General features: G+C 43.4%; 2 protein-coding genes across 3 annotated transcripts in view; both read right to left on the bottom strand.

The window, feature by feature from the left end:
* Positions 1-3,813: 3,813 nt before the first annotated feature.
* AGK (acylglycerol kinase) lies at positions 3,814-34,850 on the bottom strand. Of its 2 annotated transcripts, none has more exons than XM_035342969.1 (15): positions 34,665-34,850; positions 28,413-28,452; positions 24,836-24,915; positions 23,561-23,636; positions 22,061-22,153; positions 21,060-21,092; positions 19,019-19,113; positions 16,891-16,960; positions 16,009-16,088; positions 14,196-14,253; positions 12,115-12,262; positions 11,224-11,321; positions 10,339-10,409; positions 6,014-6,098; positions 3,814-4,281 (listed from the first exon to the last, which is right to left on the bottom strand). In XM_035342969.1, exons 1-15 carry the CDS (start codon positions 34,772-34,774, stop codon positions 4,144-4,146), a joined length of 1,275 nt encoding a protein of 424 aa, XP_035198860.1. In that variant the 5' UTR covers positions 34,775-34,850; the 3' UTR covers positions 3,814-4,143. The 2 variants fall into 2 exon arrangements, with proteins under 2 accessions (XP_035198860.1, XP_035198869.1); XM_035342978.1 differs by lacking the exon at positions 34,665-34,850 and adding an exon at positions 31,676-31,710.
* A 19,530-nt stretch (positions 34,851-54,380) lies between these two features.
* The window catches only part of TMEM178B (transmembrane protein 178B), a 223,469-nt gene continuing 216,901 nt past the window's right edge, over positions 54,381-60,948 (bottom strand). Inside the window, exon 5 of the mRNA XM_035342926.1 lies at positions 54,381-60,948. This exon is cut by the window's right edge and continues 6,467 nt beyond it. The gene's annotated coding sequence lies outside the window, so the exon portion shown is untranslated.

Raw genomic sequence — 60,948 nt, 5'->3', positions numbered from 1 at the left:
AGAGTGGGCGCAGAAAGCATCAAAGCAAGCAGATTACTGTAAAAGTAACATCCCCATTACATCCCAGCTGGATGGCTACAGCCTATTTTGCTCTTCCTTGTAAATCTGTTTCTTTACAGTCTTTCTTGGAAGGTGACTGCTACAAAAGCCAGGAAGTACCAAGACAGAAAACAGAACAAAAAGACTTCTCTATCCTAACCCTTCTTCTTCTTTTTATTTTTATTTTTTAATCAATTCTCTGCAAATGAACTCTATCAGCACTATCTGTCTATCTATCACTCTCTCTGTCCTTTTTAAATATAATCAACATTGCTTTTATTGGTGTTGCATGTGGAAAATCCTTGATAAATGGGTACTGAATATAAATGAATGGTTACAGCTTGTCCCATGAAGGCTTGTTTAGCAGGCTGTTCTTGTTTTCTAGCCTTTGAGCTAATTTCACTGAATGGTATCTGTCCAGGAGCTACCTATTATACCTTGAATGAAGTACAGCTTTTTAAAATCCCCTCCTTGGAGCTTAACAGCTCTTTTTTTTTGGATACTAGCAGCTTGGAGGGAGTCAGCTATTTGGTATATTTTGAATTAAAAGAGGAAGGAAAGGGTGGCATAAGGTAGGACATTGCTGATTACTGCAAGATCCTCTTCTCCATTTGAAGTACTTTGCCTTTACAGTGGTGCCTTTGATTTCTTTGGTGTGATGTCTCTGGTCTGTAGCTGGTGATGCCAGACCAGGTTAAATGGTTTTAGTACCCGTGTCTATCCTGTGCCGTAGTAAACAGTCTGGTATGTTTCTCTCTAACATTTAGGCCATAGTACAACCATTACAGATTCTCAATTTGTACTTGCATGGGTATAAATAGGAGAGCAAGAGCTTCACAGTTGCATCTTAAGTTGGACTAGGCGTGTAATCAAGTAATGAATTCTTACTGCTTTACTCTGGAGTGGAAGGTAAAGCTCAAGAGAGAAATAAATGCTAGATTTTTAATCTCAATAAGGGATATACTCTTCTAGACATTTAAATCATGAGAAAAGTCTTCCCACTGCGAGTTTAGGCCAAGCAGCATAGAGCTCAGCGCAACTAACAATGATAATGGATACTAAGAGGGAGGTATTTTCTTGAATTACAGTTCAAATTTGTCTTAGAGACACGCTAATACCCTCTTTTCTGGTATAAATGAAGTAGTTACTCCAATGTGTATTAGAGCTAATGATTCCACCTGTCACAGGAGATGAGCTCTCCTACCCGGCGTCCTTAAGGGCAAAAGAAAGTACTATTACCTTTTCAAGATAAAGTAGCTTACTGTACAGGCTTATTCTGTAAAGCAGTGTTACTGTGATACTTCTTGCATTTTAAGAACAGCCAAAAGTTAATACGCAAAAAGCTAGGAGTAGCTGTGGACCTCTTGGTACCAGACTACACAAAAGGACAAGCATGCTTTAATTTGAGAGGGGGAAAGGGAGTGATTTCTGAAATAGTGGGGCAAAAGTATTCTGTCCTCCTGCAGAAGTCTACATACAAAGCATGCACGGTAACCCAAATTCTCTCATCATCGCTATTTTTTTAAAATCTCTTTCCCTTAAGATAACAACACGCATCTTTTGCAAGGAACTGGAATGTACTGACTTCACGGAATGATGTCTGTCTAAACCAGAGGGTAATAAATGCCAGTGAACCAGGATTCCAGATCCTGGTTAATGCAACATGCCATTCAAATGGAAATGTTTAATTGTGGTTAAAATAAACAGGTGCCTTGGGCTAGTCTAATATTAGGTTGTTATCCTTCATTTTTATTTATGTTATAGTATTTTAAGCCCTTCTAGAATGTACTGCAAGTTGAAGCCAGAATAAGTGTTTTCGTGGAGTGGGACTCCTCCTTCCTGCCTTAGATTTAATATAAAAAAGTTGTTTGTCTTGCTGTCAGACAGAAAAATAAGAAGAGAGTCCTTTCTTCTACCATGTAGACAGTGGGTTCAGCCTCTGCTTCTTTCATGTTACGATTTCCTCACACCTTCCCCCTACAACCACTCCATACTGGAAAACCTCTGAATTGTAAAGAAAGGAGGAAAAAATCACTTGAATAAGCTAATTAACTTATATGGATATCAATATCTAAATATCTGCCCATATCTCAGACTTTCCTTGGTACTTTTAACATCAGAACAGCATCAGGAATACCAGTTCTGAAAGGAGGTCTTAGTTACCCTTCAGCAAGGATCCACACTGTGCAGGAGCCATGTCTCTGATACTAGGGAAGGGAGAGAGTCATTTTCCCCTTAAAGATGGTCCAGATGGACCAGAAGCTGGTTCTTATCATCTTGCCCCTTCTGACAGGCTGGCTGTCATTATAAGAGCTCTGATGTTATTTGCATCTCGCAGATGTGTCGTTGCTCCCATAGGCCTGTGGCTGTGTAGTGAAACTGCTTACTAAAACATGGGTATTTTTAAAAAATAATTAAAGCTTACCTTTTTGAAATGGCTGCTGCCTTGTCTTTCATGATACTTGAGCAAAAACAGTGCTAATTTTACTATAGAAGAATCAGCTTGAGGGAAAACTCTCTTGGTGAGAACTGCCCCGACAGCGGCTGCAGAGCAACGTTCCAGGTAACTCTGTGGCAAGCAAAAAGAGCAGAATACAGCCAGTGTTTCTGAGTGACCCAGGGGTCTGCCAGGCACTCGTGATTGCTCTAGATTAAATGACAGCTCAACACAGGCCCTTATCACCAGCACAATTATTAAGAACAATTAACAGACCTCTACTGTCCTATATCTCAGTCAAGAAAGGATTAAGTAGTTAGGTAATTAGTTTTTCCCCCTTATAGCCAAGGGAAGGACAGCACTCAGTCAGTTCTAGCATCACCCAGAAACCAAACCTTTTCTTTCCCTTTCAAAGCATTTTTTTCCTTAGCAAGCCTCCAAAAGAGGGTGCTGTTGCAGCAGCACAGAGCCAAGCTGCATAAATGCTACTAGAAGTCGAATCATTAATGTCCTTCGACTACAGTAACAAATCAACCAACAGATGAACTTAGATTAGACATGGGGGCTATGTACAAACAGCAATCACATCAGAAAAATAGCAATCTATTTTTGTTCTCAAGTAAGCAAGGCAGAATCAAATAAATGTGTAAGTTATAATAAGAAGGCCATCAGATAACCTTGCTGAAGTCAATAACATTTCCTTTCAGCAATTAAAAGTGAAGCTGGTAAAAAAAAACAACTCAGAAAATCAACAAAACCGATTATGGAACTGGAGCTCAAAGGGATATAGGATGTGTAAGGAATGATGAGCAGTGATTACATTAAAGAGAAGAGCAACCAGGTATAATGAATAAAAAAAGTTATTTGGATGCCCTCATTTGTACTATGTTACCACAGGAATAAAAGGAATACTTACAAGCTCAGTTGGCTTGTTAAAGAGTCTTTCCACATGGACTCCATACAGCCTCAGGTCAATGATGATGTTCTCCAATTTGCTTCTGTGTAACATACCTAAACTTAATCAAAAGAACATGTTTCTACTATATTATTAACTGGAGCTCTATGGTGTTGAATCTTACAAGATGGTAAGATACTTACATCATCTTTTCAAGATACATACTGGAAGTTTTCAGTCTTCCTCTGAAGCTTTGTGTCCCTGATCTCCAATTTATTTTGCAAAAGAGTAAACAACCAATCACCTGTTTTAATATGGCAATTCCAACATTTCACATACGTTCTTAGCATTAGTCCCACAAAACATTTTTTTTCCGAGATCCCAGCCTTCTTGAGATTTATGCATAGGTAAAGCAGACAAACTCTTAAAACACAAGGACAAGTGTGCTTTCATTTTACTTTAATATACAATTGCATTAAAACAGTAGCATCTGGCTGGTAGCACTTAGCCTGCAGTGCTGTAAATGGAACACTGATGACTTCTTCAGGGGAGGAAAAAAAAATGCCATCAAGTTAACATGCAATTCTTAGAATTTTAATTTGCATTATTAGCCCCTTTGAGACTAGCCAACTAGCCACCTTCAGTGGAAGTTCCTTGTGCATAAAATTGCTGGTTGGCTCATTAATCTGGTAGGGTTAATCCATTTAGTGAGGATACGCTTTGAAGAGAACCTGGTAGGTCTGGTGAACACTGGCCCCTTTGACATGAAGTCTCACTGTACTGCTGCACGGAGCATCTGCTCTCTCATTCTGGGGTCACAGAAGAACCGGAGTTTCCGGGGTAATAGCTTCACCTCCACAGGCATAGCTTCATATTCCTCGTTATCAATACCAAAGGATCCCTCAGTGCCCTGTGTACAGATAACAGCGGTGATCAGGGCTAAACAGCAAACAGATTATTTCAGCAATGCTGCAGTACTGACACCTGATTTTACTAATTGGCTACAGTTGAATGCTTTGCTGTGTGCTATCCAAGATGACCACCTTCCCATGCCTTCCAGCCCATTTGGTCTCAACAACACAGTGAGAGCTATCCTTCACTGCACGTGCCGTATTAAGAGTCTGCTGCATAAGATGTTACCTCAGTTAGTTGCTAATTGGTGATAATTAAATGCTAGGGAGCCTTAATGACCCACATTGTTTATACTGAAAGATTCTTTGCTATTGGAACTATAATTATATGCACTTAGCTCTTGGCCTGCCAGCAGTGACACAAGCTAATCTGCAGAAGTGCCTTTTAAATAATTCCTATTAAATCCACGTTACAAACACCTTTTGGTATTTATTGATCCAAAACGTGAGAAGCAAAGTAATTCACAGGTCAGGAATTACTCATCAGAATTTTCCTGAGCTTTTTCTTTAATGCTGATAAAGTCACCAATGATTAAAACCATTCATCAAAATGTCATGTTGACTTAAAAAAAAAATCTGGTGTCTGCTTTGCATGCACTACACTCACTCAAGGCAAGGCTATGTCACATTGATGCTTAAACCAGCTCCAACTTCTTAGATGGTACATCAGAACAGCTCAGATTGAAGAAAGTAGCATAGGTCCTGTAAATCACAGAGCCACAGCAGTCCACCTGGATCAATGTATCCAGCTTCTCTGCAGAACTGGTGAGACTCAGCTGTCTCCAGTTCCTTCATCAGATCTAGGTAAAGGATTTGAAGAACAACACTGCTTTGAGCCATGCACAAATACTCTGAAGGTCTCAGCTGCAGTATGAAGAGCTCATTTAATACCACAACTCTTTCTGAGCCCAACACTCCAGAGTATTCTTTAAGAAATGCAAGACTGCCGTGAGACTAACTGGACGCAAGTATTAGGATGCTGGCTCATCATTACATCATAATTCACGATTTTTGCTTGGTAGATACAGATTTTTTCACTTTTTGGCATGTTATATTATCCTTTAATATGGAATTCTTTTTTCCAAATGGTATGAGAGCTCTGTTATCATTTGAAGATAGATATGATCTATGAAGTTGACCTTATGACCTTGCAAACACAAGAAAGTCCTCCCCAAGGCCACAACAGTCTCTTCATAAGACACAACAACAGAGTAGTAATCTAAACAACTGAGGCTGATGCAGTTTTGGCTTCTTTTTTAGCTTAATCTATTCAAAGTTTCAGACACTTCCCTATGTTGATCTGAGCCCCACTGTCTTGCGTCTGCCTTCCCTGTCTACATAACACTTCTAGTATTTATCTTCTTCTCTACAGCGTAATCCCTTCTAGGGTAAAATGTAACTGAGAAATTCAATCTTCAATTCTATGGTGAAGGCACACATATTCAATGCACCTCAGTAAGAGACCCGTTACAACCATCACTGCTGTATATATGATGTTCTGACACTATTTACTGGCTGAACGAAACTTCCCCTCTGTTTTGCAAACCTCTTGGACTGTAATTCCAGTACATGTGTCCTGGACAGGCACTGAATTGCTGAACTGAGGAACTGAGTGTCTCATCAAGAGTGTAATTAACTTCCCAGATCTGGAGTAGGGAGTTCTTAATGTGTGGCATTAACTGGCACCAAGAAATAAAGTGACAAAGTTTCCTATCTCCCTCAACTTCTTACCTCTGGAAGCTGCAAGATGCATCTGCTGGCTTGGATGCACTGACTCCCTTCAGGGCACATATGTGGATCACGCATCTTTTGGCTTCTGTTCAAACCAAAAGAGGCAAGGTAAGGAGAAAGTTCTGTCAGAAACAGCTATCTTTAGAGCTGACACATCATTACATGTTGGTAAATCACTAAGCATTTGGTAAACTTGGAGGTTATATGCATACACAAATACTTGTGGGCTTAACTGTGAGAAAATAAAACAGACATTGCCTCTTTTGCTGCTATCAGTACATATCAGTATGCACTGACAGACTCCAACCAACTTCTACTCTGAGGTTCACTGAATATATTTGCTTGTACCTTCATAACACTTTTGTGCTCCTCCCTTGCATGCTGAACCATACAACTCCTGCAATGAACGACCACCATCTCTTCAAATTCCACACACCCATGTAACAACAGCAACCTAAAAAAAACTAGCCAAAAGAACCTGATACTTATATTGAGCCACTAAGCTGTCATCAAACCAAACCAACCAACCAACCCTCTTCTCACATCACCACCACTCAGCATGGTTTCTAACTAGTTGCTTTTAATCATTCTTGTGTAGAAACCTGCAGATTATCATTTTACCCATTCCAAATAGAATGCACCGTTTTCTCAGTTATTCTCTCTCTTCTGATGCCCGTGAGATTCTTGGTTACCTACAGCACTTTGAGAAGTGCTACTTTCCTCCTGTCGCTGATGTTGAATGGGAGCACATAGAAGGCAGTTGCTTGTCTTAGAAAGTTGGTGATACAAATGCAGTTTGGTCTGTTTCAAATCTGAGGTTGCTGTCCTACCACTGGATCAACCACTGAAGAAGAGCACGGTGCATTTCCTTTTCTCAGTGTGTGCTGCTGCAGAGTGCACACAGTTTCTTGGGTATGCCGACCTTTCCCTGGCCTCCTGACTGAAAGCACATAACCCTTGGGGTCACCTTTCACACAAGGTACACCCCACCCCACCCTCAGTTTGGCCTCCTTTCCAGACAGACAGCAACACACAGACAGTAAAATGGACAGCAGTTACGTGGTTGATATATCACAGCTCTCAAGCAGAGTTACCCCAGATATTTCTTGGACAGGCAATGCCAGCTGTCCCCAGCTACTCTGTCTGTTCTGTAGGCTGATATGGAAGTAGACTATATTTAAATAACCTCATGTTGTCCCGGTAAAAAAAAAAAAAAAGTCACAAAAACATGTCAGACACACTCTATACACCAAATAATCCATGCCCAGAGGAATGTAAGCTCATTTTAAAATTCCAGAAAATCCCAGAGAGAAAGCATGAGAGGAAAGGCTGAAACAGGTGAGGATAAACAAAGACAAAGGAAGAAAAGCAAAGACATCAAAGGAAAGGGCAGGGAAGGACAAAAGCAATATTAACTACAGAAAGTTTGGTTTTAATCCAATATGCATATACTAAAAGATTAATGAGTGATTGTGAGGGAATTAAACATCCTCCTGGCAATATAAATTATAAATCATTGATGGCATGCAATACTGTCCGTTTATACAATGCTGTACAAACAAGCAGCAGGATTCTCTGCTTAAGGTTTAATCTGTTTGAAGTTTAACATATAAGGTCCCAGATACCGCACTCTGGTGAGCAAGTAGATTTTTTGGTGCACAAAGGTAAATGAGGCTCTACATAAACGCAAATATGGGATCACGATAAGCTCAACAGGGATGAGATACGTAACTAAAGATTAGTCAAAGGAGAATGCTAGGAGAAGCAAATAGACACAATTCCACCTGTAGTGATTGCCTATCTAGTGGCCCTGTGTAAAAGGATCAGGAATCCCTTCCATGTGATTCAGCTTCTTACTCAAAACAAGACAGAAGAGCAAAACAGGAGCAAGAAAAAAGCATAACAGCAACATTTTCAACTGATCATCTTATCCTACTCCACACACTGAATTACAAAAATACAAGCAAAGAGAACCTACTGTAGATAAAACACAGTTTTAACCTAGTTCTAATCTTCAAAAGCAGCTGATGTGGAATTCTATAATAACACAAAAGCCAAGTTTTGTGCACTGTAGCTGGTAACTGCATTCATGCCCCAGAGTGACTGCTCTCCATGTTTCCATATGCAGAATCCGAGCTAGGTATCAGGACACAGATTACTGGTGCTACACTTTGTCTTCCCTTCTCCTTCCCTTCAGCACTTCCTGGGCAGACACTACCGCGTAACCACTTGCTCTTCCCCTGCCTCATTTGAAATATCACCTCTACACCGGCTGCAGATGCTCTTGTTCACACAAATCTGATCCACAGCTGCTGGGTGCTTCTATAAACTTGGGATTTCTTTGAGATTCAACAGCAGTTGCCCTCCAGCATTCTGATGCATTCCCCCAACCACACAAACACAATGCCTGAACCTGCACTGTAGTTTCCCCTGCAGGATGCATGGTTTCTGTGATCTACCAGTTCTGACCAGATCATGTCAATGTCCTCTTCAACAGAAAAATAACTTGTTAATTGCACTGATATAGTATTTTCCCTAAAAACATTCTCAGCTCCCCGAAATTCTGCGGGTTTAAAACTATGCTTTAAAAACAAAACAAACAAACAAAATTTTCTTCATACGTTTCCAAAGGCAAACCCTGCTGGTGCTAGGCAAGGGGGAACCTGTAACAAGGGCTTGATTCAAACACAGCTCCAAAAGGGCACTGCACAGTGGAGAGCCACTCTGAACACCCTGATTTCGCCTTCCAAAAAGAGGGCACTTTATTTCTGTTCTGACTCCTCTTTGTAGAAGTAACTGGTCCCTCCTGTTGCTCCACCACGTACACCTCCTCTTTCTCTTTTGTTGTTACCTACAGGCTGTGGGCAGTGTTTAATCAAAAGACCTTGTTTCTTTGAACTTTGCTTGAAAAGCAGCTCAAAGCTTTTGGCACTGCCTCTGATTACCTAGCCAGCAAGGCATGTTACCACTCATCAGAGGCTTTTTCCATATAGCAGTATAAGTGTTCTGAAGCATGTCCAGTTCATGTGGGAGATATTGTACACCAGGTGTAGATTTGAACACCTCTCCCTTAAATCACCCAAAATCATCTGTGTTTTTTTCTGGTAGCAAAGTGTTCAAGAACCCTGTATACCGTCTCTTTCATTTTCCCCTTAAGAGGTCAAACTCCTCTTGCTGCTAATGGAAAAATCTCCTCCTCCTTTCCTTTCTGCAATCCTTAAAACAAAGATTGCACTCTCAAGCATATATGGTCCACGTGGCTCATGCAACTTAAAAGCAGTTGCAGCTAGTATCTGGATCCACTGTGCATGCGTATGTCAGATAATCCTATTCCCACTGAGGCTCAGGGGATGCTCAAATAAGGGGCCTGCTGCTGCTATTAATATCATAAACAAGACACATATGGAGGAACTCTTACGGTGATGACAACCAGGTAAAAACGCACTCCTATCTTCCCATCTGATTACACTAGAGGGGGCCCTGCGACCAGCAAACAGTATTAGCAAATACAACAGTAACATACGGAAGAGTTTAGTAGGACTGGATTTAGTAGGAAAATCAACTGCTAATAAAAACTGAATGAAGATGCAATGTATTTGCTAGTGGGACAGTATGCAGGAGCTGGAAAAGGCAGCTCTGATTTGTATTTGGTGATAGCAGATAAACAAGCATATTACAAGGCAGCATTCCAAACATAAGTAATGTGTTCACTCTTTTTCTGCATGCTGCTTCTTCACACCTGCAGCCTCCTTGCTCCACATACAGGGAGCACCAACACATTTAGTTAAAGTCACTGTTTCAATTCACATCTTCCGAAGTTCCTCCAGCTCAGACCTCATATCTCAGAGGAGTTACTGAGCCAAGGGAGCCTTTCATTTAAAAGCTGGGCCTATCTTATCAGAGTTCAAAAAATTTGGGTACCACTAGCACAAATGTATCAGCTCTGTGACCCTTCTCTTCAACCGTTGAGCAGCTAGGGCTAAAAGATTCTGAAGTCTTTTGGGCTGCCTATAAAGCTCTGGGTTATGACGGTGTTTGCTAGGCATCATCATTCAATAGCAGTGGAGAAAAAGGTGAAAGGTATAAGAAACGGAGAAGCTAGGAAGAACTCAAAGTAGACTGATCTGCCTTGTTTCCAGAAAGAGAAAATGAGTAAGAATTTTGAAGAACAAAACCGGTAACCTCCATGAAGCATTACTGACTGATGACCTTTGCTTTGGAATTTTGCAGCACAAAATAAGAGAGAAACGTAACATAGTCATCAAAATTAGCATTCTGACTTGTACGGAGATTTGGACATCTGTTTGCAGCCTTCCCATACTCACCCTCTGTTCACAAACTGTCCCTTGCTGATAGTATCTGCTTCAATGCAAATATCCATGAAGTCTTCAGTGCGCTAAACAACAACAAAGAAAAGATTCAGAAATGAAGCAGTTACCATTTCAAAATGTCACATCCAAGATACTGCAAAAATACCCAGTGCTGTCTCACAAAAGGAGGCAGATGCATTTCTGCATTTCATGCTTTTTTCCTTTCTCAGCTTGAGATTCAGAAATTCTTCCCTATGAGGGTGGTGAGGCAATGGCACAGGCTGCCCAGAGAAGCTGGTGAAGCTGTGGATGCCCCATCCCTGGAAGTGTTCAGGGCCAGGCTTGAATGGGGCCTTGGGCAACCTGGTCTGGTGGAAGGTGTTCTGCTCTTCCACAACCACACGCGTTTTCTGTCCTCTAACTCATCGTAGCCCCTGTTCTTTCTTTAGTGCCAGTTCTTTTTAATTCTTTGCTCTGTGAGTCAGAAGAGAGAGAAAAAAACCCCACACTTCCAGGCAGTCATTCATGCCCACAGCTTCATTCCAGCACTCGCTGATAAAAGAGAATTATTTATGTATCTGATTTCCACTCTTCCACGGGTCAAGAAGGAAAAGAGTGTCCACTTTGACGCCATTTCCTCCTGGGTAACCCTAAAGCTTTTGTTTGTTTATTGAAACTTTCCTGGTATACAGATTCCTCCCGATCTCACCACATTCATTTTTATGTAAGTCTCCAGTGCTTTTACACCAGCTCTGAAGTTTGCCCGCTCCAAGATTCAATCATGGGCCTCTACGTGCACAGGGCAATGAATTACTTAAACAGACAAAAGAATGAGTTTAGCAAGAAACAAAACCTGTGTGGGCAGGGAGCATTTGGAATCCAGTTATACTACAGTCTTACTGTCAGATCAAGCTGTCTGTTCTGAGTTGCAATGGAAAGCTCAATGGTGGATAATTTCAGTTCTTCCCAGTCCTCTGGGGCTGCCTCCTGGGGGATTTCTGTGAATCAGAAACAGAATATAACATTAAAGGGAATTTACTTACACAGATCATCATTTCACTGCTGTGAAGCACAAAACATCAATGGCCAGCCACAAAAATCACTTTGACCCATTGTGACCACTAGCTTTCTTTCTTTCAAACTTCTCATTTTTTTGGGGGGAGTACTGAAGGAAAAAACCCACTGGTGTTCACACAGTAACATGAAAGATTATCAAGCGTATTACCTCACAGCCCTGTGAATCCTTATGCCAGGGATTAAAAAATCTCCTGGACTAGTATTACAGGAACACTATAAAACACATGAAGTGCTACTACCAGAATAAACAAATAAATAAATGCAAATGCGATGTTCAGGATGCTGGGTAAGCTGTTCCTTCTACAGGAGAAAACCCCAGGGTTCAGTTCTCACATACGGGTTCGCTTAGTCCATGCTTCTACCTAAAACACCTCTACTAGGTGACAAGAAGGCGACAAGCCTCTACTTGGAAAAAGCAACTGTGAGCCCACTGCACATACTGGCTTCTTCACAAATCCACTTTTGCTTTTGAGACCACAAGCACTGACAGAACTACCCGTTCCATTTCTGGGAAACACCACTGTAACCATCTTGACAAAGTCACAACTTAAATTTAAATGTTATTTTTTAAAAAAAAAAAAAAAAAGGAAAGGGAAAGTAGTAAGAGAGTGGAGAAGTAATGCAGAAAATAAATAAATAAATAAATAAAAGCACCCACAACTCCGATCAGGCAAAGGCTGTCTGTAACTTTACACCAAAATACACCCACCTCACCTTTTGGGGGAGGTGACCAGTATAAGCGAAGTCGTCTGTAAAGCCTCACATACAAAGGAGGTCTGGACGGTTTCTCCTCTGGCTCTTCTGGAGGTCTCTCAGTTGGACCCAGGTACATGAGCTCAGCTTGACGTTTCTGAGGCCATTCCTTGGATTTACATGGAAAGGAAGCACAGAAGACAGAGGGCCTCTTGTTGAGCACCTGCCTGTTTATTGTGCTTAGTCCCTTCAGCCGATTTATTCTGTGCTCACAAGCACTTGTTCAGAGCTACCCAGATCCTGCCACTGCCTCAGCCTACTTTTTGGCTCTTCAGGCTCTAGATTCCTATGCGAGATGACATCTCTGCAGCTTGAGAAAGACCATCCCCAGTTCCCAAGTCTACTAATCTTCTCCTTCCCTACACAGAAGCGAGGTACTTTCCCCACCATAAGCAAAGGGTAAAGGGAGGTGTTTTTTTTGCTGCCAGTGCTGGATAGGGTGACACAGCTGCTTCTGAGGGAACAATCAAAACTGGCAAGGTCAACATTAATGTCTGAAAGCACAATTGTTTTCTGCATGGCACCAAGGCAACCTCAAAGAGAACTGCACAACAGGGTCTAGTGCAAACAGGCAAAGACTTCAGTGCTGTGTGCAGCCAAGGGGCACAAAAATCTGGCAGGCCTTTTTCTTTCAGCACCTTAAACAATCGAGATCTGACCTTATTAGAGCACCTGACTAGACAGGTGCACACAACAGGTCTTAAGGCAAGTCAGGTGAGCTTTATAAAGATCTGAGGAAAAGAAGTAACACGTTATTCTCAGTGATACTTCAGATCCATTGCCAGAAATTGATGACCTACAGCAGAACCTTAGTTCCTGAAAGCCTCCAGCTGCTGACACTGGAGACAAAGTTTATTTCCTCTCTTTTTATTTTAAAACTAATTTCTGAAAATGCTTAAAATAGAGGACTTATGGATAGGATAATAGGATTATTTTTTAAATGTATTGCCATTTCAAAGGAGAGCTACAGAAAAACCAGCAAAGATAATGCACACGGCAGCAAGGAAAAGCGAGGATAAGATTAAACTCAACAAGCTGGAGCCGTTTCTTACACTAATTAACAAAATGATAACATAGGAGGCACATAAAGCAATGGAGAGCACAACTGGGGGATATCAGGAAGAAACTTTTCTATCTTAATAGCAGTACAAGTGGGCACTTCTCTTTAACCTTCAGCAGGTTAAACGTATCTTTTAAATGTACAATGAATAACTCACCAGTGAGACTCGCTATCACTGCTGCTCAACGAGGCTAAGGCCTCAATAAAAGTGAGAAAGGGGCTGGAGAGAGGTGAAGAATAGGTTTCTACCTCGATTACCAGCACACAAAATCATCATCTCAAATCTCTTGGGGACAGGGAGCACGGTGGAAATCCTTCATGAATGCATTACAGCCTTAACTCCATGGCTGCACAATCTCATCTACCATTGCAGCTCCTGGGTATTTCCAGAGCCTTTTCATGAGGCTCCTTATATGAGAAGAGAAAGGCATGCGAATGAAAATGCCTTATCTTTCATGCAGGTCAAATTTTTAATTTCCCAGGATCGTTTTAAAGCAACAGTTAAAGGTAAAATAAAAGCTATCAATCTTCATGTTCATTTTACTACACATGGAAGCCTGATTATCAACATTCATGAGAAGTCTAATTATAGACAATTCTGCCAGATGAATAAATCAGAATGAAATGTTTTCATAAGAAAGACTGTTTAGAAAAGGTGACAGAGCACTTTAATGGTTATGGTCAGCACCACTACCGCTCTCCAGCTTCAAAAATGGTTACTGGCTCCCCCTGGTGATCTTCCAGCAACAGATCTTCAGAAAAGATGTACTTTTAAAAGGTATTCTGCCTCCCCTTCACCTCTTCATAAATTGTCTCTACCAATCGCTAGGTATTTCAACGAACTGAGTATCATTCCCATTTTATATATTGCTACCAGAACTTCAGAAAAAAAATACAGATAGCATATACAAAGCACAATCAGCCTTTTCATTTCTCAGCTACACACAACCCTTATAAACATTTCCCCCCAGTTATTCTTTACCTTAAAAGTACTGAAAAAGTGAGCTGCTTTAGTTTTCAGAGGCCCAAGGTACCAGTACCTGAAAAAAGAACACAGACAGAACTCCTGAGATATCCAGGAGATGATACTGGGAAAGGGAGAAATCTTGCTTCAAGTTAGAGCAGAGTTGTTTGCCACTGAAGTTAGTGCTCCCTTACAGCTTTAGCTTCATGATACTACAAGTATCTACACATCACCAGCAGCTTAGCAGCAACATCCCTTTCTGGAGTTACTGATTACCAAAATGCAGTATACAATCTTCTCTACAGGCAGCCTGACACCTCAGTAGCAGAATTTTACCTAGTTATGAAACACAGATAGGAATAATTTGGAAGTCTGTGGTCTAACCATTGGTGGGATGCACAATACCTCCACAATATCCAGTAAAGAATAAGGTCAGAGGAAACAAGGAAACGAACAAAAATTAGCAGCTTAAGTGGCAAGAGAACAGAACCAGAAAACATTCATCTGCCCCACAGTACTCTCAGATCAAAATCAATATTTAAAAAAAATCCTGTCAACCATGAAGTATTGTATAGAAACTGAAGATGTGACTATATTTAGGTAGGCTTGGTACACATTTTCATCACTGTCTTGCATCAAAGAAGGTCAACAAAACACATTAAACACCATCAGCTCAACAATGCTGAAGATGTAAGGATATCATGAACTACTAGGGTGTGCAACAGTCACACCATTCCCATCAAGCCATGAAATTGTCTGTAAAATAATAAAATGTCAAAAACAAAGCACATCACCATGTCTCCACCAGAACAGTACTTAGCTAAGGGATAGCCAGGCACACTTCTGGAACTGTGGCTTACAGATCAACTCTCTTTGTAGTAGATGCCTTCTTTTCAGCTGTACTGGAACACACTAAATGTTTATGTAGCCCAATATCCGCTTTGAGGGACCAACAGGGACCAAAAGTATGCTTAGGGAGAAGTATAAGAAGAGCACAAGGACACTGGGCTCTTATCTCAAGCACACTGAGCCCCCATTCATTTGTGGCTGAAGTGCTTTCCAAGCTGGGCACGTTTTGTGTGCATTCAAAGCCATTCACAGAAAAAAAAAAAAAAAACAAGGTTTGAAGTTGTTCACACTGCCCCAAGTACAAAAGGTGCTGTCATACCTCCAGCACATGGTCCAAAACTCCTATGAAAGGCAACTGCTGCAGGAAAAGATGCAATTCCTCACTAGCAGTCTGAGAAGTGAACTGCTTTGGCCCTGCTGCTCCTTCACCAGATAACGCCAGTCATTTGATACACAGACAGAGGCATATTAAAGGTCCATTTGGAGAAAACCCAACAATTATTAGTTTAGCATTCAGAAAACAGTCCTCAGACAGTACGATCCACGCTGTTCCTGGCAAGAACTGAAGGGCATTTCTACTGCATCTGACGTTCCTCATTGGAATTGAGTTACAGAATCTACATGCATCTTTTCATTGGCAATTGATGAAAAACAATGGTCAACTACTTTACTTAGACTTTCCTCAAGGGACAGCTTTTCCCACTGATTCAATCTGAATGAAGTTCCAGAAATGGGCACCAAAAGGCAAGCAGAAAGCAAATACCTTAAGAAATAGTCAGCACTAAATAAATGATTATTTCAAATGACAAAAATCCTGAAATGTCTTACACTTATGTGTAACGATAGACCTAAAAGGAGTGGGTGCTTCTGCCTGTCAAAAGCACCACTCAACTCAAAGAAGATTTCTTTGCATCAGGGGGGTATTTCTGTTTCGACAAGATGCTAAAAAAGGTGCAGCTTCAAAAGAACGGTGTTTTCTTACTTGCTAGCTTTAACTCCTGCATCTCTGTAAGATCCCCATCTTAAACCGGTCACTGCAAACACAGGCTGTTCCTTTTCTCCCTGTAAGGAAAAGTAAACAGTGCAAAACTGCGTTCTTGCCTTTTTTCCAACTTTGTTTTTTGAAACTAGAAAAATATCATTTCTATATAAAAACTGATTTCTGATTAATCCCAAAAGAGAAATTTTGCAGGAAAGGCATGATAAATAGCTAACAGCAATAAAGGTTAAGCGGGATTTAAGTATTACACATTCCATTTACTCCCAGAGAGAAATACAAGAGGTGAAGATTTTAAGAGGTTGATTGATCTTGACTGCACACCCAGCAACAGCCATTTAACTTTGTGGATAGTGTCAGCCAAAAGCAAGGTGCTCTTGCACAGCAACATTAAGCTCTTGCTGCAGAAACGTTTATTCTACAACACAACAGAAAAATAATAGACAGTAAAAAAAAGAAACATACTGGGCACAGTCAAAAAGTTTTCCCATTTCACATCTTTCAGTTTAAAAAAGAAAGCTATTAATTCAACAATACATATGAATGAATTAAATCAGCTTAGACAGCTATTGTTATCTTTCACCATTTCTACAGAAATATCAGTGTTAGTAAGTTCTGCATTCATCAGAACTCTCTAAGCCTCCCAAAAATACATTCAGGCATTCAGGAGTTTTCTCCAGTTTAAACCAGCCGATGTCACAGCATGCAGTGGAGAAATGACTGCCAACCAAACTGCTGATATCATAAGCTAATACCATAAAATTCACAACAGCATAACACGAAGGAAAATTAGTCTATATAAACAGAACTGCATGAGAGTAGGGAAGCTTTAGAAATATTGGGTGCCAAACAAATGGGTGCTTCTACCTTGATCTGCAAGACATCAAGTGGAACTGTCTCTCCCTTCAAAATGGCCAATGTAGCATTAGTAATATGTCTGCAAAACAAAAGAGAAGGAAGAAAAGGAAAACAAACAGGAAGGAAGAAAATAATACACTTTAACATAATAATAATAAAAAAAGCTTAAAATTGATAATATTATTCTTTTTTTTTTTTTTTTTTAATCCCGCAGGCCCCACTACTGATTCTGTTGGGGATTTTTCTTGTAGTAACCACAATACAGCCCCAAGCAAAGTGCTGCACCTCCCTGAAATCAAAAAGCAAACTAGGTGGCTGCAACATGTGACAAAGCCTGCAATTTAACAAGCAGGAAAACATCTGACAAGCAAAAGGAAGTTCCAGACTAAGCTTTCCAGAGAAGTGCCAGATCATGCAGGAACAGTTACCTGCTGTTCTGGATAAATCTAAGGACAGAAACATGGTTTTATTTTATTGGTGGCAAGAGTAATAATCTCAGAAGGAAGCAGACAGGTGCGACTAGTCTCAATTCCCTGTGTCTGGGACTGTTTTAAATCAACATAAATCTACCCCTTAGCAGTGGTCACGTTATTTTGGTCTCCGTTATGTTGTGGACATTAGTTAAGACAATTCTTATTTCATGTCATAAAAGGTGGCTTAAGGCCTTGAAGCATGTATTGTATTAAAACCTTTTTTTTTTTTTTTTTTTTTAAGAAAAAAAAATAATCTAAGTTTGGTTAAATTTAAGTTCCATATCGTGCATAATTCCTGTGTTTCAGCTACATAGGAAAACAAACAAACAAAAAAACACAACCAAGCACAGTTTTCAGATCCAACCCAATACCTCTGTGAATCCGTGACAGAAATTGCCCTTGGCTTCATCACACTTAGGATAGAGAAGGAAGATGGAACTCCCTGGGGCCTTCTTTTCTCCTAACGCATACCTTTCTGTAAGATCTCTGCAATTTCTACACTCCAGAAGAAAGATCTAAAACATCTAATAGTGATGAAGGAACCAAAACCTAAGTATTTCTTTTTAAAATATCACTTCTGCACTTTTTAAGTCAGGTTCTGTTACTGGTGTAGGTTGTTAAGCAGCTTATTGACCAAATTCCTTTCAACTTCACCAATACGCTGCAGTCTAACTTCCATGGTTCATTACCTGGGGACAAGAAGATCACTCATTTCAAACAGCTTCTTTAGAACCCAAACATAAATTATTATTTTAATCTTCGCTGCTGATTACAGCCTTGTCCATCTTGCTGAGCTTCAAAGCACTCTGGTGGTTTTAATGAAGGATGTTATGCCAGTTGGCTCGTGGATTTTATGTATGATGGATACCAGCACGGGTTCCGCAAAGAAGAATGCTAATGAGTTACTGGGAGAACCAGAGTGAACAGATTTCAGTAGCAAGGAGAAATATACTTGTTAGTATGGGAGGAGAGAAATGTAAATTGCAAAGGAATGTGTGGGGAAAAGAAAGATTAGTTGACCAGACTTTGTATTTTAAAAGTGGACACAACAATCTTGCAACAAACTGAAACAGAGGCAACAGATACTGCCAGGCTGGGTCATATCAAGGGTGCTGATAGGTACCCTTGGTTGTTGGACAGTTGCCATCACAGCGAAGAGCAAGAAACTCTGAAGTCAGTATTGGGATCCAACCTTTCCCATAAAGAGGCACTTACATGCCTTACTATGCAGATACATAGCAGGTTACATGGGGACTGTTTTCTAGAATTCTTTAACTGAAGAAGGGATGGAAAGAGGATTTTTGTTTTGTTTTGTTTTCATATCCTTGGTATTGTATTTCTGAACATTCCTAAAAGGCTTGATTGTACTGATCAGGTTTTTTTGTTTGTTTTGTTTTTTGAAACATGCCAAACTCAGCATCACACAATCAAAGAGCAGTTAGCCACAGTAACCGTTATGTTCTGATGATACATACTTTTCCTTCTTTTAATTTTTAGTCAGCTTTTGGAAGTCATTAACACAAGCAAGTCCAGACAATGATCAGGCTCCCCAGAGACTGCCAACTTCTATGTAACATAGAAGAAAAAGAAAGTATCAAACTACCAAGATGCATTGCTCCTTGAAAACAAACCAAAACCGCGTTTCAGAAAGGTGTAACACTTACTCTACTTGGTTCATGCTCTCAGGGTAGAGCGTGTGGCTCAAAGTACAGGTCTTTCCAAGTGGTATGAATCCTATAGGAATCTTACTGAAGGCAGCCTGGACACATAAGGGGAGTAAATTAACATTTGCATCAGCAGAACAAAGCTTTCTGTGTGGAGATCACAGCTGTGCCTGATATCACCCCTTTGGCACTAAGCAGCCAGGCACCTCCTTAAATGAGGCAGTAATACATAATGACTCAGAACATGGCATCCGAATCTCTGAACCCACCAGTGCCAACAGGGTACAAAGGAGCTCTCTGTAATGGTTACGAGCATTGTTACATGCAGGTTGGCAGACATGTCCTAACTAATGCATGGGTTCTGTCAGCAATCTGCCGTCTTTCTTAATACTGATGGTGGCAGCGCAAGCTCTGCATCTCATTTACCATTGCAGAAATCCCCATCTGACAGAATACCCTTGCATGGCAAAGAGATTTTCTCAGTTAAGGAAAGAAAAATAATTAATTCCTCTGGCATCTAAGTGATAAAGCAGCAGCAGGTCTAATTTTTGGAAATCATTGACCATGTTATTTTTCTGTACCACAGTTCAGTAAAAGGGCTTGTTGCAGGAGCAAGTTATTACACTGCTCCTCATAATAAGCTGTGCTTTGTGGAACGTTTCGGCAAATCAAGGTAAAGCACTGCATATCACAGTGTACCGTCTCCCTCCTGGATGGTGCTCCTAGCAGTGCCACGATACTGCAGATCCACACTGGCTAAGTAACATCCATCTCACTTCATGCCCACCTGCTCTCCCTTGCTATCTCTGTCCCACCTGCAAGTCTTAACACACCTCCAACACCCCTCTCTCATTTTCTTCAGAATTCACAGCTCATGCAATCAGGCTCTGCTCCCTTGGCTACTAGGACCACTGCTTCTGGAATACCTTGCACAGACTGCTCTTATCCAGACAACAGTGGTATGCCATACCCGAGTAAAACGGGAAGCAGAGGACAGAGCGAGGGGGCTGAACTGCAAATCCCTACTTGTAGTGATATGAAGGATGAGGAGAATTCCTTGGCCATAGACACAACGGCAATATTACAATGCAGTGCTCCACCCAAAATAGTGCTGGATGCAGAATTTTCTATACAATTGCAAATCAGTTCCAACTACATCAGGATAATAAGTCAAAAATAGAGATGAAGAACTAGCCAGTAAAGCCTCTAAAATTTTTCTTCCAGAATCTTTGGATTATAGAGGTCTCAGGGATCATCTACAATAATACTAAATTTAAAAAAATGAAGCCTCAGAACTAATACAGCTAGCACCCCCTTAAAAACACTGGCATAGTTGCAGAGTTTCTCTTGTCACATTCAGACAAAGCAACTGCCTAAAGAGATGCAATTCTAGTTGCCAAGTATATCATCGTAATCTTGTCTGGATCATTTAATTGAGTTTTTGCCAGCTCTTGCCGGAAGGTTTTGGGAACAACGATCCCCTCCTTTCTTCGATAACACTGTCCTCCCTCTTTGAAAAGAAAAATCTCTCTCATTTCCATTCTGAGTGTTCCACCTTGAGAGGTTACAATTTGCTTTCCATAGCCATCTACATAGGTAGATATTCACAGCTTGAAAAAATAGCAAAACAACCATAAAGCAACAGGAGCACAGCCATAAGCAAATTCAGTGTCAAGCCTGTATAAATACAAGAAAAACAAGTACTTTTGCCCAATGCTTCTGTAAAACAAAGCAGCATACACAGCTGTCTATGGATCTTTGAAAGTTGTGCATTTGGATTCTCAACAATCCCTGCTCTGAAGCTGGAAACTTCCCAAAGATGAGGTTTGGGAGCCATTGCACTCCCTGAGAAAGGGAATGAAGAACAATGGGAAGAATTGCAGCACACTAGCATGGCTGACTTATCATGCAGCACGCTGGCTTGGGATCAGTAAGCAATAGTATCTGCACAAAAAAAGCTGGGACCAAGGGATCACAGTGGATACACAAGACACTTTCCCTAAGAAACAGACAAAATTCTAAAAGTGAAAGACTTCCTCACCTCATCAGCTCTGCGGAGAAGTCCAGTTATGACCTGAAAAACATGGGAAAGTCTTAATCTTGGAGAATTTTATTTTGCAATTACAGTAGAAAGCTATGAAATTCGTATACAAATTTATTCTTTGGAAAAGATTTAAGAAACAGCTTCTCTTTTGGAACATGCGACTGTTGCTTGCATGGGAAAGGATGCACGCTCAGTGTGCAAACATGATGGCAACAGCGGGGTTCTGAGTGCTTATGAATATATGCTGGAACCACAGCTGATGCCAGTGTAAATGCTTTAACGTTGAATAAGCCCAGATAAACCCCTTCTGTATAAATGCAAGAACCGCAACTGGTCAGTGTGTGATTAAGAATAATAAATTCTAAGCTCAGGAGAAATTTGCAGATGTATTCCAACCACTTCCTCTTAAAGTCATTGTACTTTATTTAGCTATTGCCTTATGAAGCCAGTAGTTAGCATTCCTGGAAATGCTTTAACAAAAAAACAACCTGCCTTGAAAGAGAGTACTCCCCAGTTACGCTGGCAGTTTGCTCCTGTCATTAATTGTCTTGACAACAGACATTTATTAAATGCATAACATGCTTTGGCATCACTCCCACTTAATTTAAAATTATTTCATTCCCACTTTGCAAAACACACATTCATCCTGGGCAGTACAGATAGGCTAGTAATAAACTTGGAAAATTAAACCATTAGAGCTACATTATACAGAAAAAAAAAAGTTGGAAACATTTCTCCCCAAATATTTTTCTAATTCTAAAATGAGAGAATGCCAAGCATTCTTGTTCCCCATCCCATCTCCCATCACCAATTTTAGGCAAAAAAAACAGCTATTGGAGTTTTCTTTTTCCCAGAAGCTGACTGAAAACATGGGTGCTAAAACAGACAAATCTTCAGGAATAGCTGTTGTGACGTTGTTGTCGTATTACACAGATTCAATCTTCTCACCCTCAGCTAGGCTATGATTCTCAACAAATAGGACAAAGCTCCTGTAGTACCTCTTGTACTGTGCCATCTCCTCCTGCAATAATGATCAAATCCGTGTTTTCCATCAGTTCCAGCAGCTTTTTTGCTTGCCCTTCATAATCAGTCTGAAGAAACAGAAATAAAAACATGAGAACTCAGGTGATTATTTCTAGGATTTCTCTTCTGTAGAAAAAGAAAATCTATCCATTTGTTTAATAATTACTTTCATATAAGCACAAAGTACTGCATACCTCTTACATTACATTCACTGAAACTTCTTCACCTTATGAAACCCGTGCCTAGTACAATATAAAAAATAAACACACATACTCAAAGCCTAAAGGAATACCATAGTAACTCTCATTCAGTAGATCTAGATTACCCAGCAATAATCAAATTTCCAAATAGCTTTACATTTAAATAAAACCACAGGCAAACTACACTCTTGCAGAAAAAAGTCCCATCACCTTTAGCAGCCAAGGTGCTCAAGCAGGTCTTCTGAAATACAGGATCAGCTACGTGAAAGGCAGCTGCCCAACAGCAGGCTAGGAAGCTACTGACAGCTGGTTCAGCAGCAAAGAGTACACCGACTTTCTAAACCATCAAAACTGGTTTGTTTGTTTGTTTGTTTTTGTTGTTGTTTGTTCGTTTGTTTTTCAAAATGACTGCTTTTTGCAGGGACATTTCAGTCCCAGTTACTGCCCTAGCCCTGTTTTGCTAACTTTTCAGATCTGAAGTTACAAAGTGTAAGTTTTAATTCTTGCAAAACATTTTTTATGTCTTAGGCTAGGACTATACATTTTCAATGAACAGCAAAAGGCATTAATAAAAGCAGCATTTTAACACTAAACAAAAGCTTACAAAATTATTCCAGGAAGATAAATATTAGGGTGCTTCACTGCCAAGACATAGTGACTACTAGACAATCCACATATTACAGCCTCAAAAATCTGCGAAAAGATCAGAATCCCTTCATGTTTACTTTTGTTCTCTTTCCAAAGAAAACTTCTCTGCTAATTCAGGCCACTACAACTCAGTTTTCTGCTTTTGTGATGGGGATGTTGAATTATCTAGGGATATACAGAAAAAAAATAGTGTAAAAACAAAAGGTTATTTTTAATTAATTTGAAGAGTTCCACAGCACACCAAAGTTCCTCACTTCTGAATTCTGCAAGTTCAGGCAGAACTGACAATTTCAACAGCGATGGGCATGCACCACTAGCCAGCACACAAGTATTTAGAGATTTTCCTCTCAAACATGAATTATAGAAGGGCTGCTTTAGACAGTCAGACAAGTACATGTGCTGTTTTGGCTGAAAATTAAAAAGTCAGCACAGAGTTTGTAAATTAACTGTGAATTAAAACAAAAAAGATTAAGTGCGATTTTAAAATCTCAGCAATTATTTCCTCCCACCAGATGCCTATGGGACAACTAAGAATTTCAAATATACCCAAAACTGAATTTCAGTTCTTCAAGAGCAGAAAGCAAAGCGGACAATATATCTATATTAACAGAGCCTATCAGTTCTTACCTTAACCACAGTTACATCCAAGCCAGATAAGTGCAAAATTGGAGCAGCATTCTTCTCAAAAAGGTTCCTGGCTTTACTAGTTAAAAACAAGGAAAAACTATTTCAATAATCTGGTAGTTAAAAAAAAAAAAAAAAGGAATAAACAAATGAATAACAACAAGAAATATAGTTAAAAACAGAGCATACAATCTACACAATCAGTCACCAGACCTGCCAGTCAGGAAAGATGAGATTTCATTTGTTTCAAATGTATTATATTTCTAGACTCATATCTCAGATGTCAGCTTTTTTGTTACAGTATTAATAAATGCAGAAGAGGTTATCTGGCTTTCTACAAAAATAATTTCAAAAATCAAAACAAGATCTCCAGAGAGAGATTTATTAGAAAAAATAATGACTTACAGAGCAGCAGGCTTTAATACAACAAAGAAAGTCCATTTGGATTTTCAGAAAGATTAAAAAAATATATTTATTTTCTTTTACATATCATTAAATAAGTCTGGAAGCAAAATTTGATCTGACCTTCTTTTGTTAAAGGACTCATACATTTTATGCTTGTAACTGCCTAATAAAATAATTATTCATTAACTATATATTACTTAGAAGTAGAAATATGAAACCAGAAGTCAGAGACTTTAATTTATTGACACTATGCATTTTTCAGTCATGGTTGTTTCGAATAAAAAGTTCAAGTCCTCCCATGTCAGATATATCATTTCTCTGATATCGTTACTGAGATGCAACTGATAGCTTAGCTGATTAGCAGAAATAGACATACATCATACCAAGGTAATTGTTTTCCACTAATGAATATGCAAAACCAGCAGCTGACCTCTTCCAGGAGTCTTGCTCTCAGCCCATATTTAGCCTCCCAGTTTGTAGGCACATCCCTTTCAAGGACAGGTTCCTACAGAAGTAAGATCACTGCTGGCTAACTTCAACTCTTGAAGCAATCAAGGTCATCTCTTATTTCTATAGTTTTTGAGGAGGGAAATGTGCCACATACAAAGGGATGTGGAGGAATGACAAAGACCCAAACACAGGATAAAACAAAATTTATATATATGTATATATATTTGAAAATCATTCGTTCAACTCAAACGTCTAATTCTGTTCTTCATTGTAATATTTTTGGTGATAGATATTTTGGCATAGTTACACAGCACCAGCTTGGCATCAGAGGGGGGCAAAAATGAGCTCAAAAATTTGGCCGGCTTTTATAGTGAATGGCAGATTAGCAAAACAGAATGAAGTGTAGGGGAGGGGGAATTTTACCCTTTGCAAGCTGCTGGGTTGAGGAACACTGTCGCCTTCTTCAGTGGCATACTGGAAGGAAGCAGCTGGTTGCCAAAAACCTTAATAAGAAAAAAAGAGCACAGTTCAGTTTCTCTTTTAAGCACATTAGTAAAGCAGTTCAAAATAATGCATCTCCCCAAATGTCGGTAGGCTTTCAAGCCTCATGACAATCAAATGACTTCCATCTGCAGTCATTGTACAGGTCTCCTATTCAAAGATCACTACTCTTAGCAACAGCTAACACCATTGTCATAAGAAATCTTTATCTCAGTTTTACAATTCAAACTTTTTTTTTTTTTTTTCTCCAAATTCTAGTTTTCTGGCATGGGAGATCCAGGGAGAACTATCCCTGACTCTTAGGTTACTTGATTTTCCCATGTAATTCTCATGCACGTGCTTGTCATTTTCTTCTTGCATCTTCTTCCACTTCTGTCCTTCATTTCTTGCATCTCTTTTGCTTATTTTTGTATTTTCTATGCTTCGGTTTTTGAAAATATGAAAGAAAATAATCACCAGAGTTTGTCCTCACCTATGTGCAAGCCCACTGTTGCCTCAGACACTTTTTCCTCCTCCTGTCTCTTTATTACAACCACTGAATTCCTCTTCATCTTTTAATCCGGTTCTGAACAGATGCCTTGATTTTAAGTTCTTTGAGAGTTATTTCATGCAGCCTCTTGTGCCTTTTAGCCACTTGTACCTATGACCACAGCTTTTCAGCACAGGAGAGGCATGAGAAAGCAAGGCTTCCACACATTACGTCCCACTCTGCAGACTTTTAGCTCACCTAAAGGCATCCTCACTACCACACAAAACAAATTGGTTTGGGATACAAGGCTGACAACATTCAGCAGTACCAACCAGAAGCCCTGGAAATAAAGCAGGAACAAAAGGCTACTGACTGTCATGCTCAGTACATCTGTCCCTACTTTCTTTTCCCTTTACTTTAAAGGTTAATCCCCTGGCAGGAATTTTTATATTGAAGAAGGCAGACACTGTGCACAGAACACTGTAGATTTTAGTGATCATTAGCTGTTCAAAGTTGAAATTACCTCCCTTTGCCAACTTTGCTCAGGAAGCCTCCATTAGAAGTGTGCAGCTGGCTATGTCACTTAAAACATTCAAATTTCTTCTTCAAGGAAGAAAAAGGTTAAGAGAAATTGCTGAGAGTAAAGGAATGGTCAAAGAAAGGGAAATAGTTCTACAGTTCCTTAGCTTTACCAAAAAATTAGCTGGCAAAATGATCTATGCATTTTATTGCATTGGGGGGGGGGGGGGGGGGCAGGATTGGGAAAGACAGGAGACCTCTGGCACATTACAGCTGTTAAAAACAATTAAATATTTACTTGGGGGAACACAATGTGAGGTATTTGCTTACTCTAAACAACCTAAAAAGGCTTATAAAAAATTTAGGAGTACTGACATGATCATTTCTTTATGTAATATACTTAGACATTTATGTTACAGATGGGGGCACTTCTAAAGCAAATTCAGATTTTTAAGACAGGAAATAAAAAAATAATAATGCAACATTTTCAAAGTTTTTTTTTGGTTTTTGTTTCTCTCCCAGAGCCCAATGTAAGGAAAGCCAACTTAAGGCCATTAAAAATTGTTATTAAATACATATGACGCTATAGTTAAGGAAAGGCAATGCCTTTTTCAGTTCCTTGTTAAAGCAAAACTCCAGGTGTTGCATTTCTGGATTCCTGGTATGAAACTTACTGTTTTGAAATCATGAAAAACCCATTACACAAAGGCTTTACAGTGTTTTATGAACACAAATAGAGAAACAATATTCCATTACGGAAAACCATCCCCGCCACACAGACCGAATTTGTCACCTAAGCAGGACCTGTCTAACACAGACCCAGAGTGCAGTAACAACATCAGTCAGCAAGGCCACGTCTGCAGAGCCTATAGTCAGCTGACACTGGTTTGTTTGGAAGAAGGAGGTGTAAAAGGTTTTCAGTTTGGTAAATGGGTTCTTCATCGGAGAACCTTTCTGTAATCATTTGCCACCCCAAGGTTGTCATTGCAAACTGGTATTTTAATTCGGGCATGCACGGTGTGGTTTTTGCAGGAAGAACTGCTATAGGGGATGCTTTGGCAGCAAGGCACGTTATCAGCAATTTGGTATTGTTCGAGGCTTAAGAACTCAAACAACTTATGTAAAAATAATAGGGAGCCCCTCTCACTTCACTCAGACCAAGCTTTTTCTTGAGTGAGCCTGCCTCTGTTTTTCTCAGCACTTACACAGCTCCATAAACACAAGTAGCGTTTTTCAAACAATTACAGATAGTTGCTATTCCAAAGATCAAACCAGACATTTAATGCCTTGCTACTATATTGCTGTGTGTTTTCAAGGTGTATTTGGCACTGACACATCAGTGAGAACAGAAATTACAGCATGAACTGATCACTGAACTTTCTGGTTCATTCCTTTCCAATGCAGGAGTCTTCTGCAGGATATCTTCCCAAGCTTTACTCCCTGCAATTGTAGGAAGCTCTATTTCATTTAGAAGAATAAGCTTCAATTACTGAGGTATTAAATGCTATTTCTGGAGGGGAAAAAAAAAAAAAAAAAAAAAAAGCTATTAAGCTATTACTTTGATATCTGTGCACTGAAAATGAATATAGAAAACATGAAAATGAAGAACAGATACTCTGAGTTGGTATAGTCAAATACTATATGTATTCAACTCTGAAGGTCTCATTTCTGAAAGCAGTATTTTTTTTTTTTTAGTTATTATTACGTTTTTAACTATAAAATTATTATGTTTTTTTCCTCATTCTTCTATGAGACTTGAGCTCCCTTACATCTATTGTGGCAAAAAATTCCACAGTCCAGATCAAGTCGCTGGGAACATCTTTCCTTCAACATCTGGCAGATAAAAATTGGGATTATGCAGGTGCACCACTGCTATAAAGCAGGGTAACCTCAAGCACAGATCTTTAATGAGAAAAATAACGTTCAGCATTCTTCTCAGGCCCCAGTACCTAGCAATGGGAGCAGTATCACGCCCTGCAAAATTTCTAACATCTGGCATGGAGAAGTGGGTTTAAAATTAACTTTGTCTGAAGGAGGTAGAAAGATTGTTAAAATCCTGCACGACACCACCGAGGCAACCAGAGCCATCAGCACAGCATCCTTGATGAAGGCGCTCGGGGATGAACAGAGAGGGGTGAAGTCTGCCCAGCAGAGCGCTAACGTGAAGCGGTTTGCCCTGCCTCTGCCCCGACAACACGCCTCGTGGTGGATCTCAGGTTGCAGTCTCCTGTCTCATCTTCTTTCTAGCAGAAAATTTCAGGCCCAGAGGAATGCAGTCAGCAGAAAGAGAGGCCCGGGTAGCTGGAGCGGAGACTGAGGTGTACCCCAGCGACAGCACCCCAGCTTCAGGCTGGAGGCCGGCCGCCCTTCAGCACTGGAGCAGCAGGACACGGATGGAGGCATTGTAAGGCTCGTCACGGAGAGAGGGCCTGCTGGGAGAACCCCAGGAGCCCTGCACAGCCAAGATAAGAGGGGATTTTAATCTAATTTTATCACTTTAGATGGTATTACCTCGGCTTCTTGGCACGCAGCTCTTCGTAGCAGGTTATCGCTGTTAGGTAAGACAGAACAGAGAGTGGACATTAGGTTGAGTAAGTTTAAAACAATTTGCTCATTTTCACGATCTAGGTCTGTACCCGTTTTACACACGCTTTGACAGCTCTAAAATAAAAAATACAGGTTCTTTAAGGCCTATTTAACACATGTTTAAGGATAAAATGCCCTTGTAAGCACACATGCATAATTTTTATTTTTTTTTTAAACATGTGCACACAAACACATAGTGTTTTCTATAGTAAAGCAAAGGAGAAAATAAAGAGAAGGATGCCAAGTGTGCTGAGATTACAAAAGCCATGAGACACTGTACAGCTGTGATTTAATTTTAATTTGCTACATAAATGTACAACTGTACTGCAGATCTAAGCTTTTTTTTTTAATGCTAATATTACCTGTTTCTTACACCGAAGGTACTCACCACTCTGACAGTATAGAAGAGCTTTAGAGTAGACTTAAGTGTATCTTACACGGACTTAAATCTTTGTGCCTTACAACTGTGAACTCGCCCGTCCATCGGTTTGTCAGCTGGACATGTTAATGCAGCACCTACCACCCAGCCAGGTCTGCTCATGGACTAAAGCTGTAACTCAAAGAGGTGAAAATCACTCACCTCACCTCAGTGAAATTTAAAAATAAAAAAGGAAGTATTGGTATTAGACATGCCACTGACGGTCATGTCAGAAAGAGATTCCAGGCTAATTCTTGTGCTTGTCATTGGTGACGGACAGCATTAGCACGGCAGCGGGCAGCCACACGGGAGGCTGAGCTACTGAGTGCAGAACACAACTTAGTTCTTCTCCAGACCCAAAAACGCCCTTTTAGGCCTCACAGACAAAAAAGAGAGTCCTGTTCTGCGGCACCCGGTCTCACCTGTCCTCTAGACACCAGACATTTCCTGCTCCTTGCTAAAACCAAAAAGCTCCATCAGTTTTCCCTTGGCAGTATCTAGCAAGACAGTACAGTCTTGCCTCAAAAATCTCCAATAAAAAATCAATACCAATTATAGTCAGCGTAACACGTACCAAAATTAACATACCAGACCCATTAAAAGGGAAAGTAGTGCACTCCCGCCCCAAACCGTGGCTCACTGTACCAAATTCTGCAGCTGGAATGGCAGACGAGAAGAAAAGCCTTAGCCAGAACCCAATGGACCCAAGGAGGAGTGGGATCTGTCCCGTTCCACGAGCCTAGGCTATTTATCTGTCACTAGAGCCATATAAATTACTGCTTCTGACATGACCAAAAGATGCTGCAGTGTCCTAAAAGGAGACGTCGGGTGACTTTAGGTGAGATACTGAGTGGAGTTCTGAGAAAATAACTGTGAAGCAAAAAAAGACAGATTTATTCTAAGTAAAAAGTCTAAGGGAAAACTCACGCATGGAAAAAGAAAACATGTAAATAATACCCCATCAAGATAACAAGTAACTGGAATGCCTAAAAAAATTTCCTTGGAGGCATAACAATGCTTTTAACTGCCACGTTATCTCCTTAAAACCAAAGCAGAAAGCCATTTGTATTAACTACCTGAAATATTACTTAGAGGAGCAGCAGGCCTGTGTTTGATTGCGCTAATCTAACAAAGAGCACCAGTTAAAATAACTCTCTCTGCAAAGGTTTGTGTACAGAGCTAAACCCGAGTGCTGCAGCTAATTCCCGTTCAATCAGGACAGCGCAGCGGGCTGCGTCCACGCTGCCCTGCTGATTACAAGCCCTCGCACACGGACTTTCTCCCCCCGTGACTGACTATGTGGCTAGAGGAAATACAAAGCAATTGCAATGTCAATATATAAAGGTGAAATATTATGGGGTGCCAAGAAAACCCCAGTACCAAACGATGGCTGCGCAGTTGGTCCATTTGTGAACTGCAGTCCTGACCTCATTAGCAAATCCTAGTCGAGGCTGTGTTATCTGATTGCTGCACATTGCTGCTGCTTTGCTCAGAAATCAAGCTGGGTCACATCACCAGCCAGTCTGTTTGCCTGGTGCCTGCAACCTTATGCTGCAGCGTTAATAACCTTTAAGATCGAGTCCAGCATAACTTTCAAAAGCACTCAAAAGATACTGCGTTGTCTGTCCCAACTGGCGAATACTCCCAAAATAGCAATCAAGAAGCTGTGAGAGGCCTGCAGCCACAGCCCATGGCTTGGGACAACCAGCTCCCCTGGAGGTGACTGTACCACGAGTGCCTAAAGCAGCTTGGATGCAAGATCCCCTTTCAGGCAGGGTTATCAGCATTAAGTCCAAGGCTCTGAAGTATGTTCAGCCAACAAGAAGCCCTCTATTTGACCAAAGCTGTGCGCACAGGACCAGTCTCCAGAGCTACCACAGAATTCCCCCCAGAGTTAGTCTCCACAGACAGCACTGTGGCTGCTTCCAACACAGCAAGACCACAGCATCCTCTCTGCTTGGTATCAGCATTCACTTCCATCTTGGCTTTGGAAGGACATGAAAGCCAAACCTAGGTTTCAATCAGCTTTACCCAAGAATCAGAATTTATGCCCCACGTTTTTGATGAAGTTTTGATGAAATAAAGTGGGCCGCTGAGGAAGAGATATGCAGAAAGGTGACCAAGTGAGTTATCAGTTGGCAAACACTCAGAGACTAACGCTCAAATTACAGATAAGAATAGACTCAGATTGCTGGCAAGCAGTCAAAGGCCCAGATGCTTTGCCAGCATTTTCTATGGAGAAAGTCAGTTCTTCAATGCATACAGAGCTCAGCTGGGTATCTGAGGGTCCACTGCCTCAGCATACAGATACAGAAGTCCCTGTCCTGACCAGGATGATCATTTACCCAGTGGTACCACTGTGATGCTCTGGCCAAACTGGACAACCAGTTAAGCTGAGGTTAAACTCCTGCTGGCCTGCCGTAGCTGGTGACTCACTGCACCACCTGGACATACAGAGAGCAGCAACAGCCCTCCTTGGGAGAGCAGATCCAGGGCAGGAACTGGGAAGTGAGAGGGGATTCCAGATCTGGTGAAAGTTTTAAAATAATCAAATGGTATCTTTTCTTGCTGTTTTATTCATCAGTAAGGAACCATTTCAAAAAAAGACAAAGAATACAATTCAAAAGGATTTGAATTTTATACTGTGACTCCTTACACTAATGAATGCAATGAGCACCAGCAGCTACCACACAGAAACACAGCCAGAATTATGTGCCCTCTTTCCATCCTATTAAGTAAGAAGAGATCAAAAATAAAGCAAGTTGCTTGCTTCTCTGCAATTAATCTCATCTACGTTAAACAGAAGTACGGCACTGCGTATGAGCATGTATCTGACAATCTGCACACCCCCTAAGGCTGGATTTGGTACACCTGTAGTATGATACAATATTGGTTAAAGTGAAGTTAACACACACATCCATGTAATCCAGAAAAATTAAAGGGAAACAACCTCACATGCGACAACACTCAGTTCTTGTCTTTCTTCTTCAATATTACAAGGGTATTTGCTATCTCCAATGCAAGACAACAGATTTTAGAAGCATATTCCTTTATGAGAACCAAAGGAATTTTAAGGCTCACCGAGGTTTTGTAAGAATAGCAATAGGGTTTTAATTAAAAGTAGTTCAATCAGACATTATGTCTATCACTCTACACCTGAAAAGCCTTTGACACCTCCTGACTGATGTCTCTTTTGAAGAGGTGCTGACTGTTGTATTACATATCTAGAGTGGCTGAATCACAAATGGTGAAGGGGAAACCAGCACAAAGCTTCCCCTGTACTCTTCCAGTTCATTTAAAAAGCCCTGACTTTTAAACCAGTCAGCGCTTGCACAAACACCTCCAGAGACGAAAGGCTAACACACTGATCCGAAACTAAACGCTGCATGAAGAAAGCAAGACTGGGCTATGAAGCTCCTTGGCCCTTACAGTTACCATCACCGACAACCTTCAGTCTCACTCGGTGAGGAATCCTTTCACTCCAGTGCCCCTCTCTCCTCTGCAGCCTACGGAGCACAAGGGCATCCGCATCAGACCCCTGGTGCAGCCTGCTGGAAGGAGACAACCAGCTCCATTTCCCCACAGGGGAGATACACACAGGACAAGTCTGGAGAAGGTAACATTCTCCTTGCCCCTGTCTGCCCATGTAGCATCCTCCAAAGTCTTAAGCCAGTACCCCAGAGCTCTTCTGTCCCTCCAGGCATGCAGAGACTAACTACAGAAGAGTTGCCATTTATTTGCAGGACGAATTGTTGTTACTTGCAATGGCTCCACTTAATGCAGACACCATAGCCTTTACATACAAAAGAACGAACCTTGAGAAGTCAGAAAAGCAAATTATCTTCTCCTTGCAAGAGAAATAACTTAGAAATTCCATGAGGATGGAAAAGCCAAGAAGAAGGATGCAGGAGGGGAAAAAAACTTTCTTCAGCGGCAAATAAATGATCAAGACCTCAGACAGCTAATTCCAGGAAGTCAGAGGCTAATCTGAACCGATGCTGTGCTAAAGCAAGCCCCTTCGTCAGAAAACCCAGCGATGCCAGAAACCGAAGTATAAGACTTCGCTAAACCCTTAATCTGTTCTAAAAGGGCAAATATAAGTCTAGCAAAGTATGCCTGATGCATAGTAATTTGGCCTCGGATGTTGACAGCAGCAAGCCTCACGGCCAGCGCAGCCCACGCGCGGCTTCCTCACTGACCTCTCCAGTGCTCTGCACAGGGTGACGGCACCTCACACGCTCCCCAGCACAACTGGTACGTAAGCAACGCCACTGGGGATGACTGAGCGTATCAAAAAAAACCACAAAATCCATTACTGCATTTGGACGCAAAACAGAAGGTGCAGAGAGGGACCCTGGCCTATCCCTGCTGTCCAGCAGCCGCAAGATAAGGCCTCTGCTGGGCGCATGGTAGCAGGGAAGAGCTGCTGAGATAGCCTCAGACTTTTACACTCTTGCCACCAGGCTTGTCTGTCACTCCTTCTTCTATTCTCTGGCTAAAACAAACCTGCACAGAGATCAAGAAATGGCTAAACGGTTGTCACTTTTTCCTAAACTACTTAAATCTCCAAAAGCACTATTTCACAGCTGTGCTGCAGTCTGCATCAAAGTCACACAGAGCTGTTTGCCATCACAGGATTTCCTACCTTGCATTTCCTACGTACAGTAAGGAATAGTGCGTTTTCCCTGGCAGATAAAAAGGGAAGACTGAAGAACAGGATGATTTTTCCCCCACTGTGTCATCTGGGTTAAAGCACTGTACCAACATTTGGCATAAAAAAAGCCTCTGAGCACTGAAATGTAGATACCAACAGTTCCCTTAGTCTTTTGCCTCTCACGTTTTTCTCTTTATTCCCCTTTGGTTCTGACAGCATATCACCTATGCTGTGATCACTTTCTCTGCGATCCTAAGTTGTTTTCACAGGTACTGCGAGAAAACTGCGCAGGGACTGAACGCAGCCAAACCCCACAGTGTCCAGGCACACAAATTCACTGAAATGGGCAAAAAGGGGAGACTGGTTGTGCCTGACGCTGCTCCTAGACCCCTCAGGTGCCCCCTCCCCATATGCACAAGGCGCAGAGTCAGCCTTTTTCCCAATGCTCTCTCCAGCTCCCAGGACAGCCCCGTGGGCATCCATGGCAAGAGGAGGCCAGAGGATAGGCCACGCAGCGTACCTGGAGTGGGCACGGGATCCTTCACCTCAACAGCCAGCCCCTCACAGGGATGCTGCCGAGCAATTTCTTCCTCCTTTTTACATTTAGTTTATTAAGACTGGCTAATGGGTATGTAAAATTGCAGCACTGCAAATAATGACTTATTTGCATGCTGCTATTTTATCTGAATTCAAAGCTGTAGCCTTCAGACAGAAAAGCGGAACGCAGGCCCGAGGACTCACTGAAGGCAGGCATTACAAAACCAACCTGCCGAGCGCCAACACCTCTGCTAACAACACGGCCATACCCTGTATCCTCTGCGTGCTGGTGCCTGTCGGCACGGTGCCACCAGCGCTCCCACACAGCCAGCGTTACCCCCGTCTCCCCACGGCCAGCTGTTGGCCTCGCCCTCCACCAAAACCAGCAGTGCGGGGGGAGAGTTTTTGGCTGCTCGCCCGCACCCAGCAGAGCCCTGCAGCTGCAGGCAGGCAGCCAGCACCTAAAGCGATTTAAAACCTCCCCGGGCCCCGACCTCCCCCTAAAGCCGCCCCCAGGCCGGGGGCCGGCCGCTGTCGGAGGCGCACCCCCCCCCTCAGCGGCCCTTACCGGTGCCTGCCGTGCAGCCAGCTCGCCCCCCAGCCCAGCAGGCCGGCCCCCAGCGCCGTTTTCTTCCAGTGGCTCCGCAGGGTCGCCAGCACCCTCCTGGCCCCGGCCATGCCGCCGGGGAAGCGGGCCCGGCCGCCGGGAAGCCACGCTCAGCCCGCGGCCGCCGCCGCCCGGCTCGGCTGGAAACGGCTCCCCCGGCCCCGCGTTCCGCTCCGCGCCGCCCGCACGGCCCCGGCTGGTCCCCGAAGGGCGGCACTGAAGTCGATTAAAAGCCCAGATCTTAAGGAAAAGCGTTTTCATGGCCCTGCCGCCGTCCCGCGGGGCGGCCCAAGGCCACCGCCACGAGCCAGGGGAGCGGTGGCTCCACACAAGTGTCTCGTAAAATCACAGAATCGCTAGGGTTGGAAGAGACCTCCAGGAACACCTGGTCCAACCACCCCCCTACCACCACTGGCACCCACTAACCGTGTCCCCAGGCACCCCGTCCAACCTTTCCTGAACACCCCCAGGGACGGTGACCCCACCGCCTCCCTAGGCAACCCGTCCCAGATCCTGACTGCTCTTTCTGGGAAGAAATCAGTTCCAACCTGAACCTCCCCTGGCGCAACATCCAACATACAAAACAATGCCAGAAACTGTTTCTGAAGGTCCAGCCTGCTGACCAGATGGTGTCTCGCCTAGGAAGTGCCTGGGATTTGCTAAGCCCCAAGTGGGTGCACCAGGAGAAACATCTCCAGCCTCCCCAGGAGGGCAGGCCCTGCTCGCAGAGATGCCATGCGGCCCCGTGCCCTGCAAGGCGAGGAGGGGATGTCACCAAGTGACAGGTCCCAGCTTCGCAAGGGGACAAGCTCTGGGACAACCCAGGGATGACAGCCCGGTCCAACCTTCATGCCTGGCTTTGTTGGATGCTTGGAAGAGCACAAGCAGCCTCAGAGATACATCAGGGAGGTGCTGAATGGGTTGATAAGCAAAAAGATCTTCCCAGTCCTGTGAGAAAGGAAAGCAAATGGCCAACCACTCAAAATGAATTGTTGGCTAAATAAGTGGTGTAAGGAAGCACTCTGCTTTTGGAGAATGCTGCCCTCCTTCCACCAGGGCTTATAGATTTATGGTGACAAAGACCCCGTCTGCATGGGACCAGCTGCAATGAACTTAAGGCTGGGGAGAAAGTTTTTCTCAGAATGCTTTTTTCCCCTCTAGCAAAATGCCATCTTTGTCAACATCCAAACATTTACAAAAATGTTAGAGTCAATACAATGATTTTTATGTTAAAAACTTCCCCAAATCTTTCTCCTTCATGATGTCTGGTTGGGATGTGGGTAGTAACACAAGAGGGCTGATGGAGGCCACATGTGGGACTCTGGATATGCAATCGTCTGTTCTGAAAGAGTTGCATTGATGCAGAACAGAGTCCAGGAGCACCTCTGTTGTTACTGACAAGGAAAGCAGATTAAAACCTGTAGGTTGGTTTCTCTACTGTTGGTTTTGTGTGTGTGCTGTTGTTTGTTTGTTTGTTTCCATCGTTTTCTCTAGTAGAAGATTTAGGATTTGTTTTTCTAAGAAAAACATTAAATGATCAGCTCCTGATGAATATCTCAGGCACATCCTTGTCCAGTAGACATTGCTTCCCATTTAGATATTCCAGGTTCATCTGTCCAGTGCATCTCAGCACAGACACTTGATGTGCTGCTGAATGTTCCAGGTGGTGTAGTGGTCACACGTCCTACTTTTTTTTTTCTTTTTTTTTTTTTTTGGTGGTGTCCTACTTTTTGTGAGGGTTCAGGTGGTGTGGCCAACTGCTAACAACAACAATAGGAACAGATACTGGTACTCTCATCCTACTGTCCTTAGCTTATGCAAAGATAAAGATTGCTCACTCATAAATACTTTTCAAATTCGTAATTCTTATGAGCTGCCACAAATAATTCACAAAGATCTGTAACCTCCTATTTCACAACCAAGTCTACTGAATATAGTTATGTTTATTATAGTTATGTTTAAGCCTTTTTAGTATGCCAGTACATGTTCAGAGAAGTCAGAGTAATGCTTAAATATGTGAAGGGCCAGAACATCTCTAAGATAGCTGAATGGTAATTTTCCTGAGTTCATATGCATGAAAACACATTTGAGTTAATACAAATGAGACATTTTAGCTTGAATAATAGTTGTATTTCCACATCGCTAGCAAAGGGTCTTGACCCTGCTCTAAGCAGCATGGTCGGGCTGGACCAGCTCCAAAGGTCCCTTTTCCCACCTCAGCCATTCTGGGACGCCATCTGAGAATTTGGCCTGGGAAATTGGAGACGGTGCTTTTCAAAGACAACTGCCCGTAGAAGAAACACTGCAGAGAGCAGTGACAGATTGTGTGCTTATCTCATTACCTGGCTTTACTTAGGATGCAGTGTCCATTCCGAAATCCCTCCTGGCAAACATGTATGTCCTAGTTTTTGGCTGTGGCAGGCTGATCACCCTCAAGGTAGATCACACCTGCTGTGCTGCCGCATGTACCAGGTAGTTCCTTTTTAGCTCTCCCAGCTTTTTGCCTGTCAAATCAATAGAAGTAGGTATTAGAGTACGTGCAATGAAAAATTAGAGGATAAAGGTCTGTTTTTGAGCATCCTCCACATTATATGCTATAGTCATTTTTTTAGCCAAGTAAAATACCTGCTACCTTTTTCAGAAAACTGTTTGGAGGAGGCTGAAATGTGTGTTCAGTTTTTCTTTGATTGCTAGATGGTTTTTGTAAAAAGAATTCAGTGTTTGAAAAGCTGCCCCACAGCTGTGATACTTGACTTGGGATGTGTCACCTAAAATCACCACACAAGTTGTTTGTGAAGACAGGTGTGTGCCTCAACCCAATTACTCATATCTGACCCATTTTAAGAGCATTTGTTATCACCCCATCTGTACCATCAATGTCAAGTCTGTTAGCAGAAGAAGCTTCAGATACATGACCGTGCGTCAGGGACATACTTGTTTGTAACTTCAGTAAAGTCACGTGCTTGACCAGCTGAGCTCCTTTCCTAGCTAGATAATACGGCAGAAACAGTAGAGAGTTGTTTTTTTGTTTCTTTGTTTTTTTTTTCTTTCTTTTTGCTGCTTAGCAATGCCCTACAAGTATATGTACACAAGTATTGTCAAGGACAGAGAATGATTTAGTCTCATTTTCTGTGCAGCACAGTCCGTCCTTAAATCCTCACCTCAGCTAACTCATCTGTGTTGGTGTTTTTCTGTCGTGGTTGTTCCTCTGGGAATAGGATTGAAGTTACTGATTTCATCACATGGTTTTGAGTGGAACCTTCCAAAACGTCTAAGGAAGTTGGGAAGAGAAGCCCTGTTCCCAGCCACCACTTGGTACCAGTGGGGATTTATTCAAATTCAGGGCCTGAAAGCTAATTCTAGCCACCTAGTCTGTAGGGAATCCCCATGCGGCTGAGTTGGATGACCCCATCCTGCATCTCCAGTGGCTTCTGCATCAGCACTCAACAAGGTCAGAGGGGAGTTTCTTTGCGTGGTGGTATCACGAAATATATGTGCCTGTCTGTACCTAAAAAAAAAGGGACACCCCCAGTCCGGTGTAGCTCTTCTGTCATCCTTACAGCAAAGGAGACTTGAGACCCTTTTGTCTGCTGGTTATTCTGGCATATGTGACTTGGCTGAGGATAGGCTGAGGGTATCAGAGAGCAGGGCTGGAATCAGCGTCTCCTGCCATAGTGGTGATCCTGTGTCTTCAGGTGCTTCCTTACAGGTAGAACGCAAATGGTTGTTTGCATTGCAGAGACTGCATCTGTTGCTCTGCAGGAGCTGTATTTTTGCCACAGCAATGTAAGTCTGTGTTCCTGCCAGACCGAGGCAGCATTGTTTCTGGTTGTGGTCTGCCTCCCCCAACTCCCTTTTTCCACATTTTAGATATTGCTGTGGCCAGAGTGACATGGGGAGAGCATCTGCTTTGGGCACAGAAACCTCAAGCTTTTGTGCCGCTGATGAGAAAATCCCAAACTGCAAATCTCTCCACACCTCTGGCCCAGCAAGGGAGATTATAATTTGCTTCTCTTTAATTCTGAAACACCTGAACACCAAGCATGATTTACGGAGGGGAAGAGCCCTTTTCCTCAGTCCCACAGGGTGTCTCTCCAGATCTGCTTGTGAGATGGGAGCTCCAGCCTTGCAGGTGCATGCACCAGCTTTTCTCACCCAACAAGCCATGGGCACAGGCTGAGCTGCAGAAAGAGAGCTCTTTCTCTCCCTGTCCAGGGGTTCCCATGCTTGCTTAAGTCTCTGGTGGGCGTCCCAGGCAGTGTTTCTTTACCTGTGTTCTCCAGTTTGTGTGTCCAGCACCTGAAGCCGTTTGTCACCCCGTGTCCCTGGTCCCTCTCCATTCCACCACTGGTTGCTGTACTGTGTAAGCACTGAAGCTTATCAGAGAAACTTCCTATCTGTGAGAGCAGAAAAAGTTCATGATGGATTCTCTTGCCCTCATTTCCAGCTCTGCCTGAAGGTGCAAGCCCCCAAGGCAATCATGTCTGCAGCCGGTGCCCGCTCCACTGGCGTGGAGAAAGATCTGAATTACACTGGCAGAGTTTGTGGTTGAGTAACTCAGAGAAACTGCACGAGAATAATCCGATCGGTAAGCAGAACACGGTATGAGCTTCACCCTCCCTAGGTCAAAATTCAGGAGCATGCCTAGCATACTTCTACAGCACAAAACACTGCCTTTGCACCCTGCCTCTTCTTCCCACGGCTGGACTATTACACAGAAATATTCCCCGATTCTCAGAGTTTATTAACCTATTTTTCCAAGGGAATGAATGGAGATTTTCACAGCTTTTGAACAGCCACAGAAACCCATTAAGTTTCTCTGTGGCAATCCTGTCAGGAGGCTGTTCCTTTAGCAGAGACACATTTCAGGAGGCTCTGCACTTACTCCCAACCTATTTGGACTCAGTAAATGCAGGTGCCGCTGAGGCATTAGGGTGAGCAGCTCTGCGCTCTAAGCTTTAAATGTAGCTGGGCAACAGACAAAAATGCCTATAGGCTTGTGGTCTCAGAGCTGGCCAGAGGTATTAATTCATCCCCAGCACCAGTTGGTTGTCCCTCAGGTCTGCTTTGAATGAAGGAACAAGGACAGTCCCCCGGCCTGGGATCGATCCATTCACCCACCAGCACAAAACCGCGCACAGAAAAATCCGTAGCAACTCCGGTGTCTGCTCTACTATGCACTGTCACTGAAGGTCTCAGCTACACCAAGGACGTCACTTTTATCACTTGTGCGGGTTCCTGGTCTTTAGACAGTCCTGCTGTCCTGGGCTAAGGTCACTCATCTCTGAGCTGGTGCTGTTACCATGGTGCTGCTATATATTAAGGGACACAGAAAGCAGCAAATGCAGGGAGGGAGAGAGACAGAGAGAGACCACGTGCACAGTGTGGAAGTGCTCGTGGGACGTGCATGCCTCTGCAAGCAGCATCCATTTGGAAGGGAGGTAGCTGGCACCCAGCGCGCTGGTAACATCTAGCCTCTCCTGGGTGTAAATCCATGGACAGGTATTGTCACTGTCACCAGCAGAACCTCAGAGTGGGTGGTTTAGAGACATGAGACTCTCACAGGTATTTTGCTTCTAGCAAAGAGTAATGCTCATTGTTTAATAAAAGAAATTAATGTGTATTCTCTCCACTGGACCCTGTTGTACATCTGGATTAGAGAGGGTAGGAAGTTAAGGCTTCCACACTGTTTACTGATTGTTATGTACTACTTACCTGTGGTTGCATGAAGATATCTCCTACCTGTTCTGTCGTATATCACCTGAGTGCCACTGTTATACACCATCCGGGTTGCATCCTATGGCCAGATGACACTATATGCAGAAATCTCCCCAAAACTACAAATGTATCTGTAGCAATGATTCATTTACCGAAGCAGTGACATCCTAATCTATGGACCAGATGGAATGGGGCCTTGGGCAATTGTAATCAAAGAGCAGCAGCCAGATTTTGAAGGAAGGAGAGATTCCCAGTTGGTTTCCTATTAAATGTTTCTATTTTCATTTTGTTTTGACTCAGTTGTGTACATCACCATGGCCCACTGCACACATCTGGCTGACATCTTAGATCGCATACCCAGCACATTGCTGCATTTGCTAAAAGTTTCACTTCTTCCAAAGTCAGTGCCAGTGCTCTATGACAGCGTGTTGTTTTATCCTTGTCCTTAGGCAGAGCTGGGGGACAGCAGGATCAGTCGCAGTCGAAGGCGGGATGAGAAAATCCATCACGGTAATGAAGTGCCAGTCCCGTTCTTCTTCACCAGCAAGATATCTTTGCCACTGTAGGAGCTGGAAGATTAATTTGGCTTCGATTCTGGAGCACAAAATATGGCCACTTAGGAAAAGTGTAATCCTGCTGCGTTACTGTAGATTGGTTCAGTTCAGCCCCTGCCAAAAGATAGATCCTGCATCTAACACTGATACTGATCTCTGTTTATAAACTGGACATTTCATCCGTCTAGGAAGTAGAGTTCTTACTGTTTTCAGGTGTTGGTAATGCATACCCATAGTTTGAGGGGTTTTTTTCTTCTTTAAAAAAAAAAAAAGTTAAAAACTAAAATTTAAATTAGAAGAAAATCTGATATCTTGCTTTTTCATTATCTCATATCTTCCAATTATCTCAAAGGTCATCTTTTCACTCTTTCCATTAGAAAATGTGCTGGAGTTACAGATCTGTCTATCCTATCGTATGTACTGTTTCCTTAGGTTTTGGAAGACAACCGAGAGTTCTTCTGGAGATATTCTCTGTATGAATTCTGTGCATTTTCAGCAACTGTATGTCAGCAAGCTGTGCAACTAGTTTGTGTTTTGTACAGCTTGGCATTGCATTTATCTTCCAGAAAGTTGCTAAGTGATAGGTTTTAAAGATAGTTGTAGTTATTCTCATGTTGTTAATTTATGTGCTAATTATAACACAGACACTGGTTTCGAATTCCATGGAGTTCCTTTCATTACTTATAGTGCATTTTCTCTGAATTCATATCACATTGTGATCTGGTGTCATTTGAAAGGCTGACTTTGCTTTTCCTGCTGTGTTGAAATTCTTTTCACTTAATATGCTGCCTTCAGGATCTGTGGTAAGCTGATGTCGGGGGCAATGTAAGACTCCGGGACTTGACTAGGCTAGATTAGAACAGACTTGTATTTTACATTAAATGAAAGCAGTTTGAGCCACAGTTACTAGTCTTTCCAAATGCTCAGGCGTTGTTGACTCCATTTATATGACATCTTTGCTTGCTTTGATTTCTTGCTTTCCCATTTTAAGAACAGATGGGAAAAGTAATTTAAGTACTGAACACCATAAGGTACCTAGAGTAAAGTAAATTAAGGAAATACCACGAGTGAAAGAATAAAGCAGTTAAACCACTAACAGAAGATTTACAATTAAAAATTAACAGAGAATATAAACTTTGCCAAGTGACAGAAACCACCTGGTCCAGGGTTAATGCTGCAGAGCACGGACAGGGCTCTGACATTACAGGTATGTGGAGAAAGCCAAGTCATCATGGAAGGGAGGAGACTGGAGAAGTCAGACGTGCAAAACCAGCGTATGGAGTTATACATGCAGTAACAGGTAACATAAACTGGGATAATGTCCACTACATGACCAAAGACACAAGGAGTACACTGGACTGCATTGCTTTAAAAACTATGTGAATACAAAAAGAAGGAATACAGGATGGGTAAAGAGAAAAAGGACAGCACCATTTGCTTAGACGAACATTACATAGCAAAAATGTACAATGCAGCAGCCAAAGATGAAATTGTCTAGATGGAAGTAAATAGGATGCTTTAACTGTTATACAGAAGCAAATGTGTTGCCAGAAATACTTTTAGAAGACTCTTGCAGCAGAATTACACATAGCAGAAAGCAAAAAGGAAAACCGAATGGGCAGTGCTTAGCTTATTAAGCATAAAGACGTATGTGAACAAGACTGGAAAATAAATGGGAAATATATTGGAAAAGGCAGAATTTCTACTAGTTCCCAGGAAAAATCTCAGCTGAATATAGAATAGGCCTGGAAGTGTCCCCCTTCTTTTAGCCTCATGCTACCATCTCCTCCCTGCAGTCCTTGTTTTGATGAAAAAGAAGCTAAATCAGAAGCTGGATTTTGATGCTAAATCAGAGGTGAAGGGGGGATTTAACAGGGTCGTTGGCCAGAGGATCGTATAAACAGGCACTGCCCCTCTCCTTGTTGTAAGGACAAAGAATGGTATCTCCTAGTGCCAGAACCGTCAGCACAAAGCTAAGCAAACAAAACCAAAAATTCTAGATAAATGGAAATACCATGTGAATAAATGGCATTAACACAGAGAGTCAGTGAGTAGACAGTGAGTAGACAGAGGAGGGTCTGCCCACAGAGACATGGAAAATGTAAAAAATCTGTGGGAAGTTCAGCAGCACACCGGGGACTTTTTCCTCTAGTCTAATCACTTGCAGCAAGTGCCTGGAGCACTGCTGCATGGTGATGTTTAATGGATGGGCATCGCCAATAGTAATCTGGGGTCTGAGAAACTGGGGGGGTTGGTCAGGGGACTCTACTCCAATGATTCCAAGCACAAGAGCTAAATTATGCACTTATGCCTCCAAGGACACTATTAGCGGTGTTGCAAAGCTATGCTCAAAGCTGCAGAACAATGACTTCTGTGCCATGGATGCTGATGGAACTTGATGTCAGCATGTTCTAGTAAATAAAGAGATTCTGGCTTTAATTCACAGAAAACAGTGTTTGCTGAAATTGGCTATGTAACACTCGCTGAGATGGTGAAGCCAGTTCCTCCTGGGAAAGCACATTTGCTTTACTGTCTGCAGGTAAATGCTCTGTTGGCAGACATCTGGGGGGCCCAGACCCATTCCCAGCTACCTCTGTGTAAGTGCAGTAGGTGCAGCTTGGAATTAGTTTTTCTGTGCAATGACCGGACTTAGAAAAACTGCCAACCAAACATTTCTGCCTACTTTGGACAAAATAAGGACTGTGATTGCCAGAGATACAGATAAAGGTGAGACGATGGAGAAAGTAAGTAACATTATTAGCACAATTCCTATTAAAAAAATATGTGGAAACCCTCATTATTAGTTAGGAACAAAGCGGATATGTGAAATTCCTCCAGGGACTGAAAAGTCTCAGCAAAGAGCCAGGAAAATCTTCCACAGCCCATTAAAGGCACTGACACAGCTGCTAAAACTCACCATGTATACACAGGTGATTTCAGTGGTTTGTTTGGATGGCAGAGGACACACCAGAGTCCTCTGCTTATCTTTGTGTGGATGTACATGGTTGCCATCACTTCATGAACAGTGGGAAACACGCAGCTTGGATATTTGATTGAGATTGTCACGTCCAGCACACGATGAGGTATGTGATCTTCTCCGAGTCCAATAGAGCAGAGGGGAAGGGGGCAATGAGCCTCATGTTTCTCCAGGAGGTGTGGGCAGCCCCTGTATCTGTGGGTTCATGGCCGCACAACAGCATGTCCCTGGTCAGTGCCACAGAGCCAGGCAGCATGTGGAAGGCTCCTTGCACTAACGCTGATACTGAAATGTCACTGAGGATTGATTTAGAATGGGGGATAACGTCTAAAATCTATGACTTTGTTAGTGAGCATCCCTGTCACTGTTGTGCTGTCAGGCTTTTGTTGCTGGTGCACACGGATGATGGGAGCTGGACAAAGCATGGAACCGAGCTCTCAAAAGCCAGTGGCTCTCTGAGTGCCCTGTTCAGTCACTTGGGCTTGTCAAAACCTCACAGTTCACACTGAAACTGAAACCGGTGGCATGGCTCCAGCAAATACATCAGGTCGTCTGAGCTCAGCTGAGTCCTGCCTCGCAAGTAAATGAGGGAACCTCGACCGAGCATCAGTCACCAGGTAGTTCACCATAATGAAATGTATATCCTGGTAATTTGGGAATAATTGTATGTTAGGCTAATAACCACCAGTATCTTCCTTCACCAACTTCATTTAATCCATGTCATAGTTACTGTGTCTTAAACAGAAATCACCCTCAAGATATCATCTAATTATCTTCTCATCATTCTGCAAATCTGCTTCGTATTACCAATAATCTTATTACTACAACTGCAACACTCATTAAGCAAACAGAAGACAATAAAAATATATACAAAAGTAGTAATCAAATTGCATTGAAATCTCACAATGAGTGATGGATAATTTTGGAACATATTGCTCAATAGCTCAGGAAAATCCCATTTCAATTACAGGGCTTTCTTCTAGAGTCTGGCCATGACTCGATGACCACCAAAGGCTCATCTAGGACCAGAAATGTTTGCAGAGCCCATCCCATGTGAGTGACCCACACACCAGTCCCTACACAGGCTGGCCCCAGAGGGTGCCAGAGACACGATGAAGCTGAACTCTGTGACAGTGATCCAGCATCTCGTGGGTTCATCACACACTTCTTGGTGGTATCGTGGATGGTCTTGCCTGGGACTGGGAAACCATCACTTTCTTCTTGACAGGTAGTGGCTCATGTTGCACTGAGCAAAGCAAAACAACAGAGGAGTTCTGAGCCATCCATGTTTAAATTATCTGAGGCCTGATCCTCAGCTCCTGGAAGGAGATGGAAATATATTCACGAAGAGCAGACAGCCAGATTTTCAAGCTGCTATTGCCTATCATCCGTGCCTGGTTATATTTAGCTGTTGCACCTGCACGGAGCCACTTGAACGTGTATCAAAACAAGTCCCGTTCCTAGCTTTGATCCATACTGTCTGGTCCAAAAACAGACCATCATTTGTCTCACTGGTAAAATAAACGCTGACAAATTTTAGTGTTTTTTTTTTTTTTTTTTTTTTTTTTCTTGTTTGTTTGTTTCATTGTTTTTGTTTTTGTTTTTCAGCATCAAACGCACAGAAATATATTTGGAACATTTTATGGGTACATTGCACACCTGATGGAAACATTTATGACTTTTTCTTCCCCAGGTATATCAAAAATATCCTCATCCAACTTGACTATTTTTATCAATTCCACTCTAAATATAATGTTCATTTTGGCACTGAATTTTTTTCCTGAGTATCACAGATGAGTCCATGAACTCTTTGCTACTCTCAGCCAAATGGCTAAAAAAGAAATCCACCCATTGAAGTGAAGTAGGTCCCATTAAACAAATGGGGAAATAGTAAGTTATGTGCGTGTGTGTGCAAATTACTGCATGGGAGAGAGCCAAGGCAGAGAGAAGTGCCTGCATTTAGTTTGGACTCTGGAGAGGTTACCAGTCATTGCCTTTTTGTGCTGGCCGAGCAACTTTCTACTTTGTATTCACCCAAATAATTGAAATCCCTGTCTGTTTTAATATGCAAGTTTGCATTTAACTCATTAATTCAGTATTACTACTGCAGATATAATAGAAATATAGAGGTGCACAGTTATGTTTTTCAGTAAAGTGGGCAAAAGGACAAAAAAGCATTTTTTTTGTTTGTTCGTTTGTTTTAGAAATACAGAACTCTCCCTAATCCATAAAGAAAGAATAAAATGGGAAGTTGGAGGATAATATTCTACCCCTGCTGGCATAAGTGCTTGTAAGTCTCTTGTCCCTTTCCCATTGGTGTTATGTGACACACCTCTTTGGGCTACACTTGCTTAAATCCATTTTCCTGTGGAGAAATGCACTACAAGTGATGTTTGAAGCCACATTGAGGAGAAATGAGGGGGGTCCCAGGACACTGGGGCTCCCTCCTATGTTGTTAGCTAGCAGGGCAAGTCTTCCAGTGCATGAGGAGCAACAAGAGGTCAGAGCTTGCCCCATGAACCACGTTCTGCACTGTGCATTTCTAATATTTGTTCTGCTGGCATGTTGCCTGGGCTCAGGCTGGAGACATAAAAAAAAAAAAAAAAAAAAAAAAAGCAAATAAAATTAAAAACAACAACAATAAAAACAACAGTGTTCCTGCTTTAGTGCTTGCTGTGTGATTAGGAGAGATCTGTTGGCCTGGCTCCCCAAGGCTTGCAGGAAATCTCTTTCTAGCCCACCTTCCTTGCAGCTGCAGGGAGACACGGGGGCAAAGAAATACCTGTGAGCTCTTGGTATGGTTTGCAGGTTTAGAAATGACCCATGAGATACTGGAATTTAGTAATGTGGTTCTTCCAGCCAGCCCCTTGGTGGGATGGAAGCTGAACAGCAGACCATCAGGAGCAGGGTTTGCCCTCAACCTCCTCTGATCTCTATGAGCAGAAGGCAAGCATTTTCTGAGCTGGCAGGAGTGAATGTGACAGCAAAGGAGAAATGAGATGGGAAGGAGGATAAAGGACTGCACACAGAGGTGACACCCACGAGGGTAAAGCTAGCTAGCTGAGGCCTTCATTTGTTGCTACAGCATGCACTATTTGTGGCTGGATGCAGGGAGGCAATAAAAGGCTTTTTATTTAAGGTTCTGACACTTCAGGAGAAAATGAGAAGAAGAGAGGTGCTAAAAGAGAAATATGTGGCTTTTCATTTTTCTGTCCTCTCTCATCTTCCTTAAATTTTATGGCATGAACTTGCTCAGTTTAAGCACCTGCCAGCAAAGATCTGACCAAGAGCCAGCACCCGGTGAAGGTGGGGAACCCCCAGGCCACGCACGAGCAGATGCATTGGTGCTGCCTGGGGGTGCAGGGCTGCTCCCCAGCTCCTCAGGCACCTCAGGCAGCGAACCCAGCGCACACCCTGCTGCACAGCCTGGGCCCAGCCTCTGGGCCACAGAAACACACTCAGCGTTCACAAATAGATGAACACGTTGCTAATAAACATGCAGCTCAAGTTTATCTCGGCCGAGAAGTCACAAGCCTGGTGGCAATTCACCTGTTGTGACTGGCAAAATGGCAGCAAGGTGGCTCTCATTGCCTTCCCTGGCAGGCTGCAGGTGAGGCCTCAGCCCCGGAGCAAGGCCTCCAGGCATAGAATCATAGAATCATAGAATATCCTGAGTTGGAAGGGACCCTTAAGGATCATCAAGTCCAACTCTTGACACCGCACAGGTCTACCCAAAAGTTCAGACCATGTGACTAAGTGCACAGTCCAATCTCTTCTTAAATTCAGACAGGCTCGGTGCAGTGACAACTTCCCTGGGGAGCCTGTTCCAGTGCGCAACCACCCTCTCTGTGAAGAACCCCCTCCTGATGTCAAGCCTAAATTTCCCCTGCCTCAGCTTAACCCTGTTCCCGCGGGTCCTGTCACTGGTGTTAATGGAGAAAAGGTCTCCTGCCTCTCGACACCCCCTTACAAGGAAGTTGTAGACTGTGATGAGGTCTCCTCTCAGCCTCCTCTTCTCCAGGCTGAACAGGCCCAGTGACCTCAGCCGTTCTTCGTACGTCTTCCCCTCCAGGCCTTTCACCATCTTCGTAGCCCTCCTCTGGACACTCTCCAACAGCTGAATGTCCTTTCTGTACTGTGGTGCCCAGAACTGCACACAGTACTCGAGGTGAGGCCGCACCAGCGCAGAGTAGAGCGGGACAATCACCTCCCTTGACCTACTAGCGATGCCGTGCTTGATGCACCCCAGGACACGGTTGGCCCTCCTGGCTGCCAGGGCACACTGCTGGCTCATTTTCAACTTGCTGTCTACCACGACCCCCAGATCCCTCTCTTCTAGGCTGCTCTCCAGCGTCTCATCGCCCAGTCTGTACGTGCAGCCAGGGTTTCCCCGTCCAAGGTGCAGGACCCGGCACTTGCTCTTATTGAACTTCATGCGGTTGGTGATCGCCCAGCTCTCCAACCTGTCCAGATCCCTCTGCAAGGCCTTTCCACCCTCATTCGAGTCCACGACTCCTCCAAGTTTGGTGTCATCAGCAAACTTGCTCAAAATACCTTCTATTCCTACATCCAGATCGTTTATAAAAATATTGAAAAGTACCAGCCCTAAAATGGAGCCTTGAGGGACCCCACTGGTGACCGCCCGCCAGCCTGACGCAGCCCCATTTACCATAACCCTTTGGGCCCTGCCCGTTAGCCAATTGCTCACCCATTGTGTGATGTTTTTATTTAGCTGTATGGTGGACATTTTGTCCAGTAGGATCCTATGGGAGACCGTGTCAAAAGCCTTGCTGAAGTCCAAAAAAATCACATTAGCTGGTTTCCCTTGGTCCACCATACGGGTGATCTTATCATAAAAGGAAATCAAGTTAGTCAGGCAGGACCTACCCTTCACAAACCCATGCTGGCTGGGACCAATGACTGCTTTGTCCCCCAGGTGCGCCTAAATAAGTTCGAGAACCATCTTCTCCATGATTTTACCAGGCACTGACGTGAGACTGACAGGCCTGTAATTGCAAGGGTCTTCTTTCTGACCCTTCTTGAAAATCGGCACAACATTTGCCAGCTTCCAGTCTACCGGGACCTCTCCAAATTCCCAGGATCGTTGAAAAATAATTGAGAGAGGTTCCGCGATGACGTCCGCCAGCTCTTTCAGCACCCGGGGGTGAGTCCCATCCAGACCCATGGACTTGTAGGGATCGAGGTGGAGTAGCAAATCCCGCACACGTTCAGGGTTGGTTGGGAGTTTGTCATCCCCACCGTCCCGGTCCTCCAGCTCGGGGCACCCTGGGTCCCGAAGCCCATCATCGGCAATGAAGACAGAGGCAAAGAAGGCGTTAAGCGTCTCTGCTTTGCCTGTGTCATTGTCTGTGAGGAGACCTTCCCGATCAAGGAGCGGCCCTATGTATTCTTTAGTTCTCCTTTTTCCATTCACATATCTAAAAAAAAAACTTTTTGTTTTCTCTCACAGACACAGCCAGCTTCAACTCTAGGCGTGCTTTGGCCACACGAACTTTCTCCCTACAAACACGAACAGCATCCCTGTATTCTTTCCATGACACCTGGCCCTCCTTCCAGTAGCGAAACACTCTCTGTTTCCGCCTAATCTCCATTAGAATGTTCCTGGTCAGCCACACCGGCCTCCTGCCCCGCCTGCCTGACTTGCGATATTTAGGAATTGCCTGATCTTGTGCTTCTAGGAGGCATCGCTTAAAGAATGACCAGCTCTGGTGGACATCGAGGCCTTCAAGAGCAGTTTCCCAGGGGACCTTACTGACTAGTTCCCTGAGCAGCCTGAAGTCCGCTTTCCCCATATCTAGGGATGAGGTTTTGGTGGCACTTTTCCTTCTGTCACCGTAAATTTTGAACTCAACCACTTCATGGTCGCTATGACCAAGGCGGCCACCAATCACCACATTTCCCACCAGACCCTCTCTGTTTTCTAGCAACAGGTCTAGGAGGGCACCATTCCTAGTTGGCTCCGTTAGCACCTGCACCAAGAAGTTATCATCTAGGTGCTTCGTGAACCTCCTGGACTTGCTCGTGTCAGCCGTGTGGCACTCCCAGTTAACATCTGGCAAGTTGAAGTCCCCCATAAGGACAAGGGGAGTTAATCTCAAGGCCTCTCTTAGTTCTGTAAAGAATAATTTATCGGCGCTATCGTCCTGGCCAGGCGGTCTGTAATAGACTCCCACAACGACATCCCCTTTATTCGTTCGTCCCTTGATCCTTACCCAGAGGCTCTCAACTTTGCATGGCAGAGGCCAGCAGGCCGAGCCGACACCAGGCACCTGTGGGGAGAAGGGCAAGGGCAGCTGAAAGGTGGCAGAGGTGTCACCCGGGACACACAGCTGCCACCACCTGTGTCTGCCGAGTTGGCCAGACCTCACGGGAGGATGTGCATCTTTGTGGAAAGAAGCTGGGCTCCGAACATATATTTTTAGCCAGGTTTCCTAAGGAAACAAAGAATCTGTCACTTCTCGTCTGTCCATCTGTCCCCGCCAACCTTTGAATCTGCTGGCTACTTGCAAGCAAATCTGATGGAGCGTTAGAAGTCTGGAAATCATAGATTTCTATTTGTGAAAATGGGTAGCTGGGAAGAGATGGGAAATGGCAGGCGATGCACGAATACCCCTCTGACAGGGATGGACAGGAGGACTCAGTGGTCACCCCTCCTGATTGGAAGCTCCTCTCCAGCCTCTGCACATGGTGCTTCTTGCCACAAGCTCGTTGGGTAGAGAATTCCCAAAGGGAACGTGCTCGGCTACATGAAGCAGAAACTGCGGCCTGTCAGAGACACATCCAGTGTGAAGCTGAAATACCTGCGCTTTGTTCAATGCACAGAACGACTTGTTTCATTCGCAGCCCCCGTTCTCTGACAAGTGCGCAGGAAGCCTGTAAGAAAACACGACAGAGAAGGAGGAAATCTGCCTTGCTGTGAAGATGGAAGCACTTTACCTAACAAACTGGGGTGTGTGTGTGCCTGCATGTGTACGTGCGTGAGCACTCACTTAAAGCTTACTTAACTATCAGAAGGCATCGACGTGCTTAGCAGCTTGCTGTGCGTAGTGGTTTCAGAAGGATATGGCCAACTCCACGTGCCTCCTCTTGCTATAAAGGCTTTGCCTGTGTGGTTTATTCCCTCCTCTCACCCTTTGGCTGTCTCTGCTTTTCCAAATGGCACACTCCTTAAGGCAGGGTCTCTCTCCATGTCTGTACGATGAGTTCTTGGCATGCGTTTTGAGCGTTGCTGTGAATGGTTAGTAAAAGCCAAGGCAAGATCCCTGGTGCCTCCACTTCTGTACAAGGCCACCCGTAATACCACCTCACCTTTGACTGAAAGGGTTGTCTGTGGGGAGATGGGGGGTGGATGATGTCCTCAAGCTTAGCCTCAGTCTGTGATGTCTCTACGAGTGTATCCACAGGCTGAACACATCTGGCGCTGGGCATGCTCTCGGGCCACCAGCTCATCCCCAGGTGCAGAGCTGAGCTCTTCCAGAGGACTTTGCTGTCACAGGGCTGCTGGCTTCACTCTGCACAGCCAGCCTTGCTGGCTGAGGGCCTTGCTGCCGGGGACAGCCACATCAAACTGCAGAACTGAGAAGACCAAGGGGTGATCTGAGAATGGGAAGAAATAGCAGGGAGTGAAGCAATCAAGGGGAAGGAGTTATTTTTATAAGGAAGCAGCCTTTGTAAGTCTACAGCAGTTGTGGGTCAGTTCAGGCATGCTGGGGACAGGCACACCAGTTTGCTTGGGGTGGGCTCACAGGCTGAGAGCACAGCTGAGCTGGTGCAGTTCTTCCACTTCCATTTGATGCAAATGAACAAAACCGTGCTCCCTCTGGGCAGGGAGGGAGGGCGAATTTTAGTAAATGTGGCTTGTTAGGTGGTCTGGTTTTGGTCTCTGCAGGAAAAGAGCTCAGCCTTGACTCTTTAGAGGGCCCCTGGGGAAGAGCTTGATAATGTAATGGGATAATGAGTGTCGAGCTATAAAAGCATTTCATTACCAGCATCCTCACCCCATGCCGCCCCAGTCTGTTGCAGTTATCGTGTGCTCCTGACAAGAAAGGTCACCGTGAGATCATTTTGCCTCTGAAATGGAGCAGCTGCATTTCAGTGAGACAGTCCTTGCTCCTGCCTGAACGCAAAGCATTAGCAGAAACCCCAAAGCCATGGGGATAATGTGCTTTGGGGTGCTGCAGAGTGAGGGAATTCACTGCTTTGAAGGAGTTCGGTTGTTGCTTCTCGTCCCTGCCAAGGCCCTGCTGCATGGCAGAGGGGTAGACATCTCTCTCCTAGGCCTACTTTTCAAAATATTCATTACTTTTCTTTCTAAGCCAGTAGTTGCTTCCTGTCACGACCAGGTGGTATAGACAGCAGTACCTTTGTTTGGAGGTGATGGTGCTAATTCAGAGCCAGGGTTCAACCATGAGGGATTGGAGCTCCTGCTACAGGTCCCAGGCTGTGAGCTGGGGAGTGCAGGTGCCTCACCAGTCGGGAAGCAGCATCCCTGTATGGCAGCCTTGGCCCCTGCGTTCCTGATGGTGACAGCTTACCAAGGGCACAGCAAGGCCCCGCTCACCCACAGGCAACTTGTGTGAGGTAGGAAGAGTTATTTAAATCCCTCCCTGCTCCCTTTCCTCAGTGGTGAACTACAGCTAGTGAGCCTTCTCTTCTCTTCATCTCTACCTGCTTTGCCTACAAAAATCACAGGCTCCTGCGCAGCCCAGGAGGGTTAAAATTCAGCCTTCATATGACTACTGCAAATCTGGTGTCTTATGCATATATCTTTCCAGAAGTCAGGCCTTTCCACAACAGCATCTCCAGCTAACCCTTCAAGGTGCAGCTGGCTCCTTCCTCTCACGTTCTTCTTCCCCCTCCCCAAAAAGTGCCGAGCAGCTGAGCCCTGCACCCCTGCGGCCGCACTGCCGGAGCTTTCCCTGCCATGACTGCTGCAGAAGGGGGGACCTGCTTTCCCCCTGGCTGCAAGGGCAGCACTGCAGGCTTCCATTTTTAGCACTGATAAATCACGTTGCTTCTGCTGATGGCAGAGAGCGAAGACCCGAGCAGCCCCAACCACTGGTGTTTGCTTCTGGCCAGGGAGGTTTCACTGAGTCGATGTGTTTAAACTGCAGCTGTGCCTGGCAGCACCTGCAGGGGTAGGCAAAGAGAGGAAGCTTTTAATCAAAGGGGTTTAATCCTGCGCAATGCTGACCATGCCACTGCACAGCCTTTACTCTCTTCATTTGCCTTGTGGGTTTGCCATTTCTGCACCCACTGACTGGCTCTTTCCCCTCACTGCTCTGTTCAGCTCCACAGGATTTATGCCCAGGAGCAGGCAGGTGGAGAGAGCTGCCTCTACAAGTGATTTCTTTTAAAACATGGCAAAAACAGGTGCATCCTCCAAGTTCTGAGTTCAGTCCATTGCCACAGCTGCTGAACTCATTTCTCACTTCCCCAGCCACTAGTAGGAAAAGTCTGAGAGATTCATGCCATTACCAGTGAGATTTTTGACTGAATCTTCCCTTTTATGCTCCTCAATTTGTGTCCTTCATTCAGTTCCTCGTTGCAGTTGGCATTTGTGACAGTACCTCCCTGGTGGTGGGAAGGACTCCATCCTACAAGATGCAGGATATTGTTTTTTGCCACAGCCACCCCAAGTGTCTTGCTAAAACCCATTCAGCTCAGGAAGAACTATCAGCTAGAAAAGCGTGCCACCTGGCAGGATGCTTTAGGTACATCCTTATATTTGGCTGTTAGGTCAAAACACCCAACACATACAATTTCAATATTTAATACTGTATCCAACAAAATACATTTTAAAAATCTCTCGCATGCATTTTTTTGGGTAATAGTTTAGTTTTTAATTTAAAACTCATTGGTTAAAAAAATTAAAAAGTTGTACTTTTCCATTTGATCTACTCTTTTGCTTTCCCTCTGCTATGATAGTTGAAAGCACTTTTGTCCATTCCTCATCTGGGATAGTTTTACACCCTTACATGGTATGAATACCCTGATCTTTGGCCGTTTAACCTGGGACACCTGACTAGTTTTACACTCAGAACTGCATAGAAATGTGCACCTGACTTATTATTGCTGGGCTGAGGGCACAAGCGCAAGGAGGAAACAAGGCTACCAGCACAGTGCTGCGCCTGCCGGGTTTCCCAAAGCTGTGGTTCACAATGTCATACTGTGTTTCTGACCAGAAGACATCAAATCATTATTATTTGTGCCCCACACCGCATGAGCCCCTCACCTTCCCGCTCTGCCCTTTGTCCTTCGTCCTTCATGGGGGGAGGCGTGGTGAGAGGTGGCCGGCCCCACTCCGGACACAAGCAGACACAGCCGCTTAAAACACACAACATGTTTTTTTATTTGTTTAATCAGTTTACATTCCACAATTGACAGTTTACTTATTTATTTTTTAATTTTTCCATGAACAGGTTGTTTAGTTAGTTACCAGACGAGATTTTATCGATGGAAATACAGTAGTCTCTGCCAATTTGGATAAAAAACAAAACCAACCAAACAAAATCAAAACAAAAGGAAAATTGTAAGATGCAGCCAGTTTTTTTGCAAAGTCCTGTGACTCTTTCTTCAACTTTCACCATTTCAGAATCACAGGCTTTGTCAATTCCCCGTGTTAGTTCCCCGACCTCAACCCTGCCACAAAAATTATCCTTCAGGGCCACAGTCCTGCAAACACCAATGCATGTATGCAAACACCTGCGTGTCTGCAGATTAGCACCTTGGATTAACGGAGCAAGAATTTTGGGTTTGTGTCATGTTTAAACAACTTCTGTTCATCTCTTCTGCAGTAATTTACAGGAAGAAATGGAGAGTACAATACATTTGATAAGATGTAGCATTCCTTGTGAAATTAGCCAACACATTCCCATCTTACCAGAACAGCCTAACGCAGTAATCATTTGCTGTTAATTTTTTGTTAGCACCAATAGCCTCAGGAGCCACTTTGCCTCTTGCAGCAGCGCAGAAGTAAGACTCCTGCAGTACACGCCACCCTCGATTACTTCCGACAGCTGGATGCTACTGTCCCAAACACATTAAACTCTTTGCTTGTTGGCTAAAAGTGGTCCTCTTGGTCGAGCTACTTCAGACGGATTGCACTGCATATACAGTTCATATGTCCTTGACAATGCCTGAAACATTATCAGAAATGAACACATTTTGGGAATTTCCAAATACTCTAAAGTTTAGTGTATTTTAATGTAATTCCCAGTCTAGCAAAGCAATTAGGCGTGTGCCTAGCTTTAAGCACGGCGATAGCATCATTAATGGGACAATCATGCTTGAAATTAGGCAAGTGCTTACGTGCTTTGTGGGGTCAAATCTTCGTAGCAGTGCTCTGATGAAGTTGGGATCTCCCGAATGTCCTACTCCTAGCTTCCACATTTACAGCCACTGCAGATTTGGAACAGCTACAGTCTGGATTTTCAAAAGTGCTGAAAACAGAAGGCTCACCTGCAGCTAATGGAAGCTGTGAGGGTGCAACACACCACTAAACATCAGGTCTTTTCCCCAGCTTTTTGTTTCCCATCTCTAAAATGGTGGTAATACCTACCTGCCTCTGAGAGGCCTGGCATGACTCGTATTTGTAACATTTTCTGAAGAGAAAATATGCCAGGAAAATGCAACATACCAGTGCATTTCTTTGAATAAGCCTGAGTGTGTGGCATTCTAGGTCGTTTCTAATCCAGCGTTGATACATATGTATTGCACTTAGAGGAAACATAAACATCTGGCCAAGATGCATTCGCATGACAAATGTCTTGTACCAGTCATATCATTTCACTTGGGAATGCCCTAGAGAAGTGCTGACATGTTTCAGTTTGCAGGCATTTAAGTGAATTATTATGCTAAGTCTTCCCAAACTGTCAGAAAGTGATGACTGCAACTTTTGTCATCACTAAAGGAAAGAGAGGTTGTGGGACCTGTTTCATCTCCTCTCAGCAGAAAGATGTTTTTCCTTAAGGAACAGAGGACTAACGAGGGAGTCACAGAAGGGGAACCCTCCAAAAACGTTTGGTCAGTTGGTAGATCGTGTATTGTGGCAGAAGAAACTCCAAATGCCCGTGTGAGATGCACCAGCTGCGAGCCTGATCTGAGGCCTGTGCAAAAGGCTTGGGCCTTCACACAGGTGTGGTTCTCCATGGCTGTAGGACCATGTGATGGCAAAAGTGAGACAGCGAGGAGTTGGCCCCACAGATCTGCAGTGGCCAAGTGGTTCATGAAACAGGGTGGGATGCTTTACTGCCCCGATGTGAGACGGCCACGTGTGCTGGGCCCATTCTCCTGCCCCTCTCCATCCCCCTGGGATTGTCCCGGTGCCAAGGCCTTGCGGCCATCCCACCAGAGGCCATGAGCTCACCCCCTGCTGCAGGGTCACAGGACCGATTGTGGCTTTCATTCAGAGGTGACACGTTTTTTGAACAGAAAGTAAAGCATTCTCCAAGGAAATAATCTAAATGCAGTCTGGAGAAGGCAGCACTGGGCGCGGTGCGCATGGCTGGATGCACAGGGCTATCGTAAAGAACAGCAAAGAAAGGTAAACTGGGACAGAATCACCCCACAGAGCCTCCCTCCCAACTGATGTTGCACAGGGACTTCATTGCCTTTGAAAAGGAGGTTTTCTTTGACACTAACCCTCCAAAAAGTCTGCAAAACCCTCGTGGACACAGTGAGCTCTACAGCAACCTCTGAGTCCCACATCAGGACCATCCCCATCCCTCTCACAGAGAGAGAGGGAGAGGACAATGATGAAATTTTGTGACCGTTCTCAAAAGTCATGCAGAAAGTGGTGCTGAATCCTTAAATATGATTTATTCTCAAGCTCCTCCTCATTTCCAGAGTTCACTCTTAAAGCCTTTATTTCTTTTTCACAGACATCTCAAATAACAAAACAGTCACATATGCAAGAGTCGGTACGGAATGGGATTTAGAGATAAACGTCTTTACAGGAAGCATCTCTATATTCTCACACAGAGAGGACAAGGGAGAAAGAGAGATATACACATCTGACTCCTCAAAAGAGGGAAAGGGGGGGCAGGAGAGGAACGTCAGGATGAAACAGTACAAATTAGACAAGGAGGTACTGTGCTGAAAAATATCTGTTGATCCCTGGAACTCAGTTTTATCTCCCACTTTCTTGCTGAAGTCTCTCCCTAAGTATTGGTACACTGTATTGAATATTTACTATATAGGTCCCTGCAGGCCATCTGAAGTTCTTCTTGCCATAACACCAACATTTCATTTATTTCATTCTCAGAATGAAATAAATTAATTCTGAGAGATGGGTGAGCATTGTCAAATTCCTGACTTCACTTTAGCTGTGGAAATAAATAGTAGTGACCATCTGTTGCCACCACAGCCAAAGTTCACTTAGCCCTGGAGTTCTCAGAAATGGGTTTAATTCCTCCACTCCCCTGACTGTGTTTACTTTATTCAGGTAAAATATGGGAATATACAAGCACTTCAAAGTTCTTATACTGGATTATTTTGCTGGACTTTCCAACCTGGTGTCAATACATGATTCCAGATTTCAGCTCTGAGAGACTCTCGCCATGAGATGGAGATGTATGTTCAGCCTTGTCAGAGCAGCTTTCTGAATAACACGGTCACAGTTCATTCTCTTGTTGAGTCCCTGGTTCAGTTTTTTTGAGGACAACTATAATCCCAACAATAAGGGATGAAATTGCAATCTCTTTAAGCTCCATGTAAGCTGTTTGTAAAGCAGTTGTTAACATGGAAAAAATAAAAATAAAAATACCCAAACTTTACCTTGGAGGGGAATGTTTTTGATCCTCACTACTAACTAGATGACATTTTCCAGGCTAGTTTGGAGATGGAGCAAGAAAGTAATCTCTGAGCATCTTAGATTTTCAAACTTTTAGGATGCAAATTCACTCATTGCACTGGTTCATCAATGCCCGAACTGGCAGAGAATGGTGACGAGTTCAGACCAAAGGTCTCCGACCTCCAGCACTGGGACCATACAGTGGTCTACAGCTGGAGATCACCATAAGGAACCCGCTACAAATGCAATTTCCAAGGACTGGGGAAAGTGCTGCAATGACTTTGCAGCCGTGTTGCAGTTTGGGGTGGAGAAGGCTGCTGTGAACATCTCCTTTTGCTGCATGTTGCATGGTGAGCACCACAACTGATCTCCGTATGGATGCTCTTCTGCACAAGGTCCTTGAGTCATCCCACTGGGATTTAAGATTAAAATAGGTGAGTGGTCACCCCATGGAGGGAGAAGGAACTCCAAAACTCTGTTAGATCTCAGTTTTACTCAGTCACCACCTAGAAGCAACTGTCTCTCTTCATTAACTATACGAGAAATCAAGGCAGACAAGACCATCAACACCAACAGCTCAATTAAGTGCCTAAGGTTAATGGGGATGGATTCAGGTCAGAAAATCCAGGCTTTTGTGTAATTTGACTTCATCCACGGAGGTCTTCCTCACAGACGTACACCTAGTGCAGAAGAAGACCATCTGTACAAAGGACTTCTTGGTAGAGGATAAGTGAGTCTAGAGAGCTGGAGTGGAACAGAAATGCTGCCATGGCTTTTAAAGTCCATTTCTCTTCCTTAGAGAAGCCCTTGAGACCCAGTCCTGCGACTGGATATATGTGTGTGGGTGTGCATACCACTGACTGTGGCGAGATACCCCTCCTAGACTGGTGCAATGGCAGAATCAGGGTTTTCCTGGGAAATAATACTTTTTCATTTGTTTTGATTTGGATCTGAGATACATGAGGGTTGTGAAAAAGAAACAGTCCTCTGCCTGAAATTCTGTACATCAACCTCGGGTTACTTCAGGCAGTCATGAATCTATGGACATTTTTCATAAATTTACAAAGATGTATACATATATATACATATATACATGTATATCTGTATCAGCCTATGGGCTACAATTACCACTGCATTATTCCAGCCACATGAGTATAATGGTTGTGGTTTTTTTTTTTTACAAAAAGAGATTGGTATAAAGTAGGAGAGACTTAGTAGCGACTGTTCTTGCGTCTATGCAAAAGATCCTGCAGTGGGCTGACATACAAATACAGCCCCCCTAACCTAAGTCCCCCATGACGTATACAGATAGGTAGGACCCAGTCTTACAGTTTTAATGAAACAAACTTCTCATTGATTCCAATTACCTATAATCAAAGGGAATTTTACTTGAGAAGGAGCTGCAAGTTCAAGCCCATTTTAGGTAGAGTTTACAGCTTTCAAAGTTGTAACCTCTGCCATACTAGGTCACAAAACGCTTTAAAATAGTTTAAGTTACTGCAGAAAAATATCTTCAAAAGTCCCAAATAGGCATTTTTACGTAAGTAGAGGGAATTTTGTCCTGCACAAGATCAAACAACAAATACATGAATATAAACACATTAAGTGATGGAAATTGCCAAGTAAAAATAGTAACAGCTTAAATTAGATGTCTGTGATTGTTGTCGGTGCCCAGGAGTTATAAATAATTCAGTACCCTCTTACTGAATAGTCTAAGGCTGCACTTTTATTTTGTTGTTATGACTACTTGAACTTTTTTCTTATAATCTATATTGTTAATGAAAAATCCTTCACAAAATATGTAGCGTTATGCTTCAGACAGATGAAAACTATTCTTGAGATAAAATACTGCAAGAGCTTAAGCAAATCAGGAGCTTGTGTGTTGGGTGTTTTTTGTTTTGCTTTGTTTTGTTTTTTAATTGTATCAGCACCAAGAACATGTAATGTTTTACTCCTATTCACTGCCTGAACAGGAATTGGATGCTGCAGCTCTTTTGTGCACCAGATCCCAGGAGACTGAGCCCAATCGGATTGATGCTCCTTGGTGTCTACATCGGTTTGAAACTGGAGCGAAACCCGCAGGTCACACAGCTTTTTGAAGACGTGACTCTTCCAGAATTGATGTTGCTGTTTGGGAATTTCCAACCAGCTGGCAAAACAACAAGGCCACTTGAAAGGAATTGCCTTTGCAGTGCTATTCCTGTGCTCCATTGCCGCAGGTAGGGCACGGAGCCACAGGGATGTGAAGCTCTCTGCTGCACTGGGCAGCATCACCTGTGGCCGTGGTGCTGCCAGCAGCCTGCATGAGCCCTCTGCAGAAGACAGAAGTAAGACTCAGGCAGCACGGTGCTGACTCTCAGTACAGCAGGATTTCTACCTTAGAGGATTGCAAACTTTTCTGAGTTGGAGGTGATATGGTGCATTTTTTTCTCTTGTGACTTATGTGAACACCGACCATCTGTTTTAGAGAAACACCTTGCAACAGTGGGTTGCAATAGCCAATCTTGTGAATACCAAGGCTCTCCTGATGAGATTTTTTTTTTTTTTTTTTTTTTTTTTTTTCAGTAGCCTTACAGTTCAGAAAGCAAATCCCATTTGTACCACACTTGGCAGTGTTTCCTGCCAAGGTCTGTGGCACTAGAAGGTAGTAAGGACTTGTGGGCACAACTGCATTTTCGGAGGTAGAATTGCTAGCTCAGGACTGGCTGGATACAGAAGTAGGTCTGTAGAAACCCCATATTTAAGAGCACTGATGGTCAGCTCTATAGAGACTTGCTGCGATGTTTCAGGATGTTACTGCCCTGAGCTGTTCCCTGCCCCCCTTTTTGCTGGATGTATCTGTCAACAGGCAAAGCAGGCAGGCAGAGAGACCTACGTGTGTCTCCGCTGCTTCCTTTCCCCACACCTCTGGGATCAGAACAACATTGGCAACTCTTTCCTAAATATCCAAACACGCTCCAGTGGTGAATATCCAGTTCCTCCCAGCTGTATGGTGCCTCCCCACTTCTCTGTAGCAGATAGTTTCTGTGTGATCTGCACACACAACCTAACACCTGAATTGCATTGCAACTCCTGAGTTAAGTACAAAAGAATAGAAAATAAAGTATTATGCTGCATTTTGCAATGTATTTCCTCTCCATATAGTACACGTATTTACAGGTTACTAGCACCCACATCATGCGG

This window comes from Oxyura jamaicensis, chromosome 1, assembly GCF_011077185.1.
Source record: "Oxyura jamaicensis isolate SHBP4307 breed ruddy duck chromosome 1, BPBGC_Ojam_1.0, whole genome shotgun sequence".
Classification (NCBI taxonomy): Eukaryota; Metazoa; Chordata; class Aves; order Anseriformes; family Anatidae; genus Oxyura; species Oxyura jamaicensis.
Note: the sequence above shows the minus strand (reverse complement) of the source record. Positions and strands in the feature narration are given on the sequence as shown.

What these genes read in the sequence shown, in the direction of transcription:
- AGK (XM_035342969.1), bottom strand. Translation starts at nt 34,774, where the DNA reads ATGGCCGGGGCCAGGAGGGTGCTGGCGACCCTGCGGAGCCACTGGAAG. An exon ending in TGGATGTAACTGTGGTTAAG is followed by an intron (nt 22,154 to 23,560) that starts GTAAGAACTGAT and finishes CTGTTTCTTCAG; the next exon opens with ACTGATTATGAAGGGCAAGC. An exon ending in CTGGTCACCTCCCCCAAAAG is followed by an intron (nt 11,322 to 12,114) that starts GTGAGGTGGGTG and finishes TCTGATTCACAG; the next exon opens with AAATCCCCCAGGAGGCAGCC.